Genomic DNA, 60,948 nt, shown 5'->3' on the forward strand with positions numbered 1-60,948 from the left:
CATCATATTAAAGTACGTATTATTTATACTAAAAAATGTGATAGCAAGTGTGTTAGTTGTGTATATTTTAAATAGTTTTAGTATTCATGTAATAAGCTTTTGATAATAGAATGCTAAGAAGCAATTAAGAAAAAGTTTTAAGTAAATTAAATAAGAAGAATGTAGAAGGTTAGTGATAATTAAATGGTATTCAGATATTTCTTACTGAAATTTTGAGATAAAATAAATAGAGTCAGTTGAAGTCTTTATTGGCAATTCATGCATCACATCACTTCTATACAATAGTGGCAATATATATACGAGGTTAAAGGTTTCAAATTTTCTTTTCATAGCTGTTTTATTGAAAACATGCGTTATATATGGCTTGCACTATTGCCATATATGAAAATTGGATATTAATTCCAAAGAAGACTTTAAATCTTTGAATTCACATGAGAAAATATGAGAGAAAAACAAAATGGACATAATAAGTTAAAGGGTAGATGTATAAGGTTTGCAACTTGCCTTAGGGTGTGCCCTAAAAGGACTTCAAAGAAAAATGACTTTATAGGTACTGAACTACTTTTATGGGAAGTATGACTTGGAATTTCCTAGGGATTTCTCTAAAAGGGATTTTCAATGCTTAAGTTAAACCAACTTAGGATAGGAAGAAATGCAGGTTCCAGGTGCCCAAATTTTTTGAAAACCATGAAATTTGCTTTACATATGCTGATGAACATCAATGTCATATGCCCAAAATATAATACTTACAGCTATCAAGTACTACTGCTTGAATGGAGTACTTAAAGGCTACATTTCATTGAAAAAAAAAAATGATCATCCTTTTGCTATCTGGCATTGATTAAAATGAGACAAATAGCAGATAAAATCATCGACAACTTTTTTTTTATTATTATTAAGAACTACATATATTAAATATTCGACTCGTAAAAACCTCAACCCTAGAGACCTAATTTGAGTACTAGCCACTACATTAGGGGGGTCGGTGTCCCAAAATACAAGAACTAGGGGAAGTATCATCGGTCATAATATATTAACTTGCTATAATATATCCTAAACATCTGCATGCCATCGCTCTTGAAACTACAATAAAATTAAAAATACAAAGAAGGGATTAAATTAAATTTCCATAACTTTGGGCATGATTATTAAGAAGAGATCCCCACACCAAGAAAATCTATGAATGGAGTTTCCTTGTTATGATCGATAGATTCGTGATCTTGAGGATCATGGTCATCAAATTTGGTAGTTGTAGCTGCAACCTTCCACTTTTGCAACGTTGATGCATTCTCATAAAGATTAGCCAACCCTATCTTGAACGTACTTCCGTGTTGATCGTGACGGTTAATGTGATGATCGGCAGGATTGAGGCACCCAAAAGGACTTGGAACATTAACCCTATTGTTAGTTGGACGCCCAAATGCATTACTAGAAGAACCTCTATATCTACCATATAGGAATGATGAACTTGGATTATGTCTACGATGAACGAACTGAGGATGTAAACCTTTCGACAACTCAGTAATCGTATAATTAGAACTACCATTGTTGAAGTAATCTCTTCTTTCTCTTCCCAATAAATCCACTGAAGATGATGAGTTGTTTGATGTTGCTGAAATTGAAGCAAAGTTCCAATTATAAGGAGAGGAGCTAGTAGGCCTTGAGTCCATGAACATTGCCCTGTCTTTATTTGGGTTTCCGAATTCAAAGAACTTAGTACTAATATTATTCTGATCAAACCCGATTGATGATCCTTGAGATCTTAATCTCCTGCTTGCATCAAAATTGTTGGAAAATGAGGAGGTATTTGGTGAGTGATCATTACAGAAATCCTGGAAATTTCTCTTACCACAAACTTTGGACTGTTCTCTTTGCCTTCTTGCCATTATAACATGCCAATGATTCTTCACAGCATTATCAGTCCGACCGGGAAAAAGCCTTGCTATCAGTGCCCACTTATTTCCATGAATGCGATGTGCTGCCAGAAGCCTCTCTTCCTCTTCCTCGCTGAATGGCCTTCGGTTGATTTTCGGGTCTAGCTGATTAAACCACCTCAATCTACAACTCTTTCCTACCAAAGATTAATTCAAAAACAAATAAATTAATTAAGAGACATGGAGGGTAAAATTAAAGCATATGTATTTTTATCATCTCCCAGATTATGTGTGTATGCACCCGTGTTTTTTCATATTAATTCATCAAGTCGCTCATGGCGGTCCAAATCAATTAAAGATAATATTAGGTTTCAGAACTGTTTAAGAAACAAAAAATCCAAGAGATTTTTCCCAAACCAACGCAACAACAATTTAGCACAAACACACAACACACACAAATCAACACACAAAAACATGTTGAGGTTTATACCTGATCTTCCTTGAAGCTTCTCAGCGATGGAGTTCCAATTCTGGGCACCGTATTGCTCGACAAGTTGCCGGAGTTTTTCATCCTCGGCAGGCCTCCAATGTCCACGTGGGCAACTAGTACTCTTTGCTTCATCCCCATAATCCTCCATGGAAACGGTCTCTAATTTGACGAGGTAGCTTAGCTATTATATGACAATTGTTCTTCTAGGACATGATGGTCATCAATTACACCACCACAGGGAAGCTTATAGCAGCTGCGAGCCCACAGATATATAGAGAAGAGAAAATATTGAAGACAAAAGAGGAATAAGATAGTGAGGGGTTGGTTTAGGGTTATGGATGGGCAGTCACTTTTGTTGGTTTTACACGACACATTAAGCCTCTACCTATATATGTATATGAAACCTGTAGAGCCAAATGACCCTTTTTTTGTTATGTTATTGGCTTACATTTAAACTTCACCCTCATATTCTCAATTGTGTATGTTAATCCATTGTACTATGTTAGATATTTAAGCCATTGTACTGTGTTAATCAAGATCTAAGGATTTGGGCAGCTTATAGTTTTAATTAAAGGGACATTTCTCCTAGTGCGGGGAATATGGCTCCCCCTCTATTTTTTTTTTTATTAACTAATTAAAAAAGGTATCCATCAAAAGAAAAAAGAGAATTAGAATGACATTCAGAAATCAATTAGTGGGACGACATATATACATTATCAAAGCCATAATTAATACTAATTGCAAGTAGTCTAATATTCTAGTGGATAAGGTGTTGGATTCTCACTCATGCATCCTAGTTCGAAACCCCCCTCTCTAATTATTGTAATAGTTTCGAACCCTTCCTTTAATAATTATAATTTTTTTTTTTTTAAAAGCCCACAATATTAATTGTTGTATTAGTCGATTCTTCCAAACAGTACCAGTAAACTAGGAAAAAATGAATTATAGTAATAAATAATAATCTTAAAATTAATTTATTCTTTTTCAAGTGTTTATAATGATGTTTGGTATATACAACCTTGTTTTAGCAAATATAGAGGTCCATTTCTGTGTGAACTAAATAGTGAAATTTATTAAACCTTGCCGTTTTAAGACCATGTATTATTCTTCTCATTGGAAGCAGTTTATATGGCAGATGGAACTGGTAATACCATTTTTAATGTAAGGGGCAGTTGGTAAACTTGAAGCTGGCATACCCTCATTTGGCTACAGCAAATTGATATGGCTAGTAAGTTGTTAAAGCACCCACATGCGCCAATGCAGCTTATACGTCCTTAAATGGGTATGTTGTTGATGTGTATAAAGTCTTGATACCAAGAAGGGTCATATATATACGGTCATACGTACGTATCACACGATGTGTACATATTTAGTTATAAAATTATTATGTTGCTTTTGCTTTTTAGGTTAGCAGTAAAGAGGAAAGCTTGATAAATGGCCAGCCTACGATCCTAACAATTCACATTAAGCTAACTGAATTATCTTTATTATTATGGATAACCAACTTCATCACCAAAAACCTTTGGTAAATTAAATTCTGATTAACATTGACGTAAATTGAATTTGATAGATTTAGGGTCCATTTCAAAATGCTTTTCAAACAAGCACTTCTACGAGGAAATACACTTAAAGTAATTTCTGGAAAAAAACAAAAAAATATTTGCATGTGGTTTAATATCAATATCCTAGTGAATAAATTGTTAGATTTCTATCCATGTATTCCGAGTTCGAAACTTTCTCTCCCTAAATTATTATAGTAGTTTTAAACCCTCCCCCTCCTCTTGATAATTATAAATTTCTTTGAAATTTTTTTTTTTGATGTTTGTTTTTGTTGAACCTAGAAATACTTTTAATTTTTCTACAAACACGGGCATAAACACTTTTGATAATTTGAAAACATTATAAGTATTTTAAAAATACTTCAAATTAACCAGTTATCGTTTTAATAAATGGTTAGTGTTTTTAATTGGACATTTATCATCATGTTGAAAACGCACTAGAAAATTTTAACACATAGTCTTAAAGCATGCTTCAATAGTTACATTACTCTTATTGGTATATAAGGAATATATATATGTATTGGACGAAATGGTACCTATATGCCTATATGACTTATCAAATTAAGGACGAAATGGTACCTATATGCCTATATGGCTTATCAAATTAAGGAAGTTACATGACTCTTCTAAATACAGGTGTATATAGTTTTTCGGTTGAGACCAATGATGGCGTGCAAGTACAACATCAAGAAAAGTATGGGTAAATCGTCTGCCTTTGTCCATACTTCGTGCCACTCAAACGACAAGTCAAAAAACATAAAACAATCTTAAAAGAAAAATACATATTATGTAATGTTTCTTTACTGATTGAGATTTCATATCCCACGAAATCAAACACTTATCTTAATTCCCATCTAAAATATGCTTCAACTAGCTTATCCATTAACATCAACATTAATCAATCACACTATGCACCGAATTAATGACCTAGTGGGTGTGAAATCAGTTGCAATTGCAACTGGTGGATGTACCAATCCAACAGGTCCATCCGATCATGTAATACCTTGCTTCCTGTATTTTTAAAGTTCTAATAGTAAATTTTTAGATATGAATGAACGTATTGATTGTAGCTTTCATAGTGAAGAGTATTATTTCTATAAATTTGAAGTATTTGATTCGCAATTACCCTCTCTTTATATTGTTTGTCTAAAAAAAAAAAATACACGTTTTCTAATTTGAGTAGAATTATAACATTGTTGTGGATCCTAAAATAATTCCAAAATTTCTAGAGACGACACGTGGAATTTTTCTCAAGAAAGACAAGATTGTCCTCAATAAATTGGCAGGTTTCTCAGATATTCCCACGCGTAGCTCACATCCCTAGAGATCCCAGCAGTTGAATACGACTGCACACAGCTCACCGGCCCTTGGCAAAGAAAAGTCAAAGCATTAAAGATAAGGATTAATTACCCAAATTCTATCTTTAATACATTCCCAATTAAAGATTGACTCATATCAAGTAAGTAATCCCAATTTAAACAAATTAGGGATAATTACCCCATTATCTCAAGATATTATTTCCTATTTAATATCTTGAGAATATTTCTCTATAAAACACTTGGCCAATAGGATGCCGCCACGTATAGGGTAAAACCCTAACATTGTGGCCAGCCCTATCCCTATAAATACCCCATATTCTACCAATTTTCAAAAGCTTTTGCTACCCTTAGAAAGCCCTAAACACTTTACTCTCTCAAAGAAACTGACTTAAGCATCGGAGATCCATTGGCCTAACCCCCCATCCACCACCTCGTGGGCGCGTGAGGTTCAGGTCTTTGATCGAAGGTATTGATTGTTTTGCAAGTGCATTTTCGTCAAGACTAAAGACGGCGAAAATTTGCATCGACAAATTAGTGTTTTCATTGAGAGCTGATTCAAATACTCGAAAAAGCCTCTTGCATTTGATTTCTTGAATTTTCTGTTACGTTGAATTTCTCACACGTCATATCAATTAATTTTTCCTAGAAAAGTTTCTTCATCAATCACTGGAGAAAGGATACAATGGTAGGAAATTCAGAAACCACGATGAACGGAACCTCATACGTACAAGGATTTAGGCCGGAGAGTGGAGACGAGGACATAACCCCACGAAAGAGGTCCTCAAGGCTCAACGCGACAATAGGAGAAATCCCACCACCTCGAAGCTGTACCATCACCACCACCGTGACCCAACATCCGTAGCAAGACCACCAAGCCACGGCCCAAGTTCCACTAATGTTGCCCTTGCAACGCATGAAGCAAAACCATGGGCAGGAGGCCCAAGTCCATCCACTAGCCCATAGGGAGGGGGTCCAGGTCCTTAGAGAAGCAGCCCGAGCCCAAGAGGCCCAGCCAATTACCAGCTGAGCCCAGCCAGCTGCCAACCAAGCTCAAGCCCACAAGGAGTAAGGTGAGACCCAAGGCGTAGCACCGACCCAACGAGTAAGGCAGGCCCAAGGCCAGCCGCCACATGCACGAGCCTAGTGCGCCTCTCCACACATGCCGACCAACCAGCCAAGTTGGCCAGCCTCGCGACCCGCTCCGACGATCCTGCCCGTGGCCCAATCCATTCCAAAGTTATCTCTGATGATCCAGGTCCTGACCACCGATCCCACAATCGATTCAGGGTTATTTTCACCCAATTTTTCTACAAGAATGCCCGTTTTGGGCTTAAGTTTTGTACATGTAGTCCACTATACTTCCACCACCCATGGAGATGCCTATTTCCCAAACTCTTCCAATCCAAATGGTGAGCACCACCTACCCCAACAGGTCGCCAATTTGACTAGCGCCCTGGTGTAGCAGACCACCTTGGTGAACCAGCTCCTCGAGCGCATCGAGATGCAGTGCGCCCCAAACAAGGTGTCCCAAAACAGGACAAGGGTAGAAAAACATGACTTATTCCAGTGATGTCCCGGCAAAGAGCCGCCCAGCCTACCACGAACCATGCGTTCGGGTAGTGTGCACTCTCGTTTGGGCCCTTGGGGAAACGTCTTCTCCAGCTTAGATGCGCAAAGAAGCGTTCATTCCCAACTTGACTCATGAGCCAGTGTGCATTCGAGGTTGGGTCCACACTCCGACGAGCTTTTAGGATATTCCAGGAGAAGCGTCCACAGGAGCCTAGGCCCACAAGAAGATCTTCCTACTAGGCACCAGAGTAGGTAGCCGCATAACGCATATTGGAGAGCACGAGAACAGTCTAACTCAAGTTCCACTGGCAACCCTGCCAAGACAACGAGCAACACAGAACGAACTAAGTGTACCGCAACCGCTGCACGGACGAGCAGGATATGCCGAATAGTAACTTGGACCAGCAGGTCAGCACTGGCGGTAGCCGAAGGCTCCGCTACCCCACCAAGCAAAAATTCAGGAGGAAGTACAAAGGCTTGTAGCAGAGCAGTTGCATGGATTCCAACGTATTGACACTACTGACGATGCCCTCCGTAGAAATGTGGCCAACCTAAGCAAGTCACCATTCATAGACAAGAGATCGAGCAGATAGAGCCCTCGTGAAAGTTTAGCCCGCCATACTTTACTTTGTTTAAATGAGATGAAGATCCGGACAGACACTTGATACATTACCGAAATGTCATGACACCCTGCACCAACAACGACGTTCTCAAGTGCAAAAATTTTGCCACGACGCGCAAGACTAGCTCCATACCCTGCCGCCACGCTCAATCCAAAACTTCAATGAGCTTTCCTTGGTTTTCACTAAGGAATATTCGTCCTACCACTTGGTCAAGAAGAAATATGACCACCTCTTCATCATGAAGAACAACCCGAATGAGTCACTCTGCACATACGTCAAGAGGCTCAAGGCAGAGAAGGCAAAGATCGTCGGATACGATGACAGCATTACATGCTCAGCTTTCCAAAATGGGCTCCTAGCAAATCACCCACTTTTCAGATAATTGATCATAGGGGAGAACTTGATCCTAGCAAACTTTTATGCTTCGGCAGAAAATCACTCTCTAGGATAAGGAAAAACGCTCCTATAAGCTGCCTAAGCAGCTGTGCAAAGACGCACAGCCAACTCAAAATAAAGCGAGCGATAAACCACTCAACGATAAAAGTAAGTTAGGAAGTAGACGCAAGGACCGATCCCTAACAAAGAGAGGCACAGCACCCAAGGCGTACACCAAGTTCTCAATCCCGAACAACTAGATCATTTGCGACCTTAAGGACAAACCGTGGTTCAAGCTGGCGCTACCCATAAGGGGGGACACCTCCAAGATGGACCAGACAAAGTACTGCGCATTCTATAGAGGCCTCAGGCACACAACCAACGACTGTACCACGTGGAAAAGATACCTTGAGCAGCTTGTGAAGGAAGGTAAGTGTGACCAATATGTCGACATATCAGTTACCCGACCAAGACGGGAAGCAGATGCCGACGCCGAACCCCCAGCCAAGACAATCTGAATCAACAAAATCTTTGCCAAGTCCAAGCATCTAGGGGCTACCAAAAGCTCTAAGAAAAGGAAGATCCAGCAAGCGAGATCGGTTTTTCAAGTTCAAGCCATAGATTCTATACTTGGACCAATCGTCGGCTTCACTGAGCGGGACGCTAAGGAGTAGACTTTCCTCACGACGACGCCTTAGTGATCTCTGTTCAACTGGCCTACGCCATCGTTGAAAGAGTTATGGTGGACAACAGCAGCTCAGTCAATATCCTACAATTGTCAATCACCAGAAGATGGGCCTGGAAAGCATGATCCAACACAAAGCAGAGGTCTTGACATGATTCAACGCACTGACCTCAACTACCATTAGCACAATCACGCTCGACGTAAGTAGCCCACTGATTGTATCTTCGCAAACCTTCATGATCGTCAGTGACCCATCTCTTTATATTGGGATATTGGGCTGACCCTGGCTAGTGAATATTTGATCTGTGACCTCGATTGAGTACCAAAAAATCCGATTTCGCATCTCAAGACAAGCAGTCGGAAAGATTAAAGGTGACCAGGCCATGTCTAAAAGATGCATTGTACAAGTTCTAAAGGAATCGAAAAAGAAGTTTTTTACCCCAGCTGAAGTGCAGAATGACGACTCTGCCTTCAACAAATAGCAATTACAGCAAGTAGGTCAAGAAGATAGTGTCAAGGTTGACAATACCCTAGAAGATGAATCAGGATGAAAACCCGAAAATGACGCCGAATACATCATTCTTGACCCCCACTAGCCGAAAAATATGGCTACAATTGGCTCACATCTGAGCTTGTCAGAGAATGAAGAACTCACGATTTTTCTTAGGGAAAATCACGACGTTTTTGCACGGTCACCTTTTAACATGTCAGGTATTAATCCCGCAATAGCTTGCCTTAAGCTATACATCGATCCCATTGCCAAACTTGTGATCCAGAAAAGGTGACATTTCGCACCCGAGCGAGCAGCGATTATCGAGGCAAAGATTGACAAATTACTGGAGGCCAATTTCATCGAGAAAGTGGCACACTCAGCGTGGCTGGCCAACGTCGTGCTAGTGAAGAAAAAAGACAAGGGCAAGTGGAGAGTATATATGGATTACACCAACCTCAACAAGGTGTGCCCTAAAGACAACTACCTAGTTCCCCGAATCGACTTACTCATTGACTCAACATCTGGGAATCAGCTACTGAGCTTCTTGGATGCATACTCAGACTACAATCAGATTGTCATGTACGAGCCTGACAAGGAGACAACCGCATTCGTGATTAAGCAGGGCACATACTGCTACAAGGTCATGCCCTTTGGCCTAAAAAACGGAGGAGCAACCTACCAATAGCTCGTAAACATGATGTTCAAGAATCATATCGGAGTCACCATGGAGGTCTACGTTGACGACATCATGGTCAAAGGCAAGCAGCGGTCAGACTATATTTGCAACTTGGTAGAGACTTTTGACATTATCCGAGAGTACAAAATGAAGCTCAACCCAGCCAAATGCACTTTTGGCATCTCATCAGGCCGATTCTTAGGGTACCTTGTAACCATGCTAAGAATCGAGGCTCACCCAAGGCAGATCAAAGCGATCATGGACATGAAGTATTTCACAACTTTGAAGGAGATCCAAAGTCTGACCGAACGAACAACGACACTCAATCGTTTCCTCTCGCAATCCACCAACTGATCTAAGCATTTCTACAAGGCAATCAAGAATGCGCAGAAGGATAAATGGGACAACGAGTGCAAGAAAGCATTTCAGGACTTAAAGTAGTACTTGACATCACCTCCACTATTATCTAAGCCGGAAGTAGCGAAAAACTTGTACATCTATCTAGCAGTATTAGAAGTAGCAGTAAGCTCTGCCCTCACACGAGAAGAGTTGGGGGCCCAATTGCCTGTATTCTATACATCCAAAGCTTTCCTCGATGTTGAAACCAAATATCTGAAGATTGAAAAGCTAATTTTGGCGCTAGTTGTCGCAACTCGGAAGCTCAGACCTTACTTTTAAAGGCATTCGGTCGTCGTTATGACCTAGTACCCACTGCGATTAGTTTTGCATAGTCCAGACGCTTCACAACGAGTGATGAAATGAACGTTGGAACTGGGCCAATACGACTTAGTATACCAACCCCGCACATCGACAAAGGCCCAGGTATTGGTGAACTTCATAGCAGAATTCACCCCAAGCCTGAATGATGCAGCAACTCAGCCCGAAAGTGCCCCAGAGGCAGCCGAGCATGCCATAGTCGTACCAACCCAACCTGCTGGAGATTTCTGGCATTTGTAAGTTGATGGATCATACAACTACTAAGGATCAAGGGCAAGCCTAGTTCTTACTATCCCAAATGATTCGATGCTCGAGCAGGCAATCACTTTAAGCTTCAAGGCGTACTAGTAGGTATCTGATTGGCGAAAGTCCTAACGATGAAGAAGATCATGATCTATTCTGACTCCTTGCTGATCACCAACCAAACCGCAAAGGAGTACGCAGCAAAGCATCCAAGGATGGCCCAATACCTTGAGAAAGTACGAGAGCAACTAATTACATTCCAGGCGTACACACTCACTCAGGTTCCATGAGCAGAAAATGCCCACGCAGACGCATTAGTAAGCCTAGGCTCCGCATTAAACCATCAGCTCAGGTGATCCATCCTAGTTGAGTACTTGGAAAGGCCGAGCATAAATGTGAAACCAACAGTTAAAGTGGTGCAAATCAATACAACTCCAAGTTTGCAAGATCCTATCATCGACTACATAGTCAATGGAACGTTCCCCACAGACAGACTAGAGTCCTGGAAGCTCTATATGAAGGCAGCGCTACTACATGTGGAACGACATGCGCGTTCGAAGATCTTTCTCAGGACCACATCTTCGCTGCCTATCGCCTCCCGACGACCTTAAGATTCTTAGCTCAATCCACAAAGGCATCTGTGGAAACCACTCTGAAGGCCGCTTCCTGGCGTAAAAAACTCTTAACGCTGGCTACTACTACCCAACCATGCACCAAAACGCCAATGAGTATGTCCAAAGGTGCAACAGCTACCAACGCTTCAAGCCCATGCCCGCACTACCCACCAGCAAATTTCACCCGCATACGAGTCCTTGGCCATTCATGTAGTGGGTGACGATTTGGTAGGACCAATGCCGGCTACCACTAAGGGTAGGGGCATGATGATCGTAGTAACCAACTACTTTACCAAATGGGTCAAAGACGAACCCATGACTACAACTACCCAGACGAACATAGAACGTTTCATATAGAAAAACATCATCTACCGCTTCAGCATCCCACATTCTATCGTCACCGACAATGGTCTGCAGTTTGTGGCCTAAGACTTGGAGAGGTTTTTTGAAAAATATGGCATCAAGCAGCACATGTCCACGCCCCGATATCAGCAGGGCAACGGGCAGGCCAAGGCATCCAATAAGACCATCATCGACTGCCTTAAAAGACCCTCTCAGACAAGAAGGGCAAATGACTAAATGAGTTCCCCAGTGTTCTATGGGCATATTGTGCCACCAAGAGACGAGCAACCGACGAAACTCCATACTCCCTAGCGCATGGCTTTGAAGCGATCATTCCTCCTAACATCATGGTGCCAAGCATCAGCACTGTACTGCCAAATTTAGAGTATAACGAGAAAGAGATGGCCATCAACTTAGACCTGGCAGTGGAAGAGCACGAAAAGGTTATTACCCACATTGCGGCCTATCAACAGCAGCTTCTCTCCAACTACAACAAGAAGGTGAAAATCCGGCAGTTCCAGCCAGGAGACTTAGTCCTTAAAAAAGCTTTCATCACTACCCGACAGAAAGGCTCCAAAAGATAGCTCCCATCTGGGAAGGTTCATACAAAATCAGCCAAGGAAGCGGAATGGGCAGCTACACCTTTACCACCATCCACCATAAGCGACGAAGAAATCAACAAGCAATAGAATGTCTACAACTTGAGAAAGTACTATGTGTGACCTCCTACCATTCCTTGGACCCCGTTCAAGACGAAATAAGTTCAAAGACTTAAGCAGCTCGATGAACAAGACCTCGCATGCCGAGCATTATCAGTTGTTAAGCCATTACTGCTTACGAGGAAAGTTAATAAATTTCCCTATTCTCAATGAATATTGAAGGAATTATTCACAAGCATGGGTCGAATGCATAAACAAACTGACCAACCTTGTGCCAAGCAGAATACGTCATCTGCCCTGCAAACATGGTGTGTTCTCTCCAATAAGGAAAAGGTAAACTAATCTGGAATATCCAAATGTGGATGGATGGCACGACTACTCAGTTCCCCCTGAATGCAGCGACTACCTAAGCCAGATGATTCCCATAATTGGCCAAGATAGTCCTTCCCTTGGAATAAACTTAGCCGACTGAAGGATTCAATTATGTGAGATCCTAAGTCTCTATCTGGAAGAGAAACTAAGTGCAGGATTTCTACCCATGAAAGACTTCGCGTGATAAGATAGATTGTCCTCGACATACAAGTCTTCATAAATGTACCTTGGTTTTAAAGTGTTGCAATATTAGTTAAGCGACCTGCGGAACCAAGTTATAACGAGGAAGGATGTGGCCTCTGAGGCGCAATTTTGCCTACACCTCACGCCTAAAACGCCTCCAAAAGCTAAGGACGACCCCTGCTTCTATAAGTAAAACATCGGGCCGACGACCTGACGGTTAGTAGCCCAAGGCAATTCGCAAGCTGAAACCTACACCTGGTACGACTACGTGGACTAGTCTGCTTACTTAAAAGTAGCGCTTCCGACCGACAGTCTACGGTTTAAGTTTTGTTGGGACAAAAATGAGGTATGACTATAGCAACTATGCCAACCTCTTTTACTTTCTAAAAGAAGCATGAGTCCTGCCAACGACTCTATAAGTTAAAAAACCTCGCAACACGCCTTGGGAGAGCCATAGCTCAAGAAGCCACCAAAGCTTAAGAAGCCACTTAAAGTCGAAATACAACCATAGTAGCTACGCGGACTCTTTTGCTTTCTACAAGAAGCATGTGTCTGCCCGCCGACTTTATGGGTTAAAAATTTCGCAATGCATCCCGGAAGGGCTAAAACTTGTGAAGCCATTCAAAGCCGAGATTCATAACTATAATAGCTACGTGAACCCGCCTGCTTCTTGCAGAAGCAACGAGTTCGGTTGACGACTTTATAAGTTAGAAATCCCGCATTTTTTCCTTTTGCAGGTAAAGCTCTTAAAGCCCCAAAGATAAAACTAAAACCTAAGTGACAACGTAGGATCGGCTGCTTCATTAAGGTAGCCCGCCCAGCCAACCATCCTAGGATAAAGTTTTGCAAAAACCATAGCGAAACAAATAGCCCACCTTGCTAGAAGAACCACCTTGACGGTACAAAGGTGGAAGATATTCGCCACTCTTACGATCGGAGGAAGACATCTCAAAGTCTTTGCAAAAAGTACGAAGGAAAATATTTAGAAGGCAGCTCGCAAAAATAAATAAATAAAAAGAAGGACTGTGAGCCCAGCGCTCATGCGCCAAGCCCCATGACCCTCACATTCTTTCGCAAGCAGCACGGCCCAACACGGCGAGAGGCTCGCGCCTCCTTACCTCACAGTTGCACAGGCCCATGCCTAGCAGCGCTCCAAGCAGGCCCTATGGCCCACTGCTTAGTCCAATAGAGAGAGGGGCGAGTGCCTTGTGCCTCATGCCTCATGCCTCACTCCCTCTCCACTACACTCCAACGAAGCCCAAGGCCTCTCGGCTCGGTTTTTCTCTCTCTCTCACCTACCGCAATAGACCCAAGTCTGCTTCACCATGCTTGGCACGTGCTGAGCTTATCTAGATGGGTTAGAGCCTCACGACTCGCCCAGCCTAGTGCACCAGTCACCTCGGCCTGAGTCAAGCCGCCCACTTGGCCCACACCAGCCGTTCCTCATGCCGTACCAGCAGCAGCATCGTGGCACCCCTACCACGTGTTTCACACCTCATCGGCCCTCACCGAGCCAATTTTTCAAGTCCTAAGACTCCCATAAAAATTCAAGAAGAAGAAAATTCAAATTTTTCTTAACTTGGTGCGGCATGGAGAAGAAGAATAACAACAAGAGACAACTCTTTGCAAGGGCATGAGAATAAGAAAGCTAGGGGGAAGAAAAATTTCCTCTAGCTTCACTTCCTTTTTGGAATGATGATTGTTCTCCAAGTTTATTTAATGGGCCAAACTCTTTGCGTGATGTATGTGTTCACTGCATAATAACTATTTATGGTGACGAAAAACGGCCTCCGTCATGCAAAGGTTCATAGAAAAACGCTCGAACACCTGTATTTTGGCGCCAATAACCATATACGACGTGTATGCCATTGCTCGACGAAGATCCAACATTTACTAAACGGTCAGTTTGTTTAGTCAGAGTATTGAATGCCATATTTACTGCAGGTTTCGTCATGTAAAGAAGCCAAATTTCATTCCCTTAAGTTCTATGCATCAAGATCACTTTTGTTGCGTCAACTTATGCGAGACAAAGTGGTTTCGTTCCCCTAATTTATGTGCGACAACTTATGTTTCGTCATGCAAGTTCATTATTACACGACGAAGGAATTGTTTTGGTCGCGTAAAGTATATTTTCACGACCTTTGAGCGACAAAGGATGTGCGACGAATTTGTCATCGCTTAAACTCCAGTGCGACGCTAGTAAGCTTTACGCAGTGAATTGTCCTTCGTCGCAAAAAGTGTTAAATGCAGTAGTGGGTGGTGCTAATGGTGGGATATGGTGTTTGGGGTGAAAAGGTAACAATGGTGGTAGGGGTGGTGGTAGTGGCGGTTGTGGCTGTGGTGGCAGTGGCAGTGGTGCCGATTGTGGTTATGGTGGTGGTGGTAGTGGCGTCAACGAGGGTGGTGATAACAGTGGTAGTGGCTGTTATGGTGGAGGTAATGTCGTCCACTACTACAAAAGTGGCTTATTGTGTCGGCGATTGGTCTCGGTTTTATATAATATAGTCGCGGATAAAACACTTCCGACATCTACTTTACATGGTGTCGGAATTACTGTTGGTTATAACCGACATAAACTGTCTATGTCGCTTATAACCAACATAGACTTTTAATGTCACTTATAACCGACATGGTTTTTAATCTTTTTAAATGTTGGTGTCGTATAAAAAAAAAGAATCGTGCTGCTTTCAACCAACATAAAGTTAATGTTGGTTAAAAAGAGAATCGTGTCGCTTTTACCCAACATTAATAATTATTTTTAAATATTTTAAAACTTCTTGTTGGTTGTAGCTGACATGTTGGTGTTCTTTATATATCATTCCCCGTGTCTACTTCTTCGTCTCTTGTGTCTTTCTTATTTGTTCTTCTTCATCTTCATTTATTCCTTCTTCTTCACAGTAAGTTTTTCTTGCTTCTAGTATTTTTATTTTCTCCTCTTATGTTTATTTTTTGTTTACAATTTAATTTTGTTAGGATTTTATTTGAGTTGGTTGAAGTACATAAAGAATTGATTAGACTATGTTTCAATTCGTGTATGGTGACATTTTTATTATAAAATTATATTTTTGTTTTTTTATTGCATATTTTATATCAGTTAAATTTTATTTATTAAAATATTAAAACGTTACATTGGATGAACTGACACACCCCGATCCAAAATTGGAGCGTGATGGCCGTCACGTGAGGGTGACGTAGCCAAGTGCACAGTGCGGAAGCAAGAGACTGAAAATACGAGAAAAATAAAGTCGACGAGATAATTTACAATAAAAGATCAATGAGTGATAGTGACAAACATAGAAGGAAAAATGCAAAGTAGAAGTTCAAGTATCCTAGGTGTAGTCCAGAATAAACAAACACTACACAAGTGACAACTAGAAAATCCTACATGGAGGGTGCTCTGTCAGAACTGCCTCGATGCCTCTTCGTCACCCACTTCCTTGCTACCTAAAACCTGGAGGGGCGCAAAATAGAAAACGTGAGTGGGCAAAAACAAAGTTTGTTTTTCAAACCATTTCAATATCAAGTAATAACCCATCTCTGTAAAACCCGTATACTTTCCAAAAAATAACATACGTACTCGTATATCAAATCATGCTAAAAACGATAAAGCTCAAATATGCCATGCCAGAATATGCCGCGTCAGAATATCCAAACAAATAGTATACGCATCAAGCAGGTGAGATAAAACAAATCATAATATGTCGATAATATCAGTACGTCATCCGGAGTCACCTAAAGTGACTTGTACGGCTGAATTTGTAGCTCCTCAACCACTATCCTACACACGAGTCGGAACCACCTATAGTGGTCTATACGACAGGCTGGTGTATCTAATTATGCTCAGTGCTACGATCATGTGAAAGATGTGCGATGTATCGTGAGTCACCTATGAGTCGGAACCACCTATAGTGGTCTGTACGACAGGCTGGCACCTGCCTTGGATCCAAGGTGAGCGTATGGTGCGGGAGGTGAATGATCATGTGAAGGCTAGGCCCTACTCTGGCGGAGCACAATCACTAAGGTGCAAGAATATAAGCTATAACTCAATCTAATCAACACCACATCTATCACTAACAATATACTCACTTGACTTACTTGAGTGTCTGCGGCACCAAAGCATAACCAACACAATCACAATAATAATATCGACGATATTCGACATCGCATTTCAATTATAAAACCATTAAAACGTAATTTCTGGAAAGATACCAATCATAATATATATATATATATATATATTGAAAACAAAAGCCCACTCATTGATACATAGAAGGGTCGTAAGCCCCGAGCCTCGCGTGGTTGCGTTTGTCCTCTGGATAGTCCTCACCTATATACGAAACAACTATAAAACCGTCAATTTAACGCACATAATCAACCTTAGGTAATAACCTCTTATACATTGCTCAAATGGGGTGTTTGAATATACCAACGTGCTCTACTCAACCTCACGAACATCCCCATATTTTTAAAACAATTTTCTGAGGTCTCACATGCCCCCACGCGCCGGCCAAGGCACGACTAGATGCACCGGCCACGCGTAGGCACGTGCCTGGCACGCATGTGGGACCCTGACGTCGTTAGGGAATATTCCTTAGAATATTTTGTTAAAACCCTAACAGACGTTAATGGTCGTTACCTGACGCCGTTAGAATATTGCATTAACTCTGACCGAATATTCTCTTCCTTCTCCAGTGAGCTGAGCCGGTCGCCGCCATCCGCCGCCGTCTGCAACTCGAATTTCGCCGAAAACTGGGAAAAACTTCAAACTTCAATATCTTCTTCATTTCTTAATCGAATTCCATGAAATTTGTACCAAAATGAAGCTTACAACAAGTAGAACAAAACCTTACCACTTTAGGGACCCAAAACTAACGGAATCTCGCCAGAGGAACCTCGAAATTTCGGCCAAACCTGTAACTCGCCACTCATGTCCTTCCTAACGTCCAATTTCTTCTAAAATGCTTCTCCGAGCTTCGTGAGAGTATTCTAAAGCTTCCTATTACCTTAAAAACTTCTAAAAACCTTACGATCATGTGTGCATAAACAGTGCTCAAATTCGGGGTTCCTTGGTTCTCGAGTTTTCGAAGGTTTCACGTCCAACCAAGACTCCTGAGCTCGAAAGGAGTCCAAAAACACCAACAATAACCACAATTCGTGCTTGAAATGGTTGGATGGAAGTTGTCCGTACAATGAAGAAGAAAATGGAAGGAGTCCGAGAGAGAGAAGAGAGAAGGAGTCACGGGAAAGATGGGTGTGTGTGAGTGTGTGTGTGTGTGGTCCAAATGGTAGCCCACCAACAAAAAACAAAACAAACACCCTACAACACTAATTAACATCCAGGGGCAAAATCGTCATTTCACACCTACGGTACAAATAATTCGGGACGAGTTGTCACAATGCACACAAAAAAAAACAGCGGGTGATTTTTTTCTTTGGGTTAGACTGTTTTTTAAAGCTAGTTTCTTGTTGCTTTTAGCCGAAGGCATTGGTCATCTGTGTCAGATAATTTGAAATATTTAGGCGTGAATTTTCCCGCTTGTTTGGCACGCGGAAATGGATTGGGAAGAGGAATGTTAGAGGTGGTGTCGATTGTAGCCGACGGGACAATGAATAGGGAAGAGGGATGTCAGGTGTGTCAAACATGGCGTCAGTTATAGCCGATGGGACAGTGACTTGGGCAAAGGGATGTCAAGTGTGTCAGATGTTGTGTCGGTTTTTAGCGACGCCAAGTTCAATTGATTTGACGTCAGGTACATTTACTGGTGGTATTAACCGACGCCATGTTTTCACCCATATTAAAACTCCTTTCTTCACCCATTTCATATGTGCGCCCCTTTTCCTCTGCGTTTGATTCCTTCTTCCCTTGCTTATTTTTCTTCAGTTCTCTCTTTCTCCTTCTCCTTTCAGTAGCTTTTGCCATGGATGAGCATATCGAAGATCAACATTCTGAGGAACACCAATTTGAAGAGGAAGAGTTCGAAACTAGTTCATTTTTAAATTATTATTATTATTATTATTATTATTATTATTATTATTATTATTATTATCTTCTTTAGTTTGTATTTTGTATTTTGACTAATATTATGCTTAAATTGAAAATTGGTTTTTGGTGCTTGGTGAAGGAACAAGACAAGGAAGTGTTGTGGAATAGAATAAAGGTGTGTGTGTGTGTGTGTGTGTGTGTGTGTGTGTGTGTGTGTTTTTTTACTTGAAAATATTAGAATAAGTCAATGACTACAATAATAATTAATTAGCTTGAATGTTTTATGAATTTAGGGAAGTGTTATTTTTCAAGAAGAAAATTTAGTGAAAATGCCTCTGATCCGCCATGACAATTCAGATTGCAGAGCATGCGCACAAAGAATATAGAAATAGATTAAAAAAAAAAAAATATATATATATATATATATATATATATATATATATATATATATTGTACTAGAAGAGCAAAGTAGGAGCACTACAACCCTCCTCCTAATGTGGATTATACACAATGGGCATAGTTGGTGAAATACTGGGATAAAGAAAGAACTAAAGTAAACCTTTTATTGACACATCCCAACCGAGATCAGGGCATGCTAGCTATCACGTGAAGGTGACGTAACCATGTGCACAGTACGGAAGCTAAGAATAATAATAAAAGCACGAATAAATAAAAACCAAGCTATACACTGAGTAGGTAACATACATGTGCAAGCGCAAGTGTGAAAACAATATTCAGAGCACGGAATACCTAGTGCAGTCCAGGAGAAACAAACACTAAATAAACACACCCAAAGGTGGTCCTACACTGGTGATAATCTGTCAGATATGCCGTGAATTCCTTGAGAGCCACCAAAAGAGCTATCCAAACTAGAACCTGGAGGGGCGCAAAACAGAAAGTGTGAGTAGGCAAAAACAAAGCTTTTCAAATCATTTCATTATCAAAAATTCTAACCCCTCGCCGTAAAACCCGTATAGTTTCCCAGCAAATAGAATATGCACATATATATAAAACATGCTCAGAAATATGCCATGTCGAATGCCTCTAAATAAAATGCAAGTACTCAGGTAATGTCAATCAATGCCTTGTAATCTGTCAGCCGGAGTCACCTAACGTGACCTGTACGGTTGAATCTAGAGCTCAAATCCACAACTCTCTAACTATACCTGCACACGAGTCGGAACCACCTAAAGTGGTCTGTACGACAGGACTGAGTGTAAATAAATACGCTCAAGTGCTACGATCACGGGAAGACTGGGCGAATAATCGCGGGTCACCTATGAGTCGGAACCACCTAAAGTGGTTAGTACGACAGGACTGTGCACCTAACTTGGATCCAAGATGAACGTGTGGTGCGGGAGGTGAACATCACGTGAAGGATTGTGCCCTACTCTGGGCGGGAGCACTAACACCGGGGGTGCAGGTTATGAGCTCTCAATGCATCTCAAATCACTACTAAACACAAACATAAACCATAACTTACCTGACACTTACCTGTGCGTCCGCAGCACCAAACATATATATATGCAACTACTAATGCATAATTAAATAGGCAAAACGCAATGCATGGCATTTTAAACATATAAACGTTTCATTTCATTTTCTAGGAAAATCACAAGTATATAGGTATATACGGAAAACCAAAAGCCCACTCACTGGTATATAGAAGGGTCGTAACCCCCTTGCCTCGAGTGACTGCGCTCGTCCTCGAGATAGGTCTCACCTATATGCGAAACAACTATAAAAACGTTAATTTAAAGCACATAACCCAAACTAGGTAATAACTTCTCATACAATGCTCAAATGGGATGTGTGAATACACCAACGTGATCTACTCAACCTCACGAATATCCCCATATTTTTAAAATAATTTTCTGACGTCGCATGTGCCCCTATGCGTCGGCCAAGGCACGGCCACAAGCGCCGCCCACGCGCAGGCACGCGCCTAGCACACGGACGGCGTCAGTTAACGCCGTCAGGAATATTCCATTAAATCTGACAGATTCCGTTAAAGTTAACCTAACGTCGTTAGGAATATTCCGTCCAAACTGACGGAATATTCCGTCGTCTTCTCCGGCCAACCTCCGACACCGACGCCGTCGCCGGAAAACCGGGAAAATTTCTAAACTTAATTTCTCACTCGTTTTTCACCCAAATTTCACTAAATTGGTACCAAAATGAAGTTTACAACTAGAGGAACAAAACCTTACCACTTTCAAGCACTAAAACCAACGGAATCTCGTCGGAAAAACTCCACCAAATCCGACCAAACCTGCAATTCACGATCCCGACGTCCAAAACCTTCAAACGAACCACCCCGAGCTTCCTAAGGGCCTCACCAAGCTTCCTACAACCCTGAAATTCCCAAAAACACATGAATTTACGTGTGCATGAAGAGTGACCAAATCGGGGATCTCAAGTTCGACGTGAAAACGAAGGTATCCTTACCTGAAATGGGTATGGTTGAACTCGTATGGACTTCACGAACACAAATGTATAGTTTTCTTCTTCGATCCACAACGTTTTCGAGCACTATGGTTCTTGTCCGTACACAAATGAAGAAGAAGGAAGAAAGAGACAGGGATATGGGACAGGGGAAAGGATGAGAATAAGTGTGGGTGTGTGTGTGGTCCAAAAACAACCAACCAAAACCCCAAAATGACCACACAACGAAACAAAACACTAGGGGCAAAACTGTCATTTTACCCATACGGTACGAAAAAATCCAGGACGGGCTGTCACATTTATGATTTATTTTGTAATTCTTTTATAGTTGTCTAATAAATTCTCTTGTTTTTCAGGGAATAAGCATAATCGGGAAATGAAAACAATGAACCATACAACTGGTTCAAAAATGGTTGCAAGAGTGCTGGAAGCATGTGTATGGGTTGTACATTTTTAATAAATGTAGTTAATTTTAAATTTAATATATAATTGTTAGAAATTTCATTTTTAATGTGAAGTATGCTTAAAATTGTTTGTTTGTTTGTTAGAAATTTTATTTTATTTATTTATTTATTGACAATTTTCTTTTTATTTGTTTGTTATTACTTATTAATTTTTAGTTTGTTTAAGTTTCTATCTTTATTTTCTCAAACAATTCTAGCCAGTGCTCATCGTATTTTTCTTCTTTATGTTTGTACTATTCTGCTCGAGTGAGATTTTCTTTGTGTGGTTGCAGTAGAATATTGATACGAAGAGTGGAGTTGTGCCGTAAGCCAGGAAGAGAGAAAAAAAAATAGGATAACTGAATTAATTATTATTAATTAAAAGCTGAGACGGATTTTTTTTTTCTTTTTTTTATTATTAATGGTTTGTGGTGTCGTTTATGGGCAACAGTATAGTTGTTATTTTATTTATCGAATTGTTAGGTGGTGTCGGTTAGGACTGACACTAGTCTGCTCTATTCGACAGTCTTTCTCAGTACTTAATGTTGTCTGTATCCGACGTGAGCATCAATGTCACTTTTATCCAACACTACTATCCTTTTTTATTTTATATTGTTTTCCTTCTTCGTAGTGGATTAAGAAGACTAACCGACATCAAAAGCCTTTTCGTGACGCTGGCAATGGTGTCGGTTCTTTTAACCAACATTACATGAGTTTATGTTAGATTTTTACCTAATATCCGACGGAAATTATATTTTCTTATCGGTTTTTGGACCGCCAGTTATACGTAATTTTGTACTAGTGGTCTTTGAACAAAGTTTATTTTATTTTATTTTTATTAAAGCCTGATGACAGTTTAGATTTTAACTTTGTCGCCCTTTATTAAACATTATTCAAGTAAATAAGTACATTGTTGTAGCTTTTTTAAGGTACATTATTGTAAGTGGCCGATAACCGTAGTAGTTAGGGCTTTCTTTTTTAATAAATTATGTTTTGAGTTCCAACCCTTCGCCTCTTTTTAGCATAGTTTAACGTATGCATATCATTTGTATTGAAAAACTATATATTATTCCGAGTGCATTATGTGCATGCGTGTATAATCATAATAATGAACCTAATGAAAAGGATAGAATTCTGAAACTTGCAAAAAAAAAAAACTTTTATACAAAATATTATATGGCACCCAGTGGGCTCATATAAACAACAAATAAGGACGTTGTCTTAAAAGATATAGAGAAAGATGAAAAATGGCTCATGGCGACATTCCAACATTCATACAAGCAAAAAAAAAAAATCCTTAAAGAGTGCCACATAACAAAATCAAAGTTAATTTTGATAGTAGAACTGACTGTCCCTTCAATGGTACTGTAACATTTTCTAACATTGAAAATTGTTTTGCCAACTTTACAAGACAAGGATCAAACATTTATTGGTCCCATTCAACTGAGTGTGAAGTATAGTTAACCCTAAACTTTATCCTGGAGTTTACTAAAACTGTTGATTGCTAAATCCATATCAAAATTTGGTTCCCAATTTTTTTGAAATTGCTTAGTAGTTTTAGCCTCTAGGTCAGAAGTCTAACAAAATTTATTTTTGCTACTTAATAATACGGTCTTCACTTGTAAGTGAGCGATATTAAGTTTGATTCTCGCCAAAGGCAAGTTTGAACCATATTATTGCTAGTCCATCGTGAAGTTAAGCACATCCCCTCCCACTTAGGGTAGATAAAAATAATAATTAATTTTAGGTCCCAATTTATTAGTTTTAGATCCCAAATTTTTGAAGTTGCTTACTAGTGTTTTTTATTTTATTAGTTTTAGGTCAAAAGTCAATAATGAACTCGACCTTTTTTCATAGCCAATCTACCCCATTTTTCTCATCGATAGAAAATAAACTTACGCTCAGGTTGTTTTTCAATGTGAAAATTACGAATTGGAACCCTTGTACAGCCATTTACCAATGCTATAAAAAAGAATACCACTCCTACCTGGTGTCTTAGTTTGAGGTTTCAAATTTGACAGAAAGACTACGTGAAAAAAAAAAAAATGAATGACTCCTAAACAATGTGATTGAGAATTTTTGTTACAGAAGTGAAATTAGTCCACATATGAAATATAATTTTTCACTATTTAGTACTACAATTTTGTAACATTCATCTCTACTTGTAAGTGAGGTAGGTTCGACTCTTATTGATGACAAATTTTAATACCCAATTACGGTACTCATTGGGTAATTTATCCAGTCTTCCACTCCTTTAGTATTATTAAATACTATCGTTATATTTGAAAAAGATTATGACTTTTCATATGTATATAACTTGGTGGTTGAAGTAATTTTTGTTAACCCACCCTCTAAGCAGTCGATTAGCTTCTACTGTAAATAATGATAATTTGATCAATCACAGAACTTGCAAATCAATACAGATATAATGAGGTATTCATGATCGTCTTCATCGAAGCTGAATTCTCAACTCCAGCTTCACCGGAACTGTTGTGAAAGGTCATCTTCTGCTGTTGTTGAGGTGCATACAACAACTTACCAATACGAATGTCTGTCTCCTTCATCAAAATAGACCGTTAGGGATAGACTCTCTCTCTCTCTCTCTCTATCTCTCTCTCAATATGTCCAAACGTCTGTATATGTAGAAGCCGCATATATGGAAAGGTTCAAAAGAGCTTTCAAACTGTAAATGCAAAGCATTTCAGTTACTTGCACAGCCGAGCATCCATTTTCTTCAAATGTCTTTATATGAAAACCATTATTTACCTTTTTTCTCACCTTCCCAATAGAAACCCATAAAAGCAACCGCAACCTTATAATTTCTCCAACCATATATTATATATACACACATGTACACATACACACATACCCTACGTAATTTCTAACCATCAACAACCCTTTAAGAAATAGAATTCAACAAACCACTTTGACTACTGCAATCAAACTTTCTTACACATGCATGCATGATCGATGCACCCATATAAAACCTACCTTTTGCCTTGTGTAAACCCTATACCTTTCTAATACTTACCCTTTTTGTTGTCCTTATTGAATGCATATTGTTACATGGTTGCGAAAGATATTAATGCACTTTGGCTTCATTAAATTCTCATAACTATGCTTTCATAAACTGATTTGGACTTGTCACATGAAAAACATATATAGTTTTTTTTTTTTTTTTTCGTCAAACTAAATTACTTTCATTAAAAAAAAAAAACAAGTACAAGAAAAAATGGAGCTCGAAGACAACCCACTACCTAAATACAAGCCAAACAGCAAAAAAGAAAATACCGTAGATGGACCCAAAAGTAGCCAGCTGAACAACAACAAAAAAAACCCTAAGACTGGAACGAAACTAGCAGCCACCAGATGAGCCTCCATCGCAAGGCCACCACCACCACCAAGAGAACAAACCAACGAAACAAATGGATCAACGGATGATCCCTAAAATTGAAAATCAATCAATGTAGTTCCTGAAAATATGTGTCACAAATCAATATGGTCCTCTATCACAATTCTGTCAAAAACTCTATTATGTGCTGACGTGACACATAAATGGGGCCCACAAGATACAAGATTTTTCATCACAAATGGTCCCTGAAATTGACCCACACAATCAAGATGGTCCTTGAGATTGAAAATCAATAATTGTAGTCCTTGAAAATAGGTGTCACAAATCAATGTGATCATTCTGTCACAATTTTGTCAAAACTTCTGTTATGTGCTGATGTGGGTTTAATATACTCAATTAAAAAAGTTGTCAAAATACCTTTTTGCATAGTGAGATTATCTAAAGGCAAAGCTTGCCGTTCTCCACGTCACTAAGATCACGGGGGAGCACCCAACAAGCTCTCCAAGATTAAGGTTGTCAAGCGCCCAAATATTGACAGTGGAGTCACAAAGTCGTCACCAATCCAAACCATCACCAAAGGTGGTCTCGATCCTGTTCCAAGTCTATGAAGGGTGTCGAGAGGAGTAAAGATGGGTGTCTTGAGAAATTTTTTTCAGAGAAGATATGTCGAAGGCTACCATAGATAGAGGTAGAAGAGTATAGGTTGGGATCAAAGGTGACTGCAGGACCGAGTTTCTAGGTTGACAATTTTTTTATTAATTATTAAATTATTAGACCTATTTCTAATTTATTTTTTATTTAGTTTGACGGGTCCATTTTTGTGCCACATCAGCACATAACCAATTTTTTTACAGAATTATGACGAAAAAACCATATTGATTTGAGGCATCTATTTTAGGACTATGGTTCGATTTTCAATTTCAATGACCATCTTGATAGTGTGAGTCAATTTTAGCGACTATTTGTAATTAAAAAAAATTTGACTTATGAGACCCATTTATGTGTCACATTAGTATATTGATTGATTTTAAATTTCAATGACCATTTTGATGATATGAGTCAATTTCAGGGATCATTTGTGATATAATTAAACCCAAAGAAAAATTAACTAAATATGAAGTCATCTCACAGCTAGTTGTCCATTAAATAGACAAACCATATTTTTCATTTAAACACTGAATGAAATTTTGAGAACATGAATTAGATTATTAAACCATTTTTAATTTGGTTGATTTTTGGTAGAGTTGATCTTTGGTGACCTAGAAATTAGATGATTCTGATCATCAAGCAACATTTCAGGACATAAAAGTGTCGCAAGAAAGCAAAATGAAAAGATTTAAGTGAGAAGGTTATTAGCATCCACATTTTATTAATGTGTGTTGTTCTTGTGCTTCGCTTCAGACTCCACACACAAATGAACGTTTTGAGAGTGTGAAATCGAGAATAAAGCCTTGTATATATCTATATACTGTAATAGGTATGCTAATGTAAGGCCGATGACGAAGCAGATTGAAGAACAGCTTGAGACACGCAAAAATTGCATCAAGGTTCTCAGAATGCAGGTCCGGTCGTTAGTGTCAAATCAGGCCCCAATATGTTATTGGAAGAAAACAACGCAAGTGGCAATGCCACGAGCTTTGATCGTGACCTAGGACAATTTTGGCCAAAAACCTTCGTTTACTATCACAAAACAACATTTAGATTTTTAGCTTAGGAATGTTTTGGAACTTTGTTTATGATTTTTTTATTTATTTTTTATTTGATCGTTAAGACCTTCTAGGGTTGGATTTTGTATTATGAACATATAAACACACTTCCGTGGTGTTGGAATTGTTACCTTTTGTATTTTTTTCATTACAAACGTGAGTTTTCTCTCAATTCTTCTTAGTGAATTCTAGGGTTTGCTAATGGTTTCCACCTTGAGGTTATCGTTCGATTTTCCTTCAATATATTTGTTGCATCATATATGTCATTGTAGATAGGTCAATATGTTTGTCAATTTTTATGAATAAACTTGTTCCTTGCAATACTCTTTTTTATTCCTATTTTATGTTTTCAATCACCTTATATATGTGAAATGGAATGCATATAATTAATAAGATGATGTCTAAACAAATTCAACCAAGTAACAACCAAAGCATTTGTTATGTTTATAGTAGAGATATATGAGATAAAAATTAATCATGATAATGGAGATGCTATCATATTAATTATGTTATATACGAGAAGAGTCTTAAACGGCAACGAATTTTGAGACAACCAACTAAGAGAAGGTTCTTAGACAAGTGGGACGTTTTATACAACACAATAATCAAGTAACCCATAAGGATTTTTTTGTTGGACCTTCCCTGTAACTTGTTGTTTCATGCATGCCTTGTACAATAACCAACACCTATTAAACCACACTAAAATAACAGGACTGTTTAAATTTATACATAGTTAAGTACTTTTAGTTGGCTTTTCAGTAGTGATTAAGTCTATGATCACAACAAACCAACATAGCCATTCTCCAGTTGATCAAAATATCTAAAAATTAAAAATTATGTTTAATTAGCGACTTGATACAACTAAGACAATGACAGTTTATCTACCATAATCTATGGTTATACCTCTTCCTAATCTGAGGCTGATCATGAATTAACATTCTCTAAACTTGTCCAATCAGTCTAATTAATCCACATTCTCAATCATACACAGCAGAACTAACAAAATTAGCATGTCCATATGAAAGGTTATATCAATTATATGACGTTAATTCCGTGCTTAAACCTGCCAATCTGAACCAATTCATTCCCATATTTTGCATAATTTGAAGCTGACAGGAACTGCCACCTGTTTGTTTTTTTTTTTTTTTTTTTGGGTTGGTTAATTGTGATTGTAGGTATGTGGGAATTGGGATGTGATGAACATGCATGCATCAGCGTTCAAATCAAATTAGGTATATATATTAATTTAATTGTACAATTGCGCAGCCTTTCAGTTGAGCTTTGTTGCTTGAGGATTACCTATGTATAAAATAAATAATAAGAATCTGAAACTTGTAGATATGGCTATATATATATATGTAGCTTTATGGCATGTTTATTGCAAGTCCTATCATTTCATTTGTTTAATTTTTTTATAATATCTTATAGCCATGAATTTGTGACGGTTATCACTTTGGTGATAGCATGACATCCTACCTACTAAATTACTAATTCAGCGAATTTACAATTCAATATATGGCAAAAAAAAATAAATAAATAAATAAATAAGTGAGATCGGGTGTAGAAGAGAGAAATTTTCTTTATGTCTAATTCTCTTCTAAAATCCTTAAAATGAAAAATCATTCTTATTTAGCTTTAAAATTCATTGAGTTTAGAAAATTATCCATTCAATCTCTTAAGAGTGAAACAAAGATGTTAGTTCATAACCACCTGATTGATCACGATGAAACCACTCAAGAAAAAGAATTCCCTTTAAAACATGTTCATAACATCTAATCCACAAGTTCCCCACGAATTTTAGATTCAAAAACAATTTTGACAAAAATACAACGACAAGTCTAGTTGAAAGAAGCAAATGAAGCGATTAGACATACGGAATTCAAAACACACCATCCCTTGACATATGAAGCTGAACATAAAAGATATCACATGTACAAAAATCTAATAAGAACACGAAGAATTGTTCGTGAACTGGCATGTGAGACTCGAAATTCATATTCAAAAGAATTGTTAAGACTCCGTTAGAATAAAAGGTACCATATGGAAGAAAAAAAATTACGCGAAAGATAGCTAAATGTATCAATCTTACACGTGTGGTATTGAAAATCTTAAATATGGATATTTTCAATACATATCTTCAAAATTTTCACAAATTGTATGTGAATATGGTGTAAATAGTAGTTTAATTATGTAAAAAAATATACTAAAAATCGTAGAAGATATTGGAGAAAAAGTATGAAAGGTTCAAACTAAATGGTTTGTGATATGGAGGAAAAGTAGAAGTGAAAACCCACCAAGCGTAAACTCTGATCGGTTTGTCCGATTAAACCCAGGATTTGTTGGTCTTTTTCTTTTTGGTCTGGATCTCAAGACGTCTTTGGGCCTTCTTCAAGTACTCTTGGACTTGTACTTCTAAAATGCATGTGACTTTCCTACGACCCCAATCTAGCCCAACTTAACTTTGGGTTAGAATCTGACCCAATATGACTGTGTAATAGGGCTCCAGGTCAATATGCTTTAGACCAATTACCTGAAGATCTTACTCCATCAGTTATATATAAGAATAAACTCAACGTAATAATATCTGTCAATAAGTACAAATAATACTACAAACAATTGTTCAAGCCAAAATATTTGTAGCTTCTCAAGTATGTCTATATCTTCTAGGCATGGAACTTTGGCATTAAAGAGAGCACTTCCGACATTTTTGAAAATTGATATGCTCCACTAATAATGTAATTATTTGTATTCATACAAATTTTTTTGAAAGGATAGCTAAGTGTAAGGGTAAATACTTTATGATTAGCTTATTTCTATAAAGAAAAATGTCACATTCAAAATATCTCGAATACGTGGCATCAGCACGTACCTCAAAAATCCCAAAAAATACAAAGCTCGCCCGTCCAAGCATTGTACTCCCGAGTGTTCTCAAGATACATTAAGCCCTACATGTTTAGGCTCAACAAACCTCAAGGTAGAAACCTTGTCAATGTTTTACAAAATACAAAGTGGAACAAAAACTCAACCCAACATAATTTTTACAAGTGAAGTGATCAAGTTTCAAAAGTTGATACATAACCAGATTTCCACAGATGAAGAAAAAAAAAAAAAAAAGAGAGAGAGAGAGAGAGAGAGATACTAAGAAGCTCCTTGACCTGAAAGACATGACGGGTATATCACACCAGGGTGGAGGAGTAGGAGTATAGTCCCATAATGGGTCAATTACAAGGCCGCCCCATAAATTTTGAGGCTCAAGGCTACTAAAAAGGGACCCTTGAGTTTTTAAGCACTTTAGTCTGTTGTACATCCATATAGACTCTTGAAGATTGCAATTTGATATAACCAAAATTATGAATTTACATTTTGTTTTTCAATAATTTATTATTCAAACATTAGACGATTCTAATATTCGTTATTCTAATGTTGATTCCAGGAGGAATACAAGAGAACCAATTAGCGCTATTGAATTTATTATATTTATCAATCAAGTTTTTACTCTCTTGAAATCTTTAGTTTATTTTTTATTATTAATTATCTAGAGCACGATATAATAATAAATTAATGATCATGTGAGAGTTGATTTACACATTCAATATAAATGGAAAGATTGAGAATTTGAAAGAAGAAGAGGATTGAAAAAGAGGTGGGCCGTTTTCACCGCACCCACAACTCAATTATGATGTCCTATAATTTTGCTATATTTATATGTACATACAGATTATATAAAAAAAAAAATGGGACCCCTGGAGATTGGAGGTCCTAGGCGATCGCTTTACTTAGCTACCCCTCAAAGCTAGCTTACTCACAAAATATGAACTTTATTTTTAACTTATAAATAAAAAAAATGTATATCATTAAATAGTAATATGAAGTCACGAAAACAACTTTTGATTATGTATCTGTACACTTGTAAATATCCGAACCGTAGTGCTTATGTATTGGATAAGATAAGGATGATTAGGACGAAGTATTAAAATAATTTCAAGTTGTCCTGCAGTGATTAATACTTCCATTGGACAAAACTTTCAAATGCGCGATTTTACTCCACAGCCCAACCCCATGATTGATGAAATATCTTTGATTCCTTTCCCACTACAGATGCATACAAGTTTTAAACTGATTTTCTTATTGTTATTATTAAAACAAATTTGGTAAGATATGGAGCATAATTAAGGAGAGTTTATGCTTCGAAGACACGTCTTAGTAATGTTCTAATTAATTTTTTTAAGCACGGTTTGTAACTACAGTCAACCGACTCGAATTAATAAGATAAGATTTTGTTGTTATTATTGGACTATTTTGTTCAAACAAATTTGGTAAGATATGGAGCATATTAAGGAGAGTTTATGCTTCAAAGACACGTCTTAGCAATGTTCTAATTAATTTTTTTTAAGCACGGTTTGTAACTACCGTCAACCAACTTGAATTAATGAAATAAAACTTTGTTGTTGTACTGTTTGTGAATACTGTGCAAATAAGACTTATGTAAATTTTCTCTATTTATCCTTAAAAAAAATGCAATGAAGTTCAACACTTTGTTGTTAATCCTCTCTCGATTTATTTATTTTTGTCCACACACTTTGATGCAGTTCATCTGCTTTTTGTACTCATCAACAAGGCTTTTAAGTACATCTCATGGTTATAAGAAAGTATTTTTATGTTGTATTCGTTCATAGTAAATTAATTATAAGGCTAAGTAGTAAATTGTTTTAATAATTAATTTTATTTTTTTAACTTATTACGTTTCGAGTTTAACCTCCTCTCTCTTCCCTTTTTCCTTAGACCAACTTCAATGATGGGCTAAAAGCCAAATTACCCCCCAAAATTTCCCCCCAAACCCATTCCAACCCAAGGGGAAATTTTGGGCTAAATGCTAAATGCTAAACCAATGACAAATTTCCCCCAAAATTTAGCCCAGAAATCGGAGTGGACTCCATCCAATATTTATCGGAATTTAAATTTTTTTAGATTAAAATGTTCATAAAATTAATTTACGATAGTCTACATATTTATTTATTTTTAATTTAATTTAACAAAAAAAATAGTCTAAGTTTATTTTTTAATAATTCCCGGCTAAAATTTTAGGTTAGAACGGTTGGAACAGAAAAGCTGTTTCTGGGCTAAAAACTAAATTTTCCGGGCTAAAAAATTTAGTTTTTAGCCTAACCATTGAAGATGATCTTAAAGTAAGATATCTCGTTCTTTCCATCTTGTGAAAGTTTGTAACGAGAAGGTCTGAATATAAAACCTTTTATTTTTTTTTGGTAAATCTGAATGTAAAACCTTTGATTTTGTCATATGACGCAATAATTCCATGGGAAATGAGAAATAGAGAATAGCAGCGGCCCCACCATGAAGTGTTTTTAATAAAGTTCCGGTCAAACGTCACTAAGGATTAAGCACAACGAAACTTCTGTACCATATTTTTCAACCGTTACCGTACAAATAATTGTTCATACAAGTTTAGTACCCAACTCACTTGACCTTTGTAAAATCAATGTGCCACCATAGATTCAACATTCGTTGGTTTCCAATTTGATGAGTCGGGATTTGATTGGCCAGAGTAGGTTTTGCTCGAGCACCTTAGAAGAGCGATTCTCTTATCTAACTAAGATTTAATTTCAATGGAATAATTAATATATTATGTTGAAGAATGCAATCCAAATAAAATATTGACAATATGTATTACTACTTATAAATGAATGCTTCTACTATTAATAAAATCAATATTTTTAATGATAAAATCCAACACATATTTGGTTGTTCATGTGATCAAGAGGTCATTTGAATGTATTTTTAAAATAACTGAAAGCGTTTTTTATGAAAATATTTTTGAAAACAATCATTAGTAAAAATGATAGTAAATTCTGAAAAAACGCTTTCAGTCATTTTAAAAGTACATTCAAACGAGTTCTAAATTAAGACAATATCGATGTGATTAGTAATAGGCTGCTGATCGGACTCTAAAATCATGACACTGTACCTGCATAATAAACTACTGCCACCTGGTACATCATGATATGAGAAAATCCCTCTCTCAAGTCAAAACCCCTCGAAAAATCCGTAAATTATTTATCTTCAAGAGGTTTTTGGGTTCGAGACCCTCGAACAAAGTCTATTGTTGTCGACCCCTTCAAGAGGTAGTGCTAACAAATCCAAAAATTTAACAACTTTCAAAAGTCCCCATGATTGTGCTTTGAAGCAAACAGTGTCACAACAAGAGCAATGAGAGCGTCACATTGTGCGGTCGACAACATTAGTCAGACAAGTTGGCATAAACATGCAGGCTGACTTATGAACAGAAAACGCAAAAACAAAAGAAAAGGAAAAAGCAAAGGAGGGAAGTTTCCTCTGAAGGGAATTGTTGGCTGGATGTCTCTTTTCTCACCGTCTTTTTTTCTTGCTCAAAGTTCCAGAATGTTGGAATTTTCTGCCTCAAAAACTAAGTCTCCTCTTAACAAACGGGTCTTTTAGAAACAGTGTTTTCTCTGGTCAGATGCTTCAAATAGGTGGTTAATATCCACCCAATAACATACAGTTTCTTAGTACTTATTTTCTTACTAATCGAGGTCATTTTTCATTTGTCTATGTTTTTGGTCTTGAAATTTGCTTTTTGGGTTATCTTCTCTACCTTGTTTGTTGCTTCTCAACCTACCTAATTCATAAGAATCTAAAAATTGTTTAATTATTTTATAATATATCACCATAGGAGTTTTGGCCATTTTCCTTTGTCTTAATCCCAAGGTCAAATCCTCAACTCTTTCCTCTTCCTTCAAAGTTCAAGGTTCATACCAAATTCTCACCTTCCTCTTCATTTTTGGGTTCATCTTTCACTTGCAGCAAGCAGGTACTTATCTTTTTCCTCCTCCTATTTTTTATATTTATTAATATTATTTTTTCTTAAATCTCTCCTCTTATATATGAACTTAATTGTCATGAAGTGTATTTGCATGTATATTATTGTATTTATAGATCATTAAGTGTATGAAATCATTGGTTCAGGCAGGCATAGACCTCTCTCTCTCTCTCTCTCTCTCTCTCTCTGTGATGATGGTTATGCATGTTGTTGTTGTAATCTCAGAAGTCTTCTGTCTTTCTGTCAAGATGTTTTGACAACTTTATTCCTCTGCAATTGCCAGCTACCATGAAACAACAATTTTTTTGTTTATTTTATTTTATTTTTTTTCGGGTTTTCCGGAGTTCCCATGTGGTTCAAAGGTTCAGCTTATTTCAGAATCTGTTCAGCTTGTTCAAGGTTTTCTTAATTGCAGCTTTTAATTGTTTAGGCTCAAAATTTCAACATTTTGATACAATCGATATCGGGGGAGGGGGAAATCGAACTTGGGACCTCGAGCGCAAGGGTGAATGGTCATACAATTCCTTTGATTTTGCTTTCTTGCACAACTCTTTTTACCTGCTACTGCAAAAGGACATATGATGAATAGTCTTTTGTTGTTGTTGTTGTTCTGTATATATGCCTTCAAAACAGTTCAGCAGACATTACTAATTTTGATGTAGTATTATTTGTGTTTACGTGTGCCTGTAATTTCTATCTGTTGGATTGGACAGGCTCGACCAGATTCGCTGGAAAGGGATCCGGACCCCTTCCTCCTAATCCACCAAATCATGGAATCCAGGCTATTGAAATTTGATCCAACGGCTACAAATAGGGGTTCACTTTATAAGTTATAATAACTTTAGCTGTTGGATCAAATTTCAATGGTCCGGATCCTCTAATTTAGTGGATTAGGAGGAAGGGATCCGGAGAGGATCCCTTTCGAGATTCGCTTGGTCTAATTTACTAGTTTCCAGTGTTAATGATTGTTTGACAGTTAATTACCCTCTAATGTGTGACAAATTGTGATACAGAAACTCGAATTGTGTGATAGAACTTATGTTCCTCAACGACAGAAGAAGTAAACCAAAACCATGTCTTTAGTTCGGCCAGCAGAGCTCTCCACCACATCATACAGAAATCGCAAATTATATTCTTTAAATGGCAGCAATGACGGTTCCAGCTTGTCAACTCAAATATTTGGGGCCGATGAGCACAAGGCCGTGTATGTGAATGATTCTTACAGCAGTGAGACTTACGAGAAGTACTTCCTTGACTCCCCAATGGAAGAAGTTACACATCCATCCAGCTATGGCGTTTCTGGAAGTTCGACTAACCCACAAGGTGCCTCATCTTACCAGCTAACAGCTGGATCAGTTTCCTCCTTGAATACTCAAAATCCATATATCACTTCTTTAATGTCCAATTTTGAATCAGATTACTTAGAGAGTCAAAGCCCCGATGCGGATAGCTTTGATGAAGATAAGATGAGATTGAAGCTTCAAGAATTGGAGAGAGCACTGCTTGATGACAACGATGATGAAGATGATGGGGAGATAAATTGCAGTAGTCGAAGCATGGAAGTGGATGGTGAATGGATTGATCCAATCCATAGTGAATTGCTCCATGACTCACCCAAGGAGTCTTCATCATCTGATTCTAACGCGAGCAGTATCAGCAGCAAAAAAGAAATATCACATGCTTCTCCTCGGACACCCAAGCAGCTGCTTTTTGAGTGCGCTGGTGCACTTTCAGAAGGAAACATTGAAGAAGCATCAACGATGATAAATGTGCTTCGACAGATGGTGTCGATTCAGGGAGATCCCACACAGAGGATTGCAGCTTACATGGTGGAAGGCCTAGCAGCTCGCTTGGCTTCCTCAGGAAAATTTCTTTACAAGTCTTTGAAATGCAAGGAACCCCCGTCTTCTTATCGCCTTGCAGCCATGCAAATCCTTTTTGAGGTGTGTCCTTGCTTTAAATTTGGATTTATGGCGGCAAATGGAGCCATCATAGAGGCATGCAAGGATGAAAAGCGAGTTCACATCATAGATTTTGACGTAAACCAGGGGAATCAATACATAACCCTCATACAAACACTTTCAAGCCTGCCAGGTAAGCCACCGCACTTGAAGTTAACAGGGGTGGATGATCCCGAGACAGTTCAGCGTCATGTTGGAGGCCTTAACATCATTGGACAAAGGCTTGAGAAGCTGGCAGAAGTGCTGAAAGTTCCATTCGAGTTTCATGCAGTAGCCTCGAGGACTTCAATCGTCAATGCCTCAATGCTTGGCTGCAGGCCTGGGGAAGCACTTGTGGTTAACTTTGCTTTTCAGCTTCACCACATGCCCGACGAAAGTGTTTCAACAGTTAACCAGAGAGACCAGCTTCTTCGGATGGTGAAGAGCTTGAGGCCAAAACTTGTTACAGTTGTAGAACAAGATGTGAACACCAATACAACCCCTTTTATCCCAAGATTTGTTGAAGCCTACAACTATTACTCTGCTGTTTATGATTCCCTTGATGCAGCTCTCCCTCGGGAGAGTCAGGATAGGATGAATGTTGAAAGGCAGTGCCTTGCACGGGACATAGTGAACATTGTGGCGTGCGAAGGAGAGGAAAGAATAGAGCGTTATGAGGTAGCTGGAAAGTGGAGGGCAAGGATGACCATGGCAGGATTTACTTCATGTCCTATGAGCACCAGTGTGACTGATTCGATTCGAGATCTTAGCAGACAGTACAGTCACAGGTACAAAGTGAAGGAGGAGGCGGGGGCGCTTCATTTCGGGTGGGAAGACAAAAGCTTGATTGTTGCTTCAGCGTGGAGGTGATGATCGTTCAGCTCCAAACTACTGCTATGCTTTCATTCAGTATTGTACTTTGATTTTGTGTGGGGATAAAGACTTACGGCTATATAGAGGCAATTTCGGAAATTGGCTACAATACTTATATATATTTAATACAATTACCATCTCGATTCTAAGGTGGCCATTGTATTAAATACACGTAAGTTTATAGTCAATCCCGTAATTTCAAGTATATAAATAAGGAACGTAGGGAGCTGCTAGTTTTCTAACACTGATAAACGATCTCAATGGTTGTAATAGAATAACCTTATGTACTCTCCTATATAATTTTGTGCGGATGTGACGTGATATTGTTGATGTTGCGAACTTAAAATTATCAATGTGTCGGGCAATATTGTATTCATAAATGGAACAACGGGTTATCCGGACCTATTGACCAATTAACGGTGATTCTCAAATATTGCATAACAGAATGTGATCAAGATGGGATAGAATGAACAGAAACAAAGACCTCGGATATATGTAAGCTTGTTCTTAACTAACTTAGCTACAAGCCTACAACTCTTCGCGTCACTTCGTCTTCAAACAATTAATTTCAAATACGATAGATCATCAAAATTGTGAACACTATTAAGTAAATTACAAGCTCAGAAAATACAATTAGGACTTCCCTCCGGCAAGTAAGCGAGTTAAATGCTCTCCGACATTTCTACTATTTCTCGTCACCTCTTTTAAGAGATCTCCTTGTTTTCTTCCCATGCATTCCTCCTTACGTTTGCCGGGTTTTCGTTATCTGTCCAAGCCTCCCAACTAACCATTCCGACAGTGACGCTGCTTGGACATTGTAAGACACCAACCGCCTTGCTCTTGCGAGCAAACAGGTAAAAGCAGCAGGAAAGCTCAATTTTGTCCAGCTCTCCTCACCCAATCCTTGCTGGAAGTCACCCCTAAAAGCCCTTGATATTCTATCCTCAGCTCTTCACACCAACAAAACACAATGCTACCTCAGCTTGGGCTTGGAGCTCTTCCAATACCTTTACAATGCTCTCCCGGCACATTGCTGTTTCATTACGATCCAATAGCATTTTCCTTAATCTTCATCCACGTACAAGAAAAGTTAACAGGGTCAAACATGAATCGACTCCAATTAAGCAACTTCAACGCAACAATAAATATAAATTCATATTATTCTATTGATCGTCAACCAAATGGCTTACATCGAAGCTTTAAATCAACTCCCTTATTATAAGATATCCCAAGGTTAGTGTAAACTCCCTGGACATCTTTAACGATGTTTGAATTTCAAAAATTTATACTACCATTTCATATAACAAAATCACTAACAATCTGACAGTTGTAAGTGGTAAATTCATCAGCAAGCAGAGTCTACTAGTCATCTATTGCTCTTTAAATATATTTTCAAGGAATAAAGGAAAAATAACAATGTAAATAATTATCAAGGTGAAATGTAGGACATACCTAGAGACAGTTGCTATATCTCCATGACCAGTGCAGACAATAAGCATGGCATTAGCGGGCAATGCTGTATACAAGGTACGTATTCTAGTATCCAGTCGCATAAGAATTTCCTTTAGTTCAGACGTTAAGCTGCAGCTGATACTTTTTTTATTTCCAGAGTTCTTATGGCATGTAAGCAAGGATATCAACTCAGAAATTTTTCCATTTAATTTCTCGGCGTCTTCTGCTTGTTTCGTGAAATAACGATTCAATTCAGAAAACTGGGTCCAGACGAAATGCACTTTCTCATTCCTTGCCTACAATCAAAAGTAAATGAAAAAAGCACGTAAAATTACGTAGCCAAGCCAAATGATAAAAATGAGAAAATAAGTGAACACAGCCATGAGAACTCTACCTCCTTTTGAGCTTTGGAAAGAGCTTCATCATCAGAGAACACAGGAACTGCATGGGATAATTCAGAGGCATGACGCTTCACAATGGAAATATCATCAATGATGGCGGATGTCTTTCCGCTCTCACTCAAAACAGTTAGGAGCCTTTTCCGTATCAGTGATGGTGCTGTACCAAAGTCAGGTCCTAATCCAACAGAAGGAGCATTCTTATAACAAAGGAGAACTATTTCCACCTTGGGTTCAGACAAGGTGTCAAATTCTGACATCTGGAAGACACTGAACTTTTGCAACAAACAGTAATGCTTCCCAACTCCCCTTTTTCTGTATTCTATTTTCCATATAATTAGAATAAACGTTTATGGGCAAGTGGCCCTTTACCACAATAGTGGAAAGTGTTGAACCCTTGCATGATGGCGTGGGTTAGAATCCCGTCGATGCTAATCTACATCTAATCTAACAAAATCTATTGTTTGAAAAGAAAAAAAGAATAAACGTTTATGCTGACAATGACAAGGTTCAATATAAGTCCTATATTAAAAAGGTGATAGATACCACACTAGTTGAGTTCCGTTATTCTCCGCATTGGTCAATCATACAATGTAAATGCAAAAGATAGTCACTTACCATGTCTAATCTTTAAAAGTGCCAGGTCCATAGTAGCTCTTGCATCTTCAATACTGTCATGGCCAAGCCCTGACTGCTGTATCTCTTTAGAAAGAAACTTCCGGGCAAGATCTCGAAGTTTAGGTTTGTAAGACCTACCACGGGGGTACTTGTACAACACTGCAGTATCGATCACTAGATTGTGGGAGATTTTTAATGCTAACAAGTCATTTTCCAATGAATGGCCCACTACGATGGTCTCCTTGTAAACCAGCTTCAGAAAGTCCTCCTGAGCATAGAAAGTGACTATTATAAATTAGAAACAAAGAGTTTCTTAACAGGAGATGATGCAATTAACAAGTGAAGCAGCGTCTGACAGGTCACAACTATGGAAAACCACTAAGCGCAAATGTAATACATATATATGTACAAATGGAGAACAAGACCCAAGGATTAACCTGAATGTCCTTAAGACTTGTAGTCACCCCCTCTAACATCTCACTAGTGATTCCACTAAACCTGAACAGGAAATCGATTGTTATTCTTTTTATCATTTTATAGAAGCCTCTCTCATTCATACCACAACAATTTCAAATATTAAACCTGCAATCAAATTATAGGGCTGGAGCTTATCCAGAAAAAGCGTCAACACTAAGAATCACCTATATCCAGAAATAAAATCAGGAAAAATGATGATTTCTCAATGATTTACAACTTTCCCAGTGTGTTTTTTATTTCTCAGAGTAGAAAACTTTAAAAGCCCAAGTGTGGTTGAGTTATAAACGTTTGAACTCATTCTAAATCGGGATTCCAGCCTTACACAGAAACTAAAATTGATTTTGAGCCTGCTGCTAGGGTCGGGCGAGTTGTAGAAGACACCTAGGGGATCATCATTTTAGTTTTTAGAGTTGAGATGTATTGGTGGGACTCGGATGGATAAAGAGGGGGTTTTTAACTTAAGGCTGCAGTATTTGTAGGTTTTGAGTAGAGATGGAAGAAAAGATGTGGACACAAAACCCAGCGTGTCGTAGATGATTTTTATTTAAATGCTAAATATGATTTGCTTTAAAATATCTTTGGCCAGCTAAGGCAAATTAATGTCGGTTGTAATACAATGTATTAAAAGGAAAAGAGCACAGCCGCCACTGCAGCGCCTCAGACGGCATGAACAGGGACATGCACACTAACGGTCGGCCAGGTAACAAAGGGTGCCTTGAGAGGCAATTTTGGAACACCTTGCCCCAACGGGAGGCAACATTTTCCAAAACATTTGCTCCCCCACAATGCCCCAATAGCACTACAACCGATCATCATTTGTTTTACCCCACAAGAAATACAAACATCACCATTCACTTAGTTTGAAAAACAGTAAATAATACGCAGGAATAAGATATTAAAACACAAACGTTTGATGATAAGGGTGATAAGGAAAATAATTAAAACTCAATGTGTAAGAGCAGAGTGAATGCACCTTTTACTGGTAAGGTAAGAGGAAATTTGGCTTAAGTAGATGGACTACTAAATGCACCTATAACCAAAGCAAGACTACTTCAAGAAGAGGTAAATGACTATGGGTGCTGACCAGAACTAACACGAAAGTAACATAAAAATATTTTACAATTTGAAAAAACTCCAAGGTGAGATTTCATCTGGCCAGCTTCATGGGAAACGGAAAAAGAAAAAAAAAAGGCAAGGATGGCCACACATATGATGACAATAAATCTGAATTCCAAGAAGCAGCTCTAACTGCTTCAACACTAGAGCAACATATCAACGGAAGGACTAATGAAAGCTAAAATGATAACATACCTGGTATTATAATCAGTGATAGGATTTGTTGGTTTGACCAATTTATCTAGCATAACCTGAGATTCATTAAAACTTAAAAAGTTCAAGCATTGAGAAGAAAATTTATTTACGTGGTAACAAACTCATTTGCACAAAATTATGTAGAAGAAATTTTAAGAGTCTAGGGGTCACATTAAAAGTTTGAAAGCATTCAGAATAATAAAAACTAGTCAAAATTTCATACAAAATCTTGATAAGCAAGAACTTGATATCATATGATATGAGGATTCAAAAAACCTATATGATTTCTAGCTTCAAGATTGTGTCATCAGCGGGATGGGATAAGGTGCAAATTAGAAAAGATGCTGAAGCCCTGATACGTCACTCTGTTTTTTCCTTTCCATGCCTCCTTCATATATTTGGAAATGATAATCAAGCAACACTAGGAAATGAGCATCTCCAAGTTTCTTTAAAATTTGTTAATTTAGCCAGCGCATCCAAAAACTATTCTAACCGGCCAATTTAATTTAACGTCTCCAGCACTATAACCTCTAAATGTTTTAATCTTTAAACAACCCATCTTTCTCATCATTCTCATCCTTTGACATCTCTCTCCCCAATTAGTAACTTTTTATGTTTAGCTAGGTCTTTCCTTTAAAGTTAAAGAGCAACTATTCACAAAAACTAAAATAAAGAGTGGGACATAGATTCTCTTGGAGCTTGATTTCCTTGGTTTGGCTCTTTCAAAAAACTATTTGAGAAGTTTAAAGAGTCTCTTGGAGATGCTCTACAAGTAGACCAGAGAAAGCTTAATGTTCAGGGAGATTGGCAATGGTTTAGGGATTAAATAAGACAAAATATAAGTTCAGAGACATTAGCAATATTTACTCAAACAAGAAAGTTAAAGCATAAATCACTCAGATACTACATTTTATTCAACTGAAATTACAAGTTTTGAAACATTCAAAGTTAAATAAGACCACTAAACCATTGCCAAGTCAGAAAAAAATTGCACAAAACTCATGCATCCTTACACATTAACATCCATTTCCTTTTGCACAATTAGGCAACAAAATAGTTAAAACTTACATCTCCTTTCACAGTCACCAGTGTTGCTCTTGTTAGCTCAAAACCCTCACTTGTGACACACTAACAAAACAAAATGGATCAACCAAGATGACATCAGTACGCCAATACTTTGTGAGAACAGAAAAATTAAAAATGAACATAATTTACTACTATCGAACAATTCATCTGGCAGGTATAAAACAAGTTGAAAGGACAAATACACCTCAACAATGATCTTCCCACAAGATAACAGTTATTTAGTAATATATGTTAAGTTGTTAACAAATTTCTTTCTATCTTTAGAAATCGATATTCAAGGATTTACCATCTCACAATCAAGTGCCAACATTTGATATTGAGACGATCCTGAAGGGGCCGGAAAAGTAGAAAGAAAACCTGCATTGATAAATAATAATTAATAAGAATAAAAGTTTAAGGAACTAGCTAGAAATTAAATCATAGAGAAATCCTAATTAATAACTTTAAGCGGCATCTGTCTTGTTACCTGGCAAATTGAAGCAATATCCATTGTCTTCAAGTTGTTTTGTTGTAAGAGTGTAAAATGTAATAGGGAAAGGTATATCTTTCATGAGTTCCACAGAAGATAGATTATCTAAACCAGAAAAACATGTAGAGAAAACCCAGAAAAACAAAATTAAGAGGATCCTTATGGAGTGTTAAGATACTTTTACAGAACAAAAGGATGCATACTTGTTACAAGATAATTCTATAGCTCGGATCAAATGATAAGAACCTACACCAACTTACGAAATGCAAAAACTGAATGGCTAAGTAATCAATACAACACCGATATCCAAGAGATGATAAAGCTGGTACGATTTCTGAATTCTACCCATAGTGACAGAACTTATGTTGTATCATGAGTACATGAATTTCAAAAGGAAAACCTTTTCTAGACTTCCATACACAAGAACTTCTATGGCACAATCCAAAAGTGCACACTGAAATAACTTTGATGTTACACTCCAAACATTACGAAGCAGATAACATTGTGTGTTTCTTCATGTTTCATGCATGCAAAGACTTGGGAATACTAATATAAGAGTGAGCGTTGACGGCAGGAAAACATCAACACAAGCTCCGGTAGCAACAAAAGTTGTTCTGCTTCTGCAAAATCTAGCCCCATCCAGATGGGCATACAGCATTTGTTTTTGTAATTGTTAATCACAACATTGTAGATAGTTTCCTAATAGTTTGAATCTGAGAGACACTCTCCACACATAGTACATTTTTCTGCTCTTACCTATTGGTAATTAATCGAACATGGATAAACCCACTACTCCTATTGATTCAGAACAGTACAAATAACCATGACAACCAATGTTACCAAAATGAGGATTGCTAGCCATAACGGAATGGAGAAGTTTAAAAAAGGAAACCAAGAAGTATTGATACTTCTCAGTTCATGTGTATAACTGCAACCCCGGAGAACCGTACAAATAAACAGAACTTCAGGTTACTTGTGGCTTGGTTTCCTACTCAGACAAGTTGGACTAGCATTCTCCTAGTAAAATATCCTTGATTTCCGTACAAATACTAACTTTGACATGCAAATTAGCAAAGTTAAGATGAAAGCAAGAAATTTAGTATGATCAATGTTCTGCAAACATGTCACATACCTTGTTTAGACGCCAGGTTAGATTTCTCCACAGTCGAAGTACTCTCTTCCCTCTTTCTTTTCACTTTGCTCGTCAGGAGGGCATCAATCGTCTGCATCCCATCTGACATACAACTAGTATGGGCAAAAAGATAAAGCCATAGAAAGTGGAAGTACAGGGAAATTAAAGGCTTAATCACTTGTGACAAACCTGAGAGCTAAAACTGGCCTTGGCTTGCCACATAATGCTTTGAGACTCTTCAGAAGTCGATGATGTGATAAATACAATGCTGCGTCCAGGCCTGGGACATAAAGCATAACCACTTTGGGAATGAGGGGCTTGTTCTGCAAAATGTAAGGTTACAGTATTAATAACTATAAGAATTCTTGTTTCTTTCAACTTCATGTCTCCAAATTATGCACAGAATCCAACAAGATTGAGAAATATATATGGCTGGGTAACATTTCACAGTTTAATGAGTCTTCCACCTGTTTGGTATGTGTATTAAGGATTCTTCCATGTACTTTGGTAATATTGATCGTTATGGTTTCATTGATCCTTAACGATACATACATTGGAATTATCAAAAGAGGGGTTAAAGAACAAAAGAATTCCTCACCTTAATAAAAACCCATGAAGGCATGAATCCTTCAGCAAGCACCCACGTCACTAGTTCTTGAACCTCCTGCATCATGACACAAACTCCATTCACTTACCCACTCTTCTTTCTTACTCAATAAATGTTCAAATCGAATGAAATTTCCTGCCACTTGACAGAAAAGGAACAACTATGAGTACCCACTTGCAAATTCAGAGTTGTGTTGGCTTCCAGCGTCTTAAAAACCACCTCTGCTTTACTCTGCAAGGGCAAATAAGATTAAATGCAATGCACTAGAGTTCAATCGTTTCAACCAAAATCCCGTCAGACCGTGCAAACTATTTCCATGAACAAGCATTACTGGGACTGCAGAAACTAAAGTCTAAAGAATACATACAGATGTACATACTACAGCTAACTGAACCATTTACGTATCGAATTGAAAGCTATAAGCAGCAGACCTGTTCTTCGTACAAGAATACATGGTATGGACAACATCACCAAAATTCGAAACAAAACTAAAAGATTGCATCTTTGAATGCTAATGATAATACAATTAGAGCAGCAAATACTTTAGACGCACAACCAATTCATGGCAAAACATGGAAGGCGACGATATTTAAAAGAAAACAAAATTAGAGAGAGAAAGAGTACTTGAGGGCCGTAGACATCGAAGAAAGTGGAGCAGTTGCTATCATTTTTGTTGCTGCTTGAGCTCACTTCTTCCTCCGGGGCTAAAGTTTCGACTTTAATGGGGGAAGAAGGCATGGCCTCCGTGACTGAAGCTTTACGAACCCCCAGATAGAGAAAATGTACGAGTTTTATTACGAACCGGGGAGAGAGAGAGAGAGAGAACGTACGAGATTTATAAACCTTATAAACCCTTTTGTTCGACCGGATTAGGAGGATTGGCTTAAACTAGACTAATTGTTAGTGTAGTCTCATGTTTGGTTTGCACAAGCATTAAATTTAATGGGATTAGATAGGACTCGCTCGGATTAATGACTTCGCTAGGAGTTCTTAGCCAAGAACCCCAAATTCGGCCGGACTCGTAGGACCTTCTGCGAGAGAGAACCTGGCTCATCCTGCGAGAGGGAGTCGTCGCCATCGCTCCCTGCGTGCCCTGCTCCCTCATCCTCGTCCTCCTCACCCTCATCTCTGCGTCCTGCTTGCACTCATCTGAATCCTGCTCGCCCTCATCTGCTCCTCTTGCCTGGTAAACTTCGAATCTTCGATTTGTTTTGCAGATCGTGATATTACTGAGCTTTATTTGATATAGTTGTTTTGGGTTTGAGAAATTTTCAATAATAGACCTCTGCACTTGAACAAATTAGGGTTTTGATTTTTAGGGTCAAATTGCAGATCCTGCTCGCTCTCATCTGCTCCTCCACCTTCTTCTCAGGAACCCTCCACCCAAACCGCCCCTCCTCATCCCCCGTTCGATCCCAGTCGAAGTAACCCTCTCTCTCTCTCTCTCTCTCTCTCTCTCTCTCTCTCTCTCTCTCTCTGGTTCTTTTGAATTTGCGACTAATGTTTTTAAGATGCCTTTTTTTATGTATCTGAATTTTTTCCATCTGTTTATTTATTTATTTATGGAATCTGGGTTTATTGAAAGGTGTTGAATTTCAGAATCTAAGTTGAGTTTTTGCAGGTTGTATAACGTGATTTAGTTTAGGTTTACGTGTTAGAGTCTGTCAATCTGTTAAATTTTATGACGGGCAAGTGGGAACCTGGATATCTTGATTCCATTTGAACCTTGGGATCTTGATTCCATCTGTTAAATTTTAGAGTTTGTCTCTCCTGGTGTGGGAACCTTGGGATCTTGATTCCATCTGTTAAATTTTAGAGTTTGTCTCTCCTGGTGTGGGAACCTTGGGATCTTGATTCCATTTGAACCTTTTCAAATAGTTTTCATAATTCGAGATCTCTACCGTTGGTTGGTTTTGCTTTATGATGAAGCCTTAGAGGTTAGCTATAACGGGTTAGGATTAGGATAGGTCTAGGTTCGATTCCCTCAAATGTAAACAAAAAACAGTTACCAACAGATCGAGGGTGCATACAAGATCATTTATATGTCGAAATCCTTGGGGATGCATGCCATATAATGTTTGTAACTTATGCTTATTTCTTTATTGAGGTTGTACCGGACAGATGAGAATTATATGCTGCCATTAAGAAAATCAGCGTCAAATTGAGATTGGAGTGTTTGGAATCAGTTGCTGTCGAATTTTGAGATCTCAAATTTAGTTAAAATCAGTTTTGACCATTAAATATAGGTTGGACAGCTTGGAATCAACATTTGGAGGTTGAGTTGGTTGAATTTGAACATTTGACGGCCTTGCACTTGTAATTATTATGAGTAATGATAACATAGAGTGAGATGTATGTGATTGATGAAAGATAAGATTGTGAACCTTGCGTGCAGCAGTAATTACTTCTTCTATGACTTGAGAATAGAGAGTACGATGATCAATGCAATAATCAAGAGCAAGATTATGGAAATCATCACGCATTTTCTCGACTTCTTTTGCAAGCTCTTTGCAGCTTGTAGGGCAACATTCTATAAGAGGAATCCCATTTAGTAATTACTTCTTCCTAACTTTTGTTCTTTTGTAATGTCTCATAAACTTTTGTTCAAATCGACAAAGAAAAAAAGTCGTCTTATTTAGCCTTACATTGCCGTGAATCAATTTGAACTTTAGAGTGTACTTTGTTTTGTTTCTTCATTTAAGGCCTCAGCTCTTTGCAGCTTGTAGAGCGTACTGTCTCTCTCTAAAACTTTCTCTCTCTCTCTGTAAAGCTTTTGCTCTGATATCTTGAGCGATTCAACACACCCTTTCCGATGCAGTTTTATCATCTTCTCCAAGCTCTTGCAGTCACTTCTGAAACTCCAACCTCCACGTCAGTGTTCATAGCTTATCTCTGTCATCGCATCTGCCATCGCAATGTATATTTTGTCTCAATTCTTCCTTTATGTTATTCTTTGAATTAGAATTAGGTTTGGATTTTTAGTTAAGCTGATTACGTTAGTGATTTATATCTTTATTTTTCGTCCTTGCAGTATTTTCTACAAATTTTATTTGTTTAATTTTTGTTTATTTGTCGAAATTTTTGTTTAATTGAAGAAAAATATTGTTGGGTTTGGTCCCTTACACTCAATTTTTATTTTGTTTTTTTAATATCGCAATAATTAAGGAACTGTCAAATAGTGATTATGTAATCTGATTTACTGGTTTTCATATTTCTGTATATTACTTTTTCGGAGGAAGTTCAATCATCTGAAAGTTACTTTGCAGCTCAATTGTTAATGGAAGCTACCAAATGCCATTATTTTTTTTTATACCCTATTGAGTTTTGTCGCGCTGTTTTGTGGTGGGTCTTGAATCTTAACTTGTGTTATACTTATTATCCTAAATTCGTAATGCTTTGTAAAGCGGTCTGCCCTCGTGATCTCGTGAGGCTGGCGGGATTTCGCTTTCCATTTTACCTCTTTGGTGGTTGTACTAGTTGGTTTGTTCTGTTTCTTGTTTTACAAACTAAGATAATAGGCATAATTTTGCATTGTTGCTTTCTTTACCCGCTAACCTGTATTGGACTTTAGCTTCACTTGTATTCTGATTGGTTCTCTATTGTTGTTGCAGTTTATTCAATTGCAGTTACAGATTCACAAAACAGAACTTGGTTTGTGAAAAGAAGGTTTCATTCTCATCTATTTCTTTGTTCAGTTTTCATTTTATTAGTTGTCCTTTATTGCTGCATTCACATGCCTGCACTACATGTATGCATCACTCCTATATAAAAGTGCATTGAAGACACAAACTTGATGTCCCTTGAGTACAGACAAATGCTCCATCCATGCATCCCTTGAGCACAAACTTGATGTCTCTTATTATGTCAATGTCAGTACACAAACTTGATGTCCCTTTTGTACCCTTGTTCTCTCTTAAAATTTTTAGGCCTTAAAATGCATTTGAAAATGCTGGCAGGATGATGTAAAAGTGCAATGGGTGATTGGCATTCTGGAAAAAGCGTACAGAAAAAATGTTGGAATATTGATATGCATTTTTTCCATGAATTTTTTTTCTCTTAAGGCCCAGGACATCCTGCCTGAGATCTCCCTGACCCAATGGAACATGCCCCATCTTGTTTAATCTGTACTTCTTTATCTCATTTGGAAGGATCCCATTTTTTAATTTGTTATTAAGTATTTTAAATTCTTTTTGTTAATGTAATTTTGCACACTCGAAGCTTGTCTGCTATGTAGATGTCTTTCGACTTTATGTCATGCACAATTACGTATCGTTCTTTGGCATAATTCCTATTGAAATAAAAACTTTGTTTTCTATGCAAAAGGTTGAAAAGGGATAAAGATAAGATGAGATGGAACTTGGGAATTTAGGATGTCAAAGTTGTCAAAATTCCAAGTCCTACCCACATGCTGTTTTGGATTTTTAAAATTTGGGGTTTCAGCAATGGGAGTCTTCCATGTGTGTGCTCTGTGTGTGTGTCGATGTATGCTGGTTTTGTGTGTGTGTGTGTGTGTGTGCGCGTGAAATTGTAAAGTTTTTGTAGAAGACACGTAGATAATGGATACACCTTATTGACCTTTGGTTGAAAACGATTAAAAATGTGTTTTGACAATGATAAATAATGATGATGATCTCGGCAATGTAGGATTGAGCACAATCATGCGCATACACATAAGCACGCACAGATCACGCACAATTGCTTTGTAATGACGATGATCTCTAGTTCTAAAAATTGAGAGCTAGTAACTTGCATCTTTGTGATGCAATTGCTTTGTATCATGAATTCTTTTGATCTAGTTCAATTGATATCATAATTACTTATTTTCCATCACCCTTAATAACAGTGATATCACATATATCATGTCCTCATTTTTTTTTTTTTTTTTTTTAAAGTTTGGATAGAGATGGATCAAAGGAAGCTTTTATTGATCTTACTGTTAGAGATGTCTCATTTAGAGACAATTTGCATTTGTACGATTCTTGTGTTGCTGATGCTAAAGGCCAAACAAAGATATGTTGAACAACGCACTTTGACTAACCATTCACTTGTTAGACGACATATTAGTTTGTGTTATTTGAATGGTATAATAAGGAATACTGATACTGAATGTGTCAACGAATTGAGAATGGATAGAAGGACTTTTGGCATATTATGTGACTTACTTCGTCAAGATGGGAGGGTAAAAGATGATGGTTTGGTGTCTCTGGAGGAGCAGGTGTGTATGACTTTACAAATGCTAGCACATCATACTAAGAATCATAGTATTGGTGCTAGATTTTATGGGTCGGGAGAGACTATAAGTATGTATTTCAATAGTGTATTACAAGGAATTTTGCGATTACAAGGTATCCTACTAAAAGTCCCTCAACCTGTGCCTATTGATTCTACAGATCATAGGTGGAGGTGTTTTAAGATATGTTGATAATTTTTCCAATTTTTCCTATGCTTTAACTAGATATTCCCTTTGTATAAATTAACAAAAGCTTATATTTTTTGTTTAGAATTGCTTGGGAGCATTAGATGGAACACACATTGATATGCATGTACCTAAAATTGACAAACCTAGATACCGAAAAAGAAATGGTCGAGTTGCAACTAATGTGTTAGGTGTGTGTTCAGGGGATATGTAATTTATATATGTGTTTCCGGGATGGGAGGGCTCCGTATCAGACTCTAGAGTGCTACATGATGCAATTACTAGGCCTAATGGTTTAAAGGTACCAACGGGTAAGACTATCAGTTAGTCTCAAATTTGTAAGTTAGGTCTAGTTTTGTTTGTGAACTGCAAATACTAATAGGGTCTTTATTATTATTATTATTATTATTATTAGGTTATTATTACCTTGTAGATGATGGTTATACAAATGGTAAAGGATTCCTTGTACCCTATAGAGGAATACCTTATCATTTATTTGAATGGGAGGGACGAACACCTTCCAATAAGGCTTGCTAAAAGGAAGGTGGGCGATACTAAGAGTCCATCTTTCTATCCAATAAGGACACAAGGTCGAATAATTACCACTTGTTGCGTACTACACAATCTTATTAGGCAAGAGATGTCTGTAGATTTAATGGAAAATTTCCCAATAATAGAAGATGGACAAAATACTGAAGAAGGTGAATATGTTGGGTGTTGGAACATCTGACTAGTGGACTGCAAAGAAGATTGTCATGGCTCAGGAAATGTATAATGAGTGAAGAGCAATTAGGAACCAGCAACCGAACTAGCTATATGTGTTAATGATAACATTTTATTTAGTTTTCCTTTTTATCATGCATATGTTGGACATTAGCAAAATGATTGGATTGCTCATCATTGATTGTTATTCGATTTATTAATTGGATAGTTGCAAATTGATTCTTTGTATTGTACTTTAGTACATTAAAATATTTTTTGTTTAGGTATGGATAACAACAATAATTTGAATGCCGCACAAGAGCCAAAAGGAAGGAGGCGTAAATGGGAAGCATTTGAGGAAGAAGCATTACTATCTGTTCTTGAGGATTTTGTTGCTCGAAGGCAACGGTGTGACACAGGTGCTTTCAAACAAGGTACTTTGATTGAAGTAGCGAAAGCTGTCAATGTGTTATGTCCCAATTCAAATATAAAGGCAACTCCACATATTGAGTCAAAGTTGAAGAAATGGAAAAAAACATATAGTTTGGTCCTTCATATGATAAACACGAGTGGATTTGCATGGAATGAGGTCAAAAAGTGCATTGAAGTTGATAGTCATGACGCATGGCAAACTTATGTGCAGGTTCATATCCTATTTTATTTATACATTAGTTATATTCTTGCAGCTATATTTGTCACGCATGCTAAATTTTAGAATTGCTATGTTGATATAATCTTAGAAAAATAAAGAAGCTGATGGATGGAGAAGCAAACCTTTTCCACTGTATGATAGATTTGCATATATATTTGGAAAGGATCGGGCTAGGGGTAATGTAGCCGAAACCCCTGCTAAAATGATGGAGGAACAAAGTCATAATCAGGTTGATGCAAGTGATCTTGGAGCTGAAAATGATGTTTCTCCAATGAAGCTACAAAGCCAACAAAGCAACCAATCTGCAAATAGCCAAAGAAAGAGGAAAAGAGCTACGGGAAGTTTAAGTGATGGAACTGAGGCAATTATCAATGGACTGAAAGAATTTTATGTTGAAAGTGCAAAAAGGATGCAAATGGTAACTGAAGCTATAATTCGAGGTACCACAGATCATAGTGACATAGCTAGTGAACTTAAAGCAATGGGTCTTTCTCCTATGGATCAAATTGATGGATTGACTCTTATTTTGGAAAAACCACAAAATGTGGGAGTGTTCAGGTCAATAGATTCGGAACTCAAGAAAATGTTCGTCCAAAGGCTTTTAAGCAACAAAACAAGTGGATGATTATATTATGTGGTGTCTTTTGACATAAATGTATTCTGTTAGTTGTACAATCTTAAGGTTATGGCTTCTAACTTAGCCTTGCACTAAGAAATATTTTGGCTAATGTTGACTAGGATTTTGTAAATTATGGGGATCTACTTTGGAATGCTACGCTATAGTTAACTAGCATTTGTAAAATATCCTGGAGGAAAGTTTAGTGAATGATGTTTTAGAGAGTTAGTCAATGGCAAAGATTGACTTGTGCGATGAAATGAAATGATGAAGTAATTGCTCCTCTCTTTCTTTTGCATATTGTTAATAGAGGATGTTGTATAATTACTAATATATATATGTATATAGGCGCTTAATTAGACAAAACAAAATTCCATACACATGATTATTGTTATTACTAGCTTAGGAATGTATAAATTGTTCATGATCTCTTCCTTTTGCATATTGTTACTAGCTTTCTTTGAACTAGGTGGAGCAAGCCAATTTACATGCTAGAAATCCAAACGTAGCAATGATCAATGTGTAGCTATCCATTTGTCATTGTGCCTCGTATCATTGTGGTCTTGGGATTGAATGCAATTGTTATGATATGAATTAAAATTGGCTTATACATATAAGAGTAATTCCAAGTAATTATTTCACAATTGAGTAAAAAACTGAACTTGTCAGACATCAATTTTCGTTCCACTCAAATACAAGTATAAACCAACACCTTTAACTTTGATTTACAACTTTAAACCAAAGGTGAATAATTAAGAAAAACATCCTGAACTTTGTCGATTGTTGGGAGAACACTTTGTTATATTCATGTTTGGAACAATGCTAATTTTGAATCATGTATGTTTCTTTCGTTGGCAAGAAATTTTGGTTTTTGTATTTTTATTGAGTCTCACTCTCATCCAATATTATTAATTTTAATAATATCTTTAATAAAAAAAAAATTAAAATAGAAAAATAATGTAGTCCTAGTCTGAGCAAACATCAAACTGGTGACAGTATTGTTTTCATTATCTTGCTTCTTAGTCCGACACTACACCAAACGCTTTATTAAGCTAGTCCATCTTAGTTTAGTCTAGTCTAAGCTAGTCCAACTTAGTCCATGCAGCTAGTCTAATCCGAGACAGTCCGATATAACAAACGCACCCAAAAGGGTTTAAAATTTATATCTTTTTAATATTTATGCTGGGCATATTGAACCGGAAACCGAAATTGAATGTGTTGGGATTTATTGGTTGCTAGGTTGTTCTTACGTGGAATGTAGCCTAAGTCGAAAATTTAATAGAGTTCAATTTTATTTTTTTAACAAACGGTATTATCTATATAATTAAATAAGTAACAATACTTATCTCTTGAAGTGCAACCATGGTTTAGACTAAAGTTGTTCACCCGTCGGATGAGCCTTCTTCATGTGTGGAAATCCAGATCCGTAACCATCATGGTGTAGGAGTCATTTGGATTCATGAAATTCCATATAATTTCCCCTTGTCCTTTTCTATTACAAGTTAGTAGTGAAGGAGGACAATTGTGGAGTTGTCAAGCAATGCTTTGGGGGTTTCCTTTGGTTTTAGCTCGTCAGAGCGGACTTGGATTGGTTGGAACCCTTAGATTAGCCATTAAGTCGATCATGGTTGTGTGTATCCTGAACTCGTACGATGTTGCGGCACGTTGTACGTCGTTTGATATGAAGTAGGAGGAAGAACTTTAAGGAATCCTGTAGAAAATTCCAGGAGTGGTAAAACATCGATATCATCTTCCAGGTACTCGGAATCAAGTTCCGCAAAATTTTATAAAAAGCTGACTTCCGTATCTTCGCAATGATGATGGCAGTATCGTCTTCCATGTATCTCGGAATCGAGTTTCACAAAATTCTATAGAAAGTTGACTTTTACATCAAACTGCCAACGCCTTCCTAGCAGTACATGGCAGGCATCCATATCAATAACATTACAAACCACTTCATCCCGTCAATGCATACTGATTCAAAGTGGGACACAGAAGGTTTTTGTGACACGAACTGAAGGTCCTTTCTTCACCCATCCAAGAGAATATGGGGTGACATGAGCAGTGGCGGATTCAGGATTTTAAACTCGGGGGGTCCCAATAATAAAGATCAAAAAATTTATAAATAAAAATAACATTGAAAAGTTAAATATAATACATTTCATTCAAAAATCATGAGCAAAACAACATTACAAGCTATAAAATCCTAATTCAAACGTTCACGACGAGGTTTCATAGTCTGAAAATGTTCCATGATAGCTTCATTACCAATACATGAAAAAACATATTTCTCAATGTAAACAACTAAGCTGTCATTCAACCATTGATCTCCCATTTTGTTGCGAAGTGGACCCTTAATGATATTCATAGCGGAAAATGCCCTCTCCACTGAAGCAGTTGCAACCGGTAAAACCAAAGCCAACAAGGTCCCATTTGCAAAGTATGGGAACTCATACTTTGTAGGCGTACAAGGTCCCATTTGCAAATATGCTCTTCGGACCTCATCTTGAATATTAGAAGGATAGTCCTTCATTCGAATTCTTTTTCCCGGGTCTCTCTCAAGATTATTAAAATCAATGTCACACTCATTTTGTCTTGAGCTCGAACTACCCGAACAAGTAAATGGTGCTATTGGCTTTGGCTTGAAAAATCTTTCCATATTTCTTATTTAACCAAAAACACAAAACAAATACCAATCAACCAATAAACAAAAATTCCATCTAAATTTCAATTATAAAATGAGTATACAAACATAAAACATATCAACAATCATATCAATAATAGACTAAAAATCTCCACCAATATCTAATATAATTTAATTGAGATTAGATTAGAATACCAAAAAACTTATAGTGGTGGCTTGAAGAATTGAAACAAGTGGAGGTATGATATTGGAGTAATGTAATTATAATATGGGATTGGGTGGGATTAGAAATTTAGGGTTTTGGGTGAATATAAGAAAGATGGGGATTAGGGGGAAAAGCAGAGGAACGGAACGGGGAAAGGAAAGGGACTCTTGGGAAAGATGGCCCATGTGGAGCTAGGCATATGGAATCAGGGACAATTGACAAACGGCACCGTTTGTCTCATTAGTTTTTAACAAACAAAAAAAAAAAAAAAAGTTAAAACAAATTGGCCAAAACACTGCGTTTTGGACCAACTTTTTTAAAAACCATGTTTTCTTTCTCCCCCGCATCCCCGGTATCTTCTTCTCCGTTGCAAGCTGCAACCTGCAGCACAAACCTCGTGTTCTCGTCGAGGGGTCCCTCGGAAAATTTCTAGCAGCATTTTAGGATCGCCGAGGGGTTCTGGGACCTCCCAGGTCCCTCTGTGGATCCGCCTCTGGACATGAGGCTCTGTTGGTATGCAAGTTCCCACTTTGTCCTTTTTGTCCTCCAACAGTCCATCTCCTCTTAAATTGATTTAGCCATTTGTTCTACATCACTTAGGGATAGGATTGGATTGGAAGACACGTGTAAGACAGGACTTGTAACTCAAACATAAAGATATGTAGATAACCAACTCTATTATGGAATCATAACCCATTATATCCAATCATTTTATCTCACATTTTGACGCAACAAATAAAAGATTGGACTCCATTACATATTCCTGTCGTTTGTTTTGATAAAAGCCGAAAGGTTTATGGGATATCATCTACCAACTGATTCATAATATCCCCTGTTTTGCTTAAATTTTCCATAGCTATTTTTATGTCTATCTATCTTATAAAATATTAAAAGGAACATTGTAAGGAAATGTTTTGGAACGGGGACCAAGTCGAGCAGTATCATGGCTCCTGGACCAAATTTCTTTCACTGAACTGCGATATTACACTGCGTATGAATTTGCTTTAATTTTGTATTTAAATGTTTAGGAAGTGTTTTTAAATAACTGAAAGCATTTTTAAAGAAAAAGTTTTTGGATTCTAAAAGCATTTGAAGTGCTTTTTTTTTTTATTAAAAAAAAAATTGACTTGTATGCTTACTAAAAGAGTTGACTTGCATGCTTACTAAAAAGTGTAATCTCCAAACGAGCACTTAATCTCTTTCATTTTATGGCTCATTCGGAAATGCTTTTAAAATGACTGAAAACATTATTTTAAAAGTACTTATAGCCTTTTCGCCTTAAGACTCATTTAGAAGTACTTTTAAAATAATTGAAAGTGTGATGAGATTAATTATGAGTTCCAAAAGCACTTCAAGTGCATTTTAAAAGAAACACCAAATATTTGTTTTTTGCAAGAATGACTTCCAAGTGTTTTTTCAATATCTACTTTGATTTTCACTAGACGAGTTCTTAATTTTCTTCCTCATTTAAAACCTTCTACCTGCACATCCATGTTCCATGTAGACAAGGACCTCTCCACCACCAGATCGTTTAAAAAGAAAAAGAAAAAAAATTAAAACATCTTCTTCTTCCTCGTTTATAACATTCTGCATGCACATCTATGGAGACAAGGACTTCTCCACCACCATTTCCCAATCCATCGGGGGTTCCCTAATGGTCGATCAGAGATGTTCTCCCAGAATCCGGAGGATCTCAAGATCACCAGGGTTCCTATGTGGATCTAGTGGCAAATCCAGAAATTGAATTTTGAGGGTCCTGTGGCAATCGGGTTCTACGGCACCAAAAATGTAGGAGAACGTTTAATCAAATTGTTAAAATAAACATATGTTTAATGCTTTTTACTAAGGATTTCTTAAAAATTATTTTTACTAAAAAATGTTTTCAGCCATTATAAAAGTATTTCCAAACGAATGGCTAATATTTAGCTGGAAACACTTTAGATGCTTTTAGAACCAATTTTTTTTTTTCTAAAAGCACTTTTAATTATTTTAAAAACATTTATAAACGAGTTTTTAAATTTCTACCATATTTATTTGTGAAATTAAATTTGCCTTTCCAACATTTTCAATATGAAAAAGAAAAAATAAATCCTAAAGTTTTAGTTTATCTACTCGGGCAGTCAAGAAACAAAATACATGGCCTTTTTTATGAGAGAAAAATATTAAGGCATATTTGGTACTGTATTTGAATTCAACTTTTTAAACTCAAAAACAATTTTCAATTTTTAGACATTAAAAACTTGTTTGATAGGATTATTTTCAAAAACTCAACTCAAGATTATCTCAAAATATAGTCTATTTTCTAAAAACATAAAAAGTGAATTTTTAGAGTTTTTAAACTTAAATTCACTCATTTCTTTGATCTCCCTCCTCCCCTCTCACTCCAAATCTCTCTTATTTCTTCTTTTTCCCTTTTATACCTTTTTCGTCTCTCCTCCAATCCGCTCTCTTCATTCTTTCGGTTCTTTTCTCTCTCCTCTTCTTCTCTATCTCGTTTGATCCTCTCTCTTCCTTCTCTTTCCTCCACTCTCCTCTTTCTCCCTCTCCTGCAATCCTCTCTTTTTATATCTCTTTGTCTAATTTAAGTCGTAAGATTTAAAATTTTTAAATCGCAAACCAATCAAGTTTTTTAGTCTTAAAGGAAATTATTTTCAAGAAATGTTTTGAGAAATGATAAAAAATTTCAAATTGGATACCAAACAAACCCTAAATTTTTTTGCTGGTTTTACTTTAATTTTCTACTTAATTGAGTAGCAAGAAACAATATCCAAGTATGGTGAGCAAAAACACTCGCGTCATTTGGTCATTCTGAGTCTCTTGAGCTAAAGGGCTCGAACATCAAAATTGCGACTAAAAACTCGATCCTCGGCACCCAAAACCCAAAAATGGCACTTTGGTTGCAATGCCCAATATTCGAATGAAGATTAGAGTTTTCCCAAATGTTTTTCCCCCATTTTTTCCCCAATCCCACAACAAAGTCCCAATCTTCCATGGAAGAGGGAGGAGTTTCTCATTATCTGCTGCATCGACCCAACATCCAGTACGCGTTCGCTACTACGCTTCGCTCCTTCTCCCACCGGGAATCTCCACGTCACGGGCCCAAATTCCTTGTGAAACCAATGCCTGATTTTATTACAGAAATTAATTGCACATGAAACTAGTGCCCGATTTTATTATAGAAATTTAAAAAGTTTTTGGAAAATTCAACTTTTTAAACTGAAAAACAATTTTTAAGTTTTAAATCTTAAAAACTTGTTTGGTAAGATTATTTTCAAAAACTGTATTCAAGACTAACTAAAAAATGTAGTCTATTCTCTAAAAATATGACAAATGAATTTTTAGAGATTTTAAACTTAAATTCACTCCTTTTTTTTCTCTCTTCACTCTCACTCCAAATCTCTCTCTTTTCTTCTTTTTCTCTCCTTTTTTTTTACCTTTTTCATCTTTCCTCCAATCCGCTCTCTTCATTCTCTCAGTTCTTTTTCTCTCTCTCCTCTTCCTCTCTATCTCGTCCAATCCTCTCTTCTTTATCTTTCCTTCAATCATCTCTTACTTTCATTCCTCCTCTCTCCTCTTTCTCCCTCTCTAGCAATCCCCTCTTTTTAAATCTCTTTGTCTAGTTTAAGTCGTAAGATTTAAAAATTTTAAATCGCAAACCAATTAAGTTTTTTAGTCTTAAAGAAAATTATTTTTAAGAAATGTTCTTAATAAATGTTTTGAGAAATGATAAAAAATTTCAAATAGGATACCAAACAGGCCCTAAAATTTTTGCTATCCACACACTTCTTTTTACTTCTCCCACACCTTTTGTTAATTTCTGTTATTTGATCTTCTTTAATTTATCCGATTACATTCACAATGTATCTTTTGCTCAGTGGATAAACAACTATAAATGAGCTTGACTATGTCAAATTGAATGTTTTAGTGCCCATCACCTATTTGATAAAAGATAGCGGCAAAACTCCTCCAATATGTGTTCAAGCTGTCCCCCTTCTCTTTCTAATTTATATTGTTTCCATACACTCAAACCATAACACTAAATTCCCAATTTCTTGGCCACAATGATGTGTCTTATATCTCATGGAGAAGCTCTCAAGTCCACTGCACTGTCCAACTTTTTTGCCCACTTCAGGTGCTGCTTTTAGCATCAAAATCCTATGTATGTCTAACCTTTCTTAGCATTTTCAGTTGTTTTAGGGCAATGATGTGCATGAATTAATACAATATAAACTCACATAGTTTGTGAGTTCAACCATTGAGGTTTCTAAGTGGGTTTTGATTGTTTCACTGAACTTTTATACGTTTCAAATGTTTAAACATTGACGCTTCTAGCTGAATTTTCTTTGTTTGGTTAAACTTTTATGCTTCTTGGTGCCTGTGAAATATAAGTTCACCATTGGTACATAATTAAGATTGGATTTGATATCATTCAGGTTTGATTCGTTCAACGCTCTTGATTGTTATTTTCAAGCCAACTACTACATTTTCCAACAAATTTACAAAGAACGACCAAGGTGGATTACAGCCAGATTCCGTCAAATTATATCACTATTGGTATTCCAGCTGCCCACCTTACAGAAATTACAAGGTTTGCTCCACTCTACACTTCTTTGATACATGTCATTCAAATTCGTATATTTCGGTAAGAAATAAACTTTTATCTATTCCTTGAGTTAGGCAGAGTTGTAAATATAACTTTCTACATGTTTTATGCTGTTTAAAAACCCGCAGCATCGCGCGGGCTTCGTTGCTAGTGTATTTCTATTCCAGTGTTTCTTCTATTGTAACTGTGTTATTTTCATATCAATCAAAATGGCTTCTTTTTTTTTTTGTTTGTTGTTAGACGATAAATTTTATTAGATTAAATGTTAAATTAGCCACCGATAGGACTTGAACCCACGTTTTCACGGAAGGACTCGACACATTTTCACCATTGTGGTAAATAGCCACTTGCATCAATATGACACTTGGATAATAGTAGTGTTGAATTAGTAATCCCAAACAATACGGCTACAGTTAGAACTTCCTTTGCTTCACCAGCTTCGGCTTTCGATTTTCCCTAAAACACAGATACAAGTATAAAAAATAAAAAAATAAAAAAACCAACATAATAACATAAGAAATAATTTTATCCCATAACACAAGAAGTAGAAAACTAATACTGCAATGATTCAAAAAATATATTACCTTATTGAATTTCAATTGAGAATTTCCAGAAGGATGCTTAGGAATTGAAAATGAAACAGGATGTCGAGTAGAGGGAAGATTCGTAGGAGTGAGAGATCATTGCTACAATTTGATTAAAGTTGAGGGACCATTGCTACAATTTACTCTTTTTTGAATCACTGCAGTATTAGTTTTCTACTTGTGTGTTATGGGATAAAATTATTTCTTATGTTATTATGTTGGTTTTTTTTATAATTGTATCTGTGTTCTAGGGAAAATCAAAAGGCGAAGCTGGTGAAGCGAAGGAAGTTGCTGAAATTTCTCATGTTCGGAAGCTTGTTGAAGGAGAAAAGCCTTGTGACATAGGGAGATGACATGGACATGGAGAGACAGCAATGTATGTAAATACCATTCTTTTTTGTTGGGCTGGCTGAGTCTTTTTGGTATCAGCCTGCAAAAATAGTAGTATACTTTCCTTATGTTGGTAATACCGTTTTGCTGGGCTAGATACTACTTTCCTACTGTTGTTAATACTGTTTTGCTGGGCTAGCTGATTGTCATTTCGGTACGAGACTGCAAGAACAGTAGTATACTTTCCTTCTGTTGTTAATACTGTTTTGTTGGGCTAGTTGATTGTCTTTTAGGCACGAGTCTGCAAGAACAGTAGTATACCTTCCTTTTGTTGTTAGTACCGTTTTGTTGGGCTAGCTGATTGTCTTTTCGGCACGAGTCTGTAGTATAGTTTCTGTTGTCTTTTTGTTTCTTCATACCATCACGAAATTAAGTTTTATTAAGATTCAATGTTGTTTTCCTGAATTCGTTGTATGGATTGTGAATTTCTGATAAATCGTTGAGGATTTGCTTTAACAGTATTGGTTTATAGAATGTGTTGTTTGATTGTTGATTTCTAATAAATTGTTTAGTATTGTTTACTTGGTTGTCTATCTGTTTCTTCATGCTATCACTGAATCAAATTTTGTTGAGATTCAATCTTGATTCCTGAATTGGTTGTATAGATTGTGAATTTCTGATGAACTGTTGGGGATTTTAACAATAGTAACTTGGTTTCTGCTGTGAATTATTTTGTTTCTTCAATTTTGTTTACCTATAATAGTCGTATCAATTGTTGTTCTCTGATAACTTGTTGAGTATTGGATTTTGTTTCTAGTATTAGCTAGTGAGAAAGTAAGAGAGGATTATGTATGCATTTACAGCTCAAGTTATAGATCTACTTGTGTTGTAAATTTGAAGATTCAATTGGTTGGTTTGTTGAGGAAGATTCAGTAATGCTTTTTGTGCTGCTGTCGTGATCGATCCTTAGAGTGGGTTTGTGGCTAAAGAGTGAAATCGAACTTTGATGGGGAACTTAGTACCCGAACCGAAAAAACCCACCCTATTTTCCCCTTTTTATGAGATTACTAGCTATGACACAAAGACTTTCTAAAATTACACTTTTCTTCATTAACTTAGTCCTACTTTTGGCACTATGATCTAGTTGTACGTGAGAGGTTTGAATTTCATGGACAGCGACTCCGCAACCAATTTATTCTCCCTCTCTCATTTTGTTTTCTTTTTAATTTCACCGCCTTTTGTAGTTTGCCATGAA

The 60,948-nt window shown here is 37.3% G+C and overlaps 5 protein-coding genes across 14 annotated transcripts; 2 read left to right on the plus strand and 3 right to left on the minus strand.

The window, feature by feature from the left end:
* Positions 1 to 926: 926 nt before the first annotated feature.
* On the minus strand, positions 927 to 2,638 carry LOC137730293 (transcription factor MYB119-like). Its single transcript, XM_068469357.1, has 2 exons — positions 2,365 to 2,638; positions 927 to 2,071 (listed from the first exon to the last, which is right to left on the minus strand). Exons 1-2 carry the CDS (start codon positions 2,510 to 2,512, stop codon positions 1,149 to 1,151), a joined length of 1,071 nt encoding a protein of 356 aa, XP_068325458.1. The 5' UTR covers positions 2,513 to 2,638; the 3' UTR covers positions 927 to 1,148.
* A 30,401-nt stretch (positions 2,639 to 33,039) lies between these two features.
* LOC137727361 (scarecrow-like protein 1) lies at positions 33,040 to 36,721 on the plus strand. 4 transcript variants are annotated; one of them, XM_068466226.1, is made up of 3 exons: positions 33,040 to 33,569; positions 34,009 to 34,090; positions 34,592 to 36,721. In XM_068466226.1, exon 3 carries the CDS (start codon positions 34,652 to 34,654, stop codon positions 36,386 to 36,388), a length of 1,737 nt encoding a protein of 578 aa, XP_068322327.1. In that variant the 5' UTR covers positions 33,040 to 33,569; positions 34,009 to 34,090; positions 34,592 to 34,651; the 3' UTR covers positions 36,389 to 36,721. The 4 variants fall into 4 exon arrangements, with proteins under 4 accessions (XP_068322327.1, XP_068322328.1, XP_068322326.1 ...); XM_068466227.1 differs by having other exon boundaries at positions 34,009 to 34,083; XM_068466228.1 differs by lacking the exon at positions 34,009 to 34,090 and having other exon boundaries at positions 33,048 to 33,569; positions 34,592 to 34,901; positions 34,995 to 36,721.
* A 137-nt stretch (positions 36,722 to 36,858) lies between these two features.
* On the minus strand, positions 36,859 to 44,810 carry LOC137727362 (small RNA degrading nuclease 5-like). The gene is made up of 14 exons (XM_068466229.1): positions 44,566 to 44,810; positions 44,116 to 44,172; positions 43,933 to 43,998; positions 43,524 to 43,657; positions 43,335 to 43,447; positions 42,200 to 42,307; positions 42,020 to 42,090; positions 41,716 to 41,775; positions 40,648 to 40,703; positions 39,297 to 39,357; positions 38,860 to 39,127; positions 38,238 to 38,419; positions 37,844 to 38,139; positions 36,859 to 37,459 (listed from the first exon to the last, which is right to left on the minus strand). Exons 1-14 carry the CDS (start codon positions 44,677 to 44,679, stop codon positions 37,336 to 37,338), a joined length of 1,710 nt encoding a protein of 569 aa, XP_068322330.1. The 5' UTR covers positions 44,680 to 44,810; the 3' UTR covers positions 36,859 to 37,335.
* A 52-nt stretch (positions 44,811 to 44,862) lies between these two features.
* On the plus strand, positions 44,863 to 51,555 carry LOC137727363 (uncharacterized). Of its 7 annotated transcripts, XM_068466232.1 has the most exons (6): positions 44,863 to 45,127; positions 45,274 to 45,365; positions 47,553 to 47,607; positions 47,898 to 49,668; positions 50,344 to 50,702; positions 50,800 to 51,555. In XM_068466232.1, exons 5-6 carry the CDS (start codon positions 50,346 to 50,348, stop codon positions 51,334 to 51,336), a joined length of 894 nt encoding a protein of 297 aa, XP_068322333.1. In that variant the 5' UTR covers positions 44,863 to 45,127; positions 45,274 to 45,365; positions 47,553 to 47,607; positions 47,898 to 49,668; positions 50,344 to 50,345; the 3' UTR covers positions 51,337 to 51,555. The 7 variants fall into 7 exon arrangements, with proteins under 7 accessions (XP_068322333.1, XP_068322337.1, XP_068322336.1 ...); XM_068466236.1 differs by lacking the exon at positions 45,274 to 45,365; XM_068466231.1 differs by lacking the exon at positions 47,898 to 49,668 and having other exon boundaries at positions 44,865 to 45,127; positions 45,261 to 45,365.
* A 1,978-nt stretch (positions 51,556 to 53,533) lies between these two features.
* On the minus strand, positions 53,534 to 53,986 carry LOC137727530 (uncharacterized). The gene has a single exon (XM_068466381.1). It carries the CDS (start codon positions 53,984 to 53,986, stop codon positions 53,534 to 53,536), a length of 453 nt encoding a protein of 150 aa, XP_068322482.1.
* Positions 53,987 to 60,948: the final 6,962 nt, after the last annotated feature.

This window comes from Pyrus communis, chromosome 3 (assembly GCF_963583255.1).
Source record: "Pyrus communis chromosome 3, drPyrComm1.1, whole genome shotgun sequence".
In the NCBI taxonomy this organism is placed as follows: Eukaryota; Viridiplantae; Streptophyta; class Magnoliopsida; order Rosales; family Rosaceae; genus Pyrus; species Pyrus communis.

What these genes read in the sequence shown, in the direction of transcription:
- LOC137727361 (XM_068466226.1), top strand. Translation starts at nt 34,652, where the DNA reads ATGTCTTTAGTTCGGCCAGCAGAGCTCTCCACCACATCATACAGAAAT.
- LOC137730293 (XM_068469357.1), bottom strand. Translation starts at nt 2,512, where the DNA reads ATGGAGGATTATGGGGATGAAGCAAAGAGTACTAGTTGCCCACGTGGA. An exon ending in GAAGCTTCAAGGAAGATCAG is followed by an intron (nt 2,072 to 2,364) that starts GTATAAACCTCA and finishes AATCTTTGGTAG; the next exon opens with GAAAGAGTTGTAGATTGAGG.
- LOC137727362 (XM_068466229.1), bottom strand. Translation starts at nt 44,679, where the DNA reads ATGCCTTCTTCCCCCATTAAAGTCGAAACTTTAGCCCCGGAGGAAGAA. An exon ending in TGGTGACTGTGAAAGGAGAT is followed by an intron (nt 40,704 to 41,715) that starts GTAAGTTTTAAC and finishes AATGAATCTCAG; the next exon opens with GTTATGCTAGATAAATTGGT. An exon ending in ATCACTGATTATAATACCAG is followed by an intron (nt 39,358 to 40,647) that starts GTATGTTATCAT and finishes TTTCCTGTTCAG; the next exon opens with GTTTAGTGGAATCACTAGTG.
- LOC137727363 (XM_068466232.1), top strand. Translation starts at nt 50,346, where the DNA reads ATGGATAACAACAATAATTTGAATGCCGCACAAGAGCCAAAAGGAAGG. An exon ending in CATGGCAAACTTATGTGCAG is followed by an intron (nt 50,703 to 50,799) that starts GTTCATATCCTA and finishes ATATAATCTTAG; the next exon opens with AAAAATAAAGAAGCTGATGG.
- LOC137727530 (XM_068466381.1), bottom strand. Translation starts at nt 53,986, where the DNA reads ATGGAAAGATTTTTCAAGCCAAAGCCAATAGCACCATTTACTTGTTCG.